The 72,089-nt window shown below is 37.8% G+C and overlaps 1 protein-coding gene and 1 non-coding gene across 4 annotated transcripts; both read left to right on the forward strand.

Moving 5' to 3' along the window:
• The first annotated feature begins 25,961 nt into the window (after positions 1-25,961).
• On the forward strand, positions 25,962-26,068 carry LOC118835030. The gene has a single exon (XR_005009395.1). It is a non-coding gene; the product is annotated as a U6 spliceosomal RNA (small nuclear RNA).
• Positions 26,069-28,811: 2,743 nt separating this feature from the next.
• Positions 28,812-46,528, forward strand: LOC118843345 (zinc finger protein 90-like). Of its 3 annotated transcripts, none has more exons than XR_005009911.1 (2): positions 28,812-28,841; positions 43,755-46,528. XR_005009911.1 is itself a non-coding variant. In XM_036750949.1 (2 exons), exons 1-2 carry the CDS (start codon positions 40,537-40,539, stop codon positions 44,190-44,192), a joined length of 495 nt encoding a protein of 164 aa, XP_036606844.1. In that variant the 5' UTR covers positions 40,528-40,536; the 3' UTR covers positions 44,193-46,528. The 3 variants fall into 3 exon arrangements, 1 of the variants encoding a protein (XP_036606844.1); XR_005009910.1 differs by having other exon boundaries at positions 28,828-28,920; XM_036750949.1 differs by lacking the exon at positions 28,812-28,841 and adding an exon at positions 40,528-40,593.
• The last annotated feature ends 25,561 nt before the right edge of the window (positions 46,529-72,089 follow it).

Here is a 72,089-nt window from a genome sequence, read left to right on the forward strand (position 1 = left end):
TATACACATACATACACATACACATAGATATATACATACACATTCACTTATATATATACATAAACATATATATATATATATATATATATATATATATATATATATATATATATATATATATATATATATATATATGCATATTCCCTTCAAGTACCCTAATGCTGAGGTCTCATGAATCATACACATCATCTTTCCATGTAGGAATGTAAACAAAACAGTTCAACTTTAGTAAGTCCCTTGCAATTTCCGTTTCTTGATTACCTTTTCATGCTTCTCTTGATTCTTGTGTTTGAAAGTCAAATTTTCTATTCAGTTCTGGTCTTTTCACTGAGAAAGCTTGAAAGTCCTCTATTTTATTGAAAATCCATATTTTGCCTTGGAACATGATACTCAGTTTTGCTGGGTAGGTGATTCTTGGTTTTAATCCTAGCTCCATTGACCTCCGGAATATCGCATTCCAAGCCCTTCGATCTCTTAATGTAGAAGCTGCCAGATTTTGGGTTATTCTGATGGGGTTTCCACAATACTCAAATTGTTTCTTTCTGGCTGCTTGCAGTATTTTCTCCTTGATCTGGGAGCTCTGGAATTTGGCGACAATATTCCTAGGAGATTTTTTTGGGGGATCTATTTGAGGAGGCGATCGATGGATTCTTTCAATTTCTATTTTGCCCTGTGGCTCTAGAATATCAAGGCAGTTCTCCTTGATAATTTCTTGAAAGATGGTATCTAGGCTCTTTTTTTGATCATGGCTTTCAGGTAGTCCAATAATTTTAAAATTATCTCTCCTGGATCTATTTTCCAGGTCAGTGGTTTTTCCAAGGAGATATTTCACATTGTCTTCCATTTTTTCATTCCTTTGGTTCTGTTTTATAATATCCTGATTGCTCATAAAGTCACTAGCTTCCACTTGCTCCAATCTAATTTTTAAAGTAGTATTTTCTTCAGTGGTCTTTTGGACCTCCTTTTCCATTTGGCTAATTCTGCCTTTCAAGGCATTCTTCTCCTCATTGGCTTTTTGGAGCTCTTTTGCCATTTGAGTTAGTCTGTTTTTTAAGGTGTTGTTTTCTTCAGTGTATTTTTCAGTCTTTTTTGGGGTCTCCTTTAGCAAGTCATTGACTTGTTTTTCATGGTTTTCTTGCATCCTTCTCATTTCTCTTCCCAATTTTTCCTCTACTTCTCTAACTTGCTTTTCCAAATCCTTTTTGAGTTCTTCTATGGCCTGGGGCCAGTTCATGTTTTTCTTGGAGGCTTTTGTTGTAGGCTCTATGACTTTGTTGTCTTCTTTAGGCTGTATGTTTTGGTCTTCTTTGTCACCAAAGAAAGAATCCGAAGTCTGAGACTGAATCTGGGCGCGTTTTCGCTGCCTGGCCATATTCCCAACCAACTAACTTGACCCTTGAGTTTTTCAGTGGGGTACGACTGCTTGTAGACTAACGAGTTCTATTTTCCACGTTTGGGGGGGAGGTGCCAGCTCTGTCAGAGCCGCACTACTCCTTCCCCAAGAACCCCCAGCCCGGGCTGGGCTTAGATCTTCAGCAGGCTTTTGCACTCCTGCTCTGATCCACCACTTAATTCCTCCCACCAGGTGGGCCTGGGGCCAGAAGCAGCAGCAACTGTAGCTGCCCCACCTCCGCTGCCCCCGGGGCTGGAAGCCGAACAGCAAACTCCTTCCACTCCCGCAGCTTTTCCCACTAACCTTCTCTGCAGTCTTTTGTATTTGTGGGTCGAGGGGTCTGGTAACTTCCGCAGCTCACATATTCAGGGCGCTAGGGGCTCCATCCGCCCGACTCCAAGTTTGGTTGTTCCACGCCGCTCAGGCTGGGCTCTGCTCCACTCCGTTCCCAGCACCCAGCTCCCAGCTCCCAGGTCCGTGTGGAATAGACCTCACCCAGAGACCATCCAGGCTGTCCTGGGCTGGAGCCCTGCTTCCCTCTGCTGTTCTGTGGGTTCTGCTGTTCTAGAATTGGTTCAGAGCCATTTTTTTGTAGGTTTTTGGAGGGACTCCGTATGGAGCTCACTCTAGTCCCTGCTTACCAGCCGACATCTTGGCTCTGCCCCCCCCCTTTGTGGTTCTGATGCAAATATAAATTATTAGTAAGAGAGGAAAAGTCAGTAGCAAAGATTTATTTTAGAAAGGTAAGTGTGCAACATGATCCGCCTGTTACAGGCAGAGTTTAGCTATGGAAAGTCTTCATGGGTGTGAAAGCTATTATTGAGTTGCCCAGAGCATTCCAGATCTCCAACTGCTTGACAGTGAAGGCTTCTCTCAGCATCAGGGACTGGGTAGGATCAGACAGGATGTGTTGGTAAGGGTATATCAGCTTGTAGTTGGGATGACTAGTCTCTTTGGTCTCTCTATATACTCTATTCTAAATAAGCAACATCATTGTATTTGACCACAACAATGAACCATATTGAAGGCAAATATACTATTTTACATAAAGATAAACCTATGGCTTTTTAAAACCCAGCTTGGTTTTTTTTACATATGTACTTCAAAATACTCTTGAATCACAGTATGATGATAAGCAGGCTTTCACTGGAAACACTGGCAAGGTTACATAATGCTTACATCTGTGACACTCTTGTAATAACCTAGACAAAATATAATGAAGGCTACCAATATCCCTGAGTTCCCTATGCCTAGCATGATAGAAGAATGATAATGGGGGTCACTATTATTAATATTATTGGCATCACGTTGTATTGAAGAATGTATTAACTTGGAATCAGAGGATCTGGATTTAAATCCTACCTCCAACAATTTTCTCATCTGTAAAATGGGGAAGAAGTGGTAGTTGAAATGATGTCTATGGTCCTTTCCAGGGTTAAAATCTATAATCCTATAAATTGGGTGAGTGGGAGAATCAAGACACTTTCATCTTTGATGTTTCTGGGGCATCAATGGAGATTCAGTGATTGGAACACCCTTGCTCATTCCAATGGTCACTCATCAATCTATTGAAGAATAAGACATTTTAAGTTCTAGAGACGTATACATTGTAAAGCCTAAACATTTTTATGCCCAGTTTTCTCTAGATGTAAGTAAAGGTCCTTCTCACTGAAGAAATGGTTGCCATCTTATCCCAACCTTTTTGTGCGTACCTTTTCTTAAAGAAACATGTAATAAGAATTTGTAAATGCAGTGGTGGAATTTTTAAAAAGTTGAAAATCAGGTATAGCTTTGTAGCTGGAACTGACCCTTGAAGATTCTCAGGGAGAGTCTCAGGCTGGGTCAGGATGCCTTTTAAGTAATTTATTTGCTGAAGTATTTGCCCAACTGGATAATAAAATTCCTCTACACTACATAAAGTTATTTACTGAACTTGGTCAAACAGGCTTTAATTACCTCCCAATTAATGAACAGCATAGTTAACAAGCATCTTCCTTTAAAATGCAAATATACCTGAGAAGCATTTAAGCTTCTTAAGAATGATTATGTCATTGACATCTTAATAACGGATTAAACTGATGTAGGCTTCAAAGTTTACAAAATCCTTTACATACATTATCTCATTAAATCCTCGCAACAACCCTGTGAGATAAAGAGTATATTGTAGCCCCATTTGACATATGAGGAAATTGAGACTAAATAAATGACTTGCCAAAAGTCAACTAGTAAATGGCCAACTTAGGACTTGAACCCACATCATCTTATTCCAAGCCCACTGATCTTTCCAGCACACCCAGTTAGCTATAATCTTCAATCAGGTTATTTTATTTCTAGCACCTTGCTGAGATCCAATGTACTGATGGAAAGAAATATTTGTGGGGTTGGATCAAGAGAAAAACAATTTTGAAGTATAGGACAGTCTAGTTCTGCAATGAAGAGCTTAGGATTGCATAAGGGCACAAATATCCTTGGAAAAGGAAAATAAAGAGGGAAAAGTAGTACAGAAAGGGAGATGAAAGAGTCGATTTCATTCTCAAGACCCAAAATTAAGACTAGTATTATTGGTCCTTGAAATTGCTGGTTAATATGTTTATTGGTAACTTGAATTAAGGCATAGATGACATAAATTTATGCACAGTACAAATGAGAAACAGAGTTATACAATAGATAGAATGCTGGACTTGAAATCAGGAAGACTTAATTCAAATCCCCTCTGGACCCTTATAAGTTATGGGACCATGAATAGGTCATTTGATTTCTCCCAATCTATTAGGCTCTCCTTAAAAGGAGATAATACCTACAGTATTTGCTTCCCAGGATGATAGATATATGAAATACTTCCTTAAAGTACTACGTAAATTTTAGCTATTATCATAGGATCAAATGGAATAAAATATAGAAAGAGCTTTGAAAAGGTAAAACTTACTGTTTTGCATGATATTACACGTAAAATTGTTATCACATTTCTTGCTTTCTCAACAGATGGTAGAGAAGTGGAAGAGGAGAGGATTCAGAATGAATATATAATTCATATATATATTCAAAATGAATATATAATACTTTTTTTAAAAAGAAAAGGTAAAACATATATATCAATTTTTATTATTGTTGATGTTATTCAGCTAATGATAATAGCTAGTATTTACAGAGTTTTAAGATGTAAAAGGACTTTACAAATATTATTTCATTTAGAAAAAATAACTAATACATTGGATGCTTGTCAAATTCCAAAAAGATCTTAGTAGAATATAGCATTGTACTGAATCAAAGATGAAACTTAATAGGGGTAAATATCAATTCTTATGCTTGAGCTCAAAAAAATCAACTTCAATATACAAGATGGGGAGGTATGTTCAGCTAGTAGTTTGTCTAAAAATGACCTGAAGCTTTTTTGTGCACTAAAAAGTCAATATGCATGAAACAACGATATGATATGACAGCCCAAAATATTAATTTGACCTTCAACTGCTTTGAGAAGCATAGTTGTGCTGTATTCTGAATGGAAAGTATCACCACATCCAATGACTGCCTTATATTTAGTTGCTTGACCCACAGTTTAGAAAGGGTGTTGATAAACTAGAGAATGCCATGAGAATAGTAATTAGGTGAAGGCCTAGAGATCACATCATCTGGAGAACCTCTTAAAGAACTAGAGATACTTAGTCAGAAGAAGAGAAGACAGAAGACTCTAGGAGAATGTGATCACTATCTAAGTATTTGAAAGACTTGTGTAAGAGGGATTAGATTTGTTCTGATTAACCCCAAACAGCAGAATTAGGGTTAACCTGAATAAAAGTTCCCTAACAAGTAGATCCCTCTCAATGTGAAATAGGCTATCAGGGGAGATAGTTGGTTCTCTTTCATTGGAGGTCTTTAAGCAAAGGCTAGATAGGTTAGCACTTTTCAGGTATTTTGTAAAATGGAATTATGTTGGGTTCTTGATTAAATTAGATAACTTCTGAGGCTATTTCCAACTTTGAGATTCTGTGAGTCTGAGATATTACACTTCCTTTTACATTTGTGACCAAATAGTCTTTTAATTTTGGGGATTAAATTGGCCTAGGAACTGAAACTTCATCTATGATATTGTTTCTGTGAGCAAATGTGTTTCTAGTGCAAAAAACAAACAAACAAAAAACTTTTGGGACACAGCTGTTCATGAAGTTAAGAGTTGCTTATACTGAACATTAATTTCCAGGTCTTGTATGTCAAGGAAGCAATCTGCAGGATTTCAGCAGCATCTGTCTTTGTAGGCTCATGGGGAATGTTAATAACTAAATTCTATTAAATACCTCTGCCCAAACCAGTGCTTCATCTTCCTTCCTCCCTGTGGACCTTTGGGTCACTGGCTGACCTGTCCTTCAGTCCATGAAACTTAGGGCTCTCTGAGAGCTGGAAGTTGATATATGGTTATGTATGAATTGACTTTATTCTTTCTTTTTTAACATACATTTTGAGTTTTATTAAAAAAATCAAAAGAAAAGTGCTCATTCAGTCATTCAAAAAGCATTTATTATGTCCCTAATATGTGACATGCACTGTGTTAAGTGTTGGGAATAGAAAGACAAATAAAACAGTTTCATTGTGGAGTTTATATTCGTTCCTCCTCCCACATCATCAAGTGATCAATTAACAAGCATATATTAAGCACATATGAGCCAAACATGATATGTGATGGGGTTAAAAAGGAAAAAGAATAAACAGTCCTTACTTTCAAAGAGCTTATAGTCTGTCAGAGAAGTCAATCAATGTCTTTTGAGAATAGGCCAAGTAGTGGAATAGCTGGGCCAAAGTTTATATTCTGTTGGTGGACACTGTATGTACATATAGACATAAATGCAAAGTAATCTAGGATGGGGAGAACACTAAAAACTGAGGTATTAGACAAGGTCTGATGTAGGTAGCAGCACTTGAGCTCAGCTTTGAAGGAAGGTGGGGATTCTAAGAGATGGCAATGAGGAGGAGAGCATTCCTAGCATGGACAACAGCCCACACAAAGGCATGGGGATGGAATGTTATGAATAGAAAAAAACAAAAAGCCAATTTGGCTGGAATATAAAGTGCGTGAATCTGAGTAATATGTAATTAATTAATCCAATCTGGAAAAGTGGGATGAAGTCAAGATAGCACTTGACAAAAAAATAGCAAAGTGCAGAAGAAGGGCTGGTTTTAAGAGAAACACATAAAGTAAGATAATATAATTAGAAGTAGATACATTTATCTAGTTTAAAGTCTTCATTTTAAAGCTGAGGAAACTGATGCCCAGAGAGGTTGTGACTTTTCCAATGTCACAGAATAGAAAATGGTAGAGTCAAGAATCAAATCCATGCAAACAACTCTGTAGAAACAAGATATTATGCAGGATAAATGGAGTTTCAGAGGGAAGGCAGCATGATTAAAGAGGACTGGGAAAGGTTTCTTGGAGAAGGTAGGACTTTAGCTGATAAAAAGCTGACTTTAGTTTGAATGAAACCAGAGAAGTTAGGAGGCAGAAGCGAGGAGAAAGAGAGTTCCAAGCATGAGAGACATCCAATCAAAAAACTCAGAAAAGTGGCGTATGCTGGGAATAGTAAGTAGGCCTGTGTCAGAGAACTTAGAGGAAAGTAAGGCACAAGGAGACTGAAAAGTTATGAAGAGGCTAGGTTTTAAAGGAATTTAATAGCTAGAGGAATTGTAATTTGATCCTGCAGACAATGGGGAGGCACTGGAGTTCTGAGGAAAAGAGAGGAGGGGAGAGAAGAGGAGAGGAGAGGAGAGGAGGGTTGATTGAATAGGAGGGTGATATGGTAGAACTAAACTTTAGGAGGATTGATATGACAGTTGAATGAAAGATGAATTGCAGCGAGGAAATATTTGAGGTTGGGAGACCACTCAAAAGACTATTTAAATAATCCAAGTGTGAGGTTATGAGAACCTGCACCAGAGTGGTGGCAACAGTGTAAGGTGGCAAAAGGGAGCATATCTAAGAGATGTTAGAAATATAGAAACAATATGACTTGACAACTGATTAGATATTGTGTGATGAGAGAGAATAAGGAGTTGAGAACGATACCACAGTTATGTGCCTAGTGCTTCTTGGTAGGTAGATTGATTGATCCTTGAAGTTTGAACACTTGGAGTGATCTATGATTCCCACTATCCCTCACCCCACATAACCAATCAGCTTCCATCTCCTGTCCATTCAACTTCCATTTGTTATATCTGTTCCCTTCTCTCTCTCTTTTCTTAATCATTATTTATTTAATATTTTTAGTTTTCAGCATTAATTTTCACAAGAGTTTAATTACAAATTTTCTCCCCATTTCTACTCTCCCCTCCACTCCGAGATGGCATACATTCTGATTGCCCCATTCCCCAGTCAGCCCTCCCTTCTGTCACCCCACTCAACCCTAACCCCTTTTCCCTTACTTTCTTGTAGGACAAGATAGATGTTTATGCCCCATTGCCTGTATATCTTATTTCCTAGTTGCATGCAAAAACTTTTTTTGAACATCTTCTTTTAAAACTTTGAGTTCCAAATTCTCGCCCCTTTTCCATCCCCACCCACCCTCCCTAAGAAGCCAAGCAATTCAACGTAGGCCACATGTGTATCATTATGCAAAACCCTTCCACAATACTCATGTTGTGAAAGACTAACTATATTTTGCTCCTTCCTATCCTATCCCCCTTTATCCAATTTTCTCCATTGACCCTGTCCGTTTTCAAAAGTGTTTGCTTTTGATTACCTCTTCCCCCTATCTTCCCTGCCTTCTATCATCCCTAGTTTTTTATCTCCTTCCTCCTTCTTTTCTGTGGGGTAAGATACCTGACTGAGTGTGTATGTTATTCCCTCCTCAGGTCAAACCCTATGAGAGCAAGATTCACTTGTTTCCCCTCACCTGCCCCCTCTTCCCTCCCAACAGAACTGCTATTTCTTGCCACTTTTATGCAAGATAATTTATTCCATTCTATCTCTCCCTTTCTCCCTCTCTCAATATATTGCTCTCTCATTCCTTAATTTTATTTTTTTAGATATCATCCCTTCATATGCAACTCACTCTGTGCCCTCTGTCTCTCTCTATATGTATATTCCCTTCAGCTACCCTAATACTGAGGTCTCATAAATTATACACATCATTTTTCTATGTAGGAATGTAAACAAAACAGTTCAACTTTAGTAAGTCCCTTATGATTTCTCTTTCTTATTTACCTTTTCATGTTTCTCTTGATTTTTGTGAGACTAGTTCATGTTTTTCTTGGAGACTTTTGATGTAGGCTCTTTGACTTTGTTGACTTCTTCTGGCTATATGTTTTGGTCTTCTTTGTCACTAAAGAAAGATTCCAAAGTCTGAGTCTGAATCTGAGTCCATTTTCTCTGCCTGGCCATGTTCCCAGCCAACTACTTGACCCTTGAGTTTTTCTTGGGGTATGACTGCTTGTAGAGTAGAGAGTACTTTGTTCCAAGCTTTAGGGGAGGTGCTGTTGTTTTGAGAGCTATTTCTCACAGCAAGCAGTGCCACAGCAGTGCTCTTCCTCCCCCCAAGAACCGCCAACCCATACTGGAGTCAGATCTTAAGCAGGCTGTGCACTCCTGCTCTGATCCGCCACTTAATTCCTCCCACCAGGTGGGCCTGGGGCCAGAAGCAACTGCTGCTGTAGTTCTGTACCTGCACCACCTCTGCTGCCCCCGGGGTGGTGGCTGAACTGTGAACTCCTTTCACTCTGTCCCTGCAGCTTTTCCCACTAACTTTCTCTTTGTGTCTTTGGTGTTTGTGGGTTGAGAAGTCTGGTAACTGCCACAGCTCACTGATTCAGGGTGCTAGGGCCTATTCTGTGCAGCTCCTTGTCTGGTTGGTCTGGGTGCAGCCTGTTCTGGGCTCTGCTCTGCTCCACTTCATGCTCTGTGCATGGTATTTCATGGGTTCTGCAGTTCTAGAACTTGTTCAGAGCCATTTTTTATTGGTGTTTGGAGGGTCTTGGGGGAGAGCCCTAGGCAAGTCCCTGCTTTCCAGCTGCCATCTTGGCTCCACCCCCTGTTCCCTTCTCTCTTAACAGTAAGAGGGAAGCTAGGAAAAGGTAAAGAGCTTTGGAGAATAGATAATAAATTCAGTTTTTGACATATTGAAATTAAGATATCTGTGGGATTTCCAGGTTGAGATGTCCAATAGGCAGCTAGAAATGTGAGAATGAAGGTCACAAGAATGTTTAGGATTAGACATGGAAGTTATCTGTATAGAGATGATAATTGAAACCATGGGAGCTAATGAGATCACAAAATGGAATATTATAGAGGGAGGAGGGAAGGGGGCTCAGGACTGAGCTTTGGGGGACCCCCATGGTTAGTGGGCAAGATGTATGTAATATTCAGCAAAGAAGACAGCACAGTCTTATCTGGAACCCTCCCTCTCACAAATATCTGTAGGACTTCTATGCCATTGGGAATATCTTCCCTATTTCAATTTGGTAAAGGATATCCTCTATGATGTTGGCAAACACTTTTAGCAAGCACGTGCTTCTGTGTTTGATGCTTCACTTGCTCTTGATATTTAGGGGCAAAAAGATTATACAATGAAATATAAAAATGTAGTAGATTTTGAATTGAAGGATATGGATTCAAATCCAAGTTCTGTTACTTAGTAATTGTGAATTTTAGTGAAGTAATTTCTCTGTACTTTAATTCAATTAGATGATATCTAAGGTTCCTTCTAGATCTAATTCTCATTTAGTACTATGCCTGGTACATTGCTTGAATGTAGGTGGGCATTTTAAAAATGACTTTATTACTAATGGCAAGAAAAAAGGTTGGGTGGAGTATCTGATTTATTAAAAATCAATGCACACATGAAATGATCTGCCCTTCCCTAAAATTTGGCCTGATGCTATCATAAACTGCTCAGATGCTGGGTTGTACTCATTGTACTCTGATCGCCACCAACAAGCTTGTTTGTTTGCAGGAAATAAACCCTGAAAACTGAGAACTGAGTCAGAGCAGTTTAAAACCCCACAATAACAATACAGCAATATATCTTATAGATTAGATGTAAAATATGAATACCTTTTAAGTTGTGACCTGATAGGGAGGAGGGGGAATAAGCAAACATTTTTATAGCACCTACTGTGTTCCATGTACTTACTAAGTGCTTTGTAGATAATATCTCATTTGATTCTTATAACAACCCTGCAAGACAGGTGATGTTATTATCCTCATGTTACAGTTGAGGAAACTGAGGCAAGCATAAGGTAAGTGACTTGCCCAGAGTCATGTAAAGCTAGTAAGTGTTTGAGACTGGGTTCCAACTCAAGGTCTTCTGGACTCCACCTGGACTCTGCATCTCAAACACAATATGTTCTAAGTGGAATTAATTATTATTATTATTATTAATTATTTTTCCATCTAAACTCATGTCTCCTACAAATTTCTTTATTTATATCAGGATATCACCATTCTAGCACAGTGCCTGAATATAATAGGAACTTAAAAAGTGCTTCTTGGTAGATTGATTGATTCTTGAAGTTTGAACACTTGGAGTGATCTATGACTCCCACTATCCCTCACCCCACATATCCAATCAGCTTCCAACTCCTATCCATTCAATTTCCGTTTGCTATATTTGTTCCCTTCTCTCTATTCTTATGAACACCACTTGAGATCAGGTCTCATCGTCTCTCATTTAACTATTGCAATAATCTCTTAATTTCTTTTCTAGCCTCTAGTATCTTCCTTCTCTAATCTACCCTTCATAAATGCCAAATTAATATCCCAAGACGCAATTGAAACCATATCATTTTTCTGCTCCCAAATCTTCAATGCCTCTCTATGGCCTCTAGAATAAAATGCATACTTAGCCTGGCTATCTATGACTTTGGTCCCACCTACTTTTACAGATTTATTTCATGTTGCTCTCTTTCATGCATTATACATTCCAACCACATTGGCCCAATTGCCATTTTTCAAACTTGACCTTCTATCTTCTTCTCATTTCTTTCTTTTAGAATTCCTAGCTTCCTTTAAAGCTCTGCCCAGATGCTGCCATTTATGAGAAGGCTTTTTTGATTCCTTCAGTTTCTAGTGTCCCCAACCATTCTCAAATAACCTTGTATTTTCATAAATGTGTGCATTTTGTATACCTCCAGAAGAATGTAAGCTCCTCAAAGTTAAGGATTGTTTTTCCTTTTTCTGTTTGCACATTTCCTTCCATGTAGCACACATTTAAAGCAATTTGTCTGAACTGAGTTGAATTTTCTGTCTATGTATAATGGTAGTCACTGTTTAAGGTAAAAATACTCTGGACCATTGATTCAGAGAATAATTCCAAACCTATGATTTTGGGCCATTCCCATTTTTTCTCAATTAAAGAACCACATTTTTTCCTATAGAAAATAAATTATAAGGGGGTGGAGCCAAGATGATGGCTGGAAAGCAGGGTCTTGCTTAAGCTCTCCCCCAAATACCTCCAAACACCTGTAAAAAATGGCTCTGAAGAAATTATAGAGCTGCAGAACCCATGAAATACCACAGGGAAACAGGTCTCCAGCCCAGAAGAGCCTGGATGGTTGCAGGGAAGGGCCTATCTCACGGTGCTGGGAGTGGAGCATGGCCAGCACCAGGACAGACCAGACCGGGAGTCAGCCAGCCAGAACAGGCCTTAGAGTGATGGATCATTGAGCTGTGGCAGTGACCAGACTTCTCAACCCACAAATGCCAAAGAGCAGGTTAGTGGGAAACTAAGGAATCGAGTTCAGAGTGGTCTGATCAGCCCTGGGGCTGGACAAGGTGATGCAGCAGTGGTGGTGGCAGCAGCAGGAAACTCCTGAGGCTGCTTCCAGAGCTCCAGCGTCAGCTGCTTCCTGAGTCCCTGGCTCACATGGTGGGAGGAGTCTAGCAGCGGATCAGAGTGGGAGTGCAAAGAGTGCTTTTTGGGCATAAAGGCAGGTTTTCTTGCTGTGACCTGCTTGGGTCTGCATTGCGTTCCTGGTTGGTAGTTCTTTGGGGAGGAGGACCACTGCTGTGACAGAGCCTGGGCTGATGGTGGAGCAGAAGTAGCTCTGACAACAGTAGTGCTTGGACCCTAAAGCTTAGGACAAAGTACTCTCTACTCTACAAGCAGTCATACACCAACAAAAAGCTCAAGGGTAAAGTAGTCAGCCGGGAACATGAACAGGCAGTGAAAACGAACTCAGACTCAAACTCAGACTTAAACTCAAACTCAAACTCTAGGTTTCCTTTTTGGTGATAAAGAAGATCTAAACATACAGCCAGAAGAAGTCAACAAAGAGCCTACATCAAAAGCCTCCAAGAAAAACATGAATTGGTCTGAGGCCATGGAAGAGCTCAAAAAGGATTTGGAAAAACAAGTAAGAGAAGTAGAGGAAAAATTGGGACAAGAAATGAGAGTGAGGCAAGAAAACCATGAAAAACAAGTCAACGACTTGCTAAAGGAGACCCCCCAAAATACTGAAGAAAATAACACATTAAAGAATAGACTAACCCAAATGTCAAAAGAGCTCCAAAAAGCCTTGAAAAGCAGAATTAGCCAAATGGAAAAGGAGGTCCAAAAGACCACTGAAGAAAATTCTACCCTAAAAATTAGGCTGGAGCAAGTGGAAGCTAGTGACTTTATGAGAAATCAAGATATTATAAAACAGAACCAAAGGAATGAAAAAAATGGAAGAATGTGAAATATCTCTTTGGAAAAACCAGTGACCTGGAAAATAGATCCAGGAGAGATAACTTAAAAACTATTGGACTATCTGAAAGCCATGATCAAAAAAAGAGCCTAGACATCAACTTTCAAGAAATTATCAAGGAAAACTTCCCTGATATTCTAGAGCCAGAGGGTAAAATAGAAATTGAAAGAATCCACCGATCACCTCTTGAAAAAGATACAAAAAGAAAACTCCTAGGAATATTGTCACCAAATTCAAGAGTTCCCAGGTCAAGGAGAAAATATTGCAAGCAGCCAGAAAGAAACAACTTGAGTATTGTGGAAACACAATCAGAATAATACAAGATCTAGCAGCTTCTATATTAAGGGATCAAAGGGCTTGGAATATGATATTCCAGAGGTCAAAGGAGCTAGGATTAAAACCAAGAATCACCTACCCAGCAAAACTGAGTATAATGCTCCAAGGCAAAATATGAATTTTCAATAAAATTGAGGACTTTCAAGTTTTCTCAGTGAAAAGACCAGAGCTGAATAGAAAATTTGACTTTCAAACACAAGAATCAAGAGAGGCATGAAAAGGTAAACAAGAAAGAGAATTCATAAAGGACCTACGAAAGTTGAACTGTTATGTTTACCTTCCTACATGGAAAGATGATGTGTGTAATTCATGAGACCTTTCTCAGCATTAGGGGAATTGAAGGGAATATAGACAGAGGGCGCAGGGTGAGTTGAATATGAAGGGATGATATCTAAAAAAATGAAATAAATTTAAGAGGTGAGAGAGGGAGAAAGGGAGAGGTAGAATGGGGTAAATTATCTCACATAAAAGTGGCAAGAAAAAAGCAATTCTGTTGGAAGGGAAGAGGGGGCAGGTGAGGGAGAATAAGTGAATCTTACTCTCATCGGATTCAACCTGAGGAGGGAATAACATACACACTCAAATGGTTATCTTAGTCCACAGAAAAGTAAAGGGAAGGGAAAAAAAGGATGGGGGGATGATAAAAGGGAGGGAAGATAGGGGAAAGAGGTAATCAAAAGCAAACACTTTTGAAAAGGGACAGGGTCAAGGGAGAAAATGGAATAAAGGGGGACAGGATAGGATGGAAGGAAATATAGTTAGTCTTTCACAACATGAGCGTTGTGGAAGTGTTTTACATAGTGATACAGGTGTGCTTTATGTTGAATTGCTTACATTCCTAGGGAGGATGGGTGGAAGGGTAGAGGGTAGAGTATTTGGAACTCAAAGTCTTAAAAGCAGATGCTAAAAAAAAGTTGCTTTTTTGCATGCAGCTGGGAAACAAGATATATAGGGAATGGGGCATAGAAATCTATTCTGCTCTACAAGAAAGTAAAGGGAAAGGGGATGGTGGTGGGAGTGGGGTGACAGAACGGAGGGCTGACTGGGGAATGAGGCAATCAGAATATATGCCATCTTGGAATGGGGGGAGGGTAGAAATGGGGAAAAATTTGTAACTTAAAATCTTGTGGAAATCCATGTTGGAAACTAAAATATTAAATAAAAATAATAAAAATTTAAAAAAAGAAAATAAATGATAACCTGTATCAATAAATGGAACCTACACAATGAAAAGAAGTGTAAGGATTACTTTCAGCATAACCACCTATTTGAAGGTGTACCTAAATACTTATTTCTTCCCTTCAACCAAACCTTGCATTATCCTCAGACCTTTCTCACACATCCTAATTTTTCCAAATAATATCTCCACTCTACAGTACCTTTTGTCACCTTATGCTTACTCTCTCCCATTCTATAATGATCTCTTCTTCTTGTCAACTACCACAGAATTTATAGTCTGTGTACTTCCTTTAGAAGTTAGTCTATATTTCATACATATCTGTGTACTTTTTCCAACTGAGGATGGGCTCCTTGAGTGAAAGAAGGTACCATAAATTATTCATCTTTGTATCCTCTTCAGTGCCTAGCACATAGAAGGCCCTCAATAAACATTTGGTGGTTAAATCACTACCCTTCATTGCTATAAAACTTCATTAATTACTTCAACTGAAATTGCTTTTGATGCTTGGTTCCTTTGAGGCACAACTAAGCCAAAACAGAAATGTGAATTCAACAGGCAGTAACAATCCCAAATGTTTAAGCTCTCTGGAGATGAAATTCTTTACTAGAGTAGGAGGGATATGTTGGAAACCAAAACCAGTGAGCCATGGCATCTTAATTAAAAGGTAACTCTTGTTAAAGCCAACTGCAATTCAGTATGGTTCCAGTCACTAAATATTACCTTTTTCAATTACACTGTTACCTCTCTGTAAAAGATGAGGGAAGGACCAGATATCAACAATATAGAAAGGCAAAGAATTTATAATGCATATTAATAAATTGCTTTAGCAGTGATTGATATTTGATTTTTCTCAAGTCAAAAAATCTACTGCATACTGCTAGAACTACTGAAAGTAATAGAATTCTGCAAATTAACAATATTTTCCATTTTTCTCCAGATGGCAATAAGTTAACAGGAGACAGTGTGGTACAATAGAAAGGATATTATCTCTGTGACCTTGGGCAAGACAGTTTATCTATGAGGGCCTCAGTTGCTCATCTGTAAAATGAAGACATTTGACTAGGTAGATTCTAAGTCACTTTCCAACTTGGTCTGTAATGCTAAATTTCTATGGTACTCCTCCACTGGGCCCTATTTCCTATTGCTTCTCTGAATGGTAAACCAGTGGGAAAGTGGTGATCCAAGTTTCTAGTGACTAGACAAGAGTTTGGGTTAACATTTTATCTTTATTTTTAAAGTTTGAACTTTGATACTCTTTCTTAAAAATTGAGAACGGAAGCCAAAAGAATATATGTTCCTTGAGGGCAGGTTCTACTTTATTTTCACATTTGTATCTCTAGCACCCAATACGGTCCTTGAATGTAGGTCCTGAATAAATGAATAAATGGATGGCCAGAGGCCTTTAGTTTAGCTTGAGATTATCCTCACTTTTAAAAATGTGCAACTCTGCCTCAGTTAAATCCAATTCACATGCAAGTCAAGACATCACCCATCACATCTCATTGGTCCTCTCTGAAAATGAAGAATCAACAACCTATTCTTGACATTTAAAGTTAATGGTCAGAGTTCTTTGGAAACAGAGGGTTAAACATCAAAGTGTCCATCGTTATGAAATGTCTTCCCTGGCCATTTTCACTGGTCTAGTGTTTCCTGAAATAGTATTGCCTGAATTATTCCTTCATAGAAACATGGACTCAGTGTCGAAAGGGAATTTGTTCCTCTGTGATTGGAGCTTACAATGCATGTTGGAAGTGTCATCTGTGGTAGGTCAAGGGCAGCATGTTATATTGTCACAAGTACTGCTATGCCCTTTGTTCATATTTCCTCTTCCAATTAAAGCTAAGGGAACTTTCAGATTTATATGATTCAATTAGCTATTGTAATAGAGGAAGCATGGCATCCTAGATGGGGAGGTAGCCTTGAATTCAGGAAGACAAGTACCACAGAGTTGGATACATAGTAGGTGCTTAATAAATATTTATTGATTGTTTGAATCAATTGCTTGAATAGAGTCTCTCAATATTCCAAGGCCCATATACACATTTGTGTCTAACTGTAGCAGTCTCTAGGGTGGGGCGGGTAGGGAGGGAAAGAAAAAATGTGTTTAGCAGAGAACAAAAGAAAACTTCGATCAAAGCATAGAAAAGCAGGGTAGTTTTAAAAATGATATGTGATATTTATTACATAGTTTTTCAAAAGAAGTAAACAGTGTGGAATGGAAATTCATGGTTTTATAATGAACCATCTTTTTAATGTTCTGTGTACATGGAAATGTTCTCTTTTTTTGTATTTTTGTATTGTAGTTAAAATGTATAAAATTAAAAAAAATATTTCAAGGCCCTGGGCAAAGTTCTAAGACTATAAGCCACTGAATAGTTGTCAATATGCATTAAAAGAGGGAGTTTCTTCACTGGGAATTTTCTATTTCAGTGAAATCAGAGGGCTGGGAAAAATAAAATCTTAAACTTGTAGCCGTATATTCTAGGTTTGTAGGCAATAGGGTGATTGTTATTTTTGTTGTCATAGCTTAGAGATTAGATTTTCTATAGGATGGGATTTACCTTTTGAATATGATAGTGACAGAAAGTGTGATGTAGCGGATATAATGCTAGCCTGGGAGACAGGAAGGGATTCAAATCCTATTGAGTTTGATACTAGTTATCTAACCCTAGACAAGTCATTTAACCTCTTCAGGTTTCTTCATCTACAAAATAAGGGGGCTCAGAGCAGATGATCTTAAAGTCCTTTCCAACTCCAAATCTGTGATCTTGATTCCCCCAATGTTGACAACGTTTGGATGAGGCAGTTAGTAGACAGCATACTGGCCTTGGAGTTAGGAAGACCTAAATTTCAAGCTTTCCTCAGATGACTAACTAGCTGTGGGGCCCTGAGAAATCACTTAACCTCCCTCACCCTCAGTTTCTTCATCTGTAAAATAGAGGCAGAGTGGTGCAGTAGATAGAGTGCCAGGCCTAAAGTCAGGAAGAATCATCTTCCTGAGTTCAAATCTGGCTTCAGATACTTACTAGCTGTATGACCCTGGGGAAGTCACTTAACCCTGTTTGCCTCAGTTCCTCATCTGTAAAATGAGCTGGAGAAGGAAATGGTGAACCACTCCAGCATCTTTTCCAGGAAAACCCCAAAATGGGGGTCACAAAGAGTTGGACATGACTGAAACTACTGAACAACGATATAGAAGTGATAGTCATAGCACCTATCTGCAAGACTGTTGTCAAGATTGAAGGATATGATAGATGCTTTGCGAACCTTAAAGTTCTACATAAATGCTAGATACAATTAAAGAAAATGAGGGTAAATGAATTAAAATCACATTTCTCCCCAAATGTCACTCACCAGGAGGATTTAGAAGACTGTCCTTCAGGGAATACATCTCTAGGAAAGGATTATTTCTGGCATTATTCTCTGAGTACATGCTATCTATTGTTGTTCAGTTCTTCAGTCATCTCTGATTATTTGTGACCCTGTTGACCATAACACACCAATATTGTCCATCGGGTTATCTTGATAAAGATACTGGAGTGGTTTGCCAGTTCCTTCTCCAATGGATTAAGGCAAACAAGCTACATGACTTGCCCACACAGCTAGTAAGTATCTCAGCTCACATTTGAACTCAGATCTTCCTTACCCCCAACCCAGGGTTCTATCCACTGAGACATCTAGTTGTCTTCCTTCTTTTTTTTAAATTTATTTGCTGTAGTGCTTTTTAAGGCATGGGTCTTTCTCTCAGGATGAACCCATCCCATAGCATGGAATGCCATATATAGTCCCTGGTAATTTATTTCTCATGATTAATGAAAGTAACATTTGCAACAAAGCAGATGAATAGTCAGCTCCTGGAGAACTATGGTGTGATTCTTTGGGAAAGGAATTCCCTACATCACCTTAGGAAGTTTTGGAAGGCCCCACGTGTCAGCAATACACCACTCTTTCAAAATTAGCTAGCTGCATCGTTTACCAAACTGCTGAAAGCTCTACTCTAGAAAGTAATTCCCAAATACAATTGACTCTAATTAACGTTGGGCTCCAACAAATCAGAGACTGTATATAAGTTAAATTTCACGTCTCTGCCAGGGCCTAGCACAGCGATTTGAACAAAGTGGGCAATTAATAAATAATTGTTGCTGTAATTAGCTCTATTCCCAAGTAGCAACTCAAGATTTTTTGAGTAAACATATATCTAACAGGATGCTGTTTTATGTTGAACCTCACTCATTAACAGACATGACTTTGCTCAAAAGAAAGGCAGGCGTTTAATGAACATTAACAGACAAACTTCTAAGAAACTTTCTAGCTCAATACAAATATGTATATCTACCAAAACTGACTCATAAATTGACAACATAATTTTTTTAAGTAGTATTTTATTTTTTCCCCAATTACATATTGACAACATAATTCTTAACAGTAACACTAAAGATACAGACTTACAAGCATTTCTGCAAATAGTATGGAATTAGAATTATAGATCAATACTTTCTTATGCCCCATTAAATATGCTTTGACATGAGGCAATGCAACCACCCAGTTATGAAACAAGCTGAGAGCTTGTGAGAAGCCATATATTCTTCTGCCTGGCAGAGAATAATATTAACAATAGCTAATGCACATCTTATAGCCCTTTAAGGTTTATAAAGTACTTTTCCCTTAGCTACCCTGTGAGGTAAGAAGTTTGTTGTTGAATTGTTTTAGTTGTTTCCCACTTTCTGTAACCCTATTAGGAATTTTCTCGGTGAAGACACTTGAGTGGTTCGCCATTTCCTTCTCCAGCTCACTTTACAGATGAGGAACTGAGGCAAACAGGGTTAAGTGACTTGCGCAAGGTCACACAGTTAGTAAGTATCTGAAGCCAGATTTGAACTCAGGTCTTCCTGATTCCACATCAGGTGCTCTATTCACTGTGACATCTAGCTGCCCAAGGTAAGTAGTATAAATATTATTTTGTCACTTAACCTTCCATTTCACTGTGTTCCCTCATTGTTAGCTGTCAGTAATTAGCACTCCAGTTTCATCTAATATCAATTAGCTCTTACAAAAAGATGTTTACTGTGATAATATAGTAAGAAAAGAAGCACATATATTGTAATTCCTCCACCAATGTGGGGCGGGGCACACTTTCCCCTATACCAACTTGGTCCTTGGGGGGAGACCTATGGCAGTCTCTTCATAATGTTCATCCAACCAAATTTACCTCTAAATGCATCATAGGTCAATTGGTGGATGAGTTGCCATCTCTGCTCTTGCTAGACTAGGCTAGGTATGTTATTTGAGACTTTCTTCTTCTCTATCTGGCTTCCCGTCAATACTGTCAAGGATTCAGAGGTCTGGTAGCTTGATCTCTTGACTTTTTAAAACATACAAAGTCATGGCCATCTCTAGTCTCTGCCCAAAACAAATGCAAAAAGAAAACGACAACAACCACAACAGAAGCCTGTATTCACAGGCCACTTGTAAGCCTTGGATCAAGAGGGCCCAAGGCCTGTCTTCTTACCATTTCCTCTCATTTCAAAATGAAGGAAAGATTTAACAAAGCTGGTAGTTCTGGCTATGCAGCCAATAAATAGTTTATGTCTTCATCATGTAGCTAATAGATTGGAACTAGGTACAAAAAAAATCTGCACATCGTCCAAATCAGGTAGCTTGGCATTTCCGTTAGATATCATCATTCCTTTCTGGAGACACACTCCCTAGATATCAGGTATAAGACAGCTACAGAAGAAATGCTTTAGACATGAAAGATTTATAAGCAACATTTACAAAAACGTTTAAAAGATGAAATGATGAGTCATAATTTTTGTTGTATTCTCCTGAGTAATAGAAACACTCCTAGGAAATCTACAGGATTGTATTTTACTTTTACCTCATATCTGTACCAAATGAGTATCTCTCTTAAGGTCCCTTTCTTCTGGCTCTTTTCACAGCTTCGTCTTTTGAAGTCCTACTCTTAGGCCTAACTCAGGTCCCTCTTCTTCCATCTCCCTCCCCAAATTGCATATTCTATTCTGTTTGACTTTTTCACTCAATGATTGCAATTTTGTATTGCAGTTATTTTGATTATATGTCATCATTCCTACTGGATTGTAAACTCTGTGAGGTCAGGGATTTTTTTTTTCAGCTTTGTATTCCCAGCACGTAGGAGACAGAGATAGATAGGGTCCATGACTAGACTTGTGATTTACTGGTACAGGGATAAGGAAACTCCTACTACCATTACATTCTGGCACCTTCTTTGCAAATTATTACATTGGAGAGTTGCTTAGAATACTATGAAGGTAAGTGGCTTGCTCAGTATCATCCAACTAGTTTTGGTTGTTGTCCTTCATTCTCAAAGAGGACCAAAATGACATCACTATGCTACAGTCAAGTTATAGTGTGTCCGACTGATTTATCAAACCAATATGAGCTCAGAATGCTCTACCATAGGTGGGGCACAAATAGTTCATGTGAGTATTTGGGATGGATTCTCAGATTTGCATGTTTCAAATTTCTTTTGAGCTACCTCAGTTCTACTTTTCTCATCAAGCATAGTACCTTCTCTAATGAGGGCACATCATGCTGGGAGGTCCTGTGTCAGTGGTTTCCATGTTACAAGTCAATTCCAAATCTCTTCAGAGAGAATTTGTGAGTGTCTTTGTATTGTTTTTTTCTGACCACCATATGAGCACTTGCCCTGTGTGAGCTCTCCTTAAAAGAGTCTCTTTGGCAAGAGTATGTTTGGCATTTGAGCACTGCGGCCAGCCTAATGGAGTTGTGTGCTTCTCTACAGTAGAGTTTGAATGCTTGGCAGTTGAGTTCAAGAAAGGACCTCAGTGTCTGCTATCTCATCCTACCAGGCGATCTTCAGAATATTACTAAGACAATTCAAATGGAAACAATTCAGTTTCCTGTCATGGCACCGGTATAATGTCCAAGTTTCATACACATACAACAATGAAGTCAGCTCTGTAGACTTTGTTTGGCAGTTGGTCTAATACCTCTTCTCTCCCACACTTTCCTTCAGAGCCTCCCAAATACTGAACAAGTGCTTAGTGGACCTGGGAGCACGCACACAGTCTTGTTTCACTCCATTGGCGACAGGGAAAGTGCAATTATCTATTATTCAAAACCTGGGCAAGCATGCCAGCATGAAATTAACGTATAATGCTGATGAACTTCTCAGAGCAACCAAATTTTGTCATAATTTTCCATAAGCCCTCACAACTGACAGTACTGAAGACCTTGATCAGATCTACAAACATTGTGTAAAGATTTTTGTTCTACCCCTGGCATTTCTCCTGGAGTTGTTGAGCAAAAACCACCTCATTGACTGTTCCTCGGCCCTTTCCGAAGCCACACTGGTTCTCAGGGAGATGCCCATCTTCCAGGTGAAGGGTCAGCCTGTTAAGGAGGACTCTGGCAAGAATCTTTCCAGGAATGACTAAGAGAGAGGAGTCCCCTGGGGGATAACCCCCTCTTGCCATATAACCCAGAAAATTTCAGTCAGCTTTTGTATGAGCAATGGATCCCACCACCTTCTAAATCTTAGCTGTAATAGAATCAGCACCAGGTGCTTTGCCACATGAAAGGAGCCAAATGGCGTTCAAAAACTTCTTCTTCAGTTGGAACTTCAGCTAGAGAGGGATTGACTTCAACCTGGGGTAAATGGCCAATGGCTTCGGCATTGATTGATGATGGTCTGTTGAGAACACTATGGAAGTGTTCAGCCCACCTTTATAGGATCATGTCCTTATCACTACTCAATGTGGCTCCCTTAGCACTGAGTAGCTGAGATACATATAGATCTTTGGCCCATAAATAGCCTCAGGGAATCATACAAGTACTTTGGATTGTTACTATCAGCATAAAACTGAACTTCATTTACCTTCTTACTGAGCCAAGAATCCTGTTGATCTCTAAGCTTTGGTCGTACTTTACTTTTGATGGAATTGAATGATACCTTCTTAGAGAAGGATGAGCTATCCTGATGGTAAACCCTGTGGAATTCTCATTTTTTGTTTAGCAACTTCTGAATTTCCTCATCATTTCTGTCAAACCAATCTTGATGTTTATGATTGTTCTGACCCAGTTGAGCAAATCAGTGCTGTACATCAAATCTATGAAAGCTGCCCACTCCTTTTCTGCTCCACTGTTGTTAACTGTGTTGGCTCAACTTTCCCTCCAAGGTAGGAACAAGCTGTTCCCACTCAGAAAAGTGCTCTAATCTGTTGACATTAATTCTTCTCGTAGTTATTTTGCCTTGGGGCAAAGACCTCCAGGTCTTCATAAAAATTTTCTTTGACCTCATCAGGGTCATGGTGGGAGCATAGGCACTGATGATGGTGAAGTGGAATTTTCCTACAAGTGGTAGGCACACAAGCTTGTTGATTAGATTCGCTTTGATTGCAAAACCTACATCAGCTTTATGTTGCTACCTTCACTGTGGCCACTCAAAAAAATATGTATCCAATTCTGACTTCAGTAAGCTGGCCTTCATTTGCCAGGCTTGCATCACTCAGGGCTGCTACTTGGATGTGATGCCTGCTGAGTTCTCTCACAAGAAGAGCTGTTCATCTTTCAGGTCTACTGTATTTTGTATTGTCTATAAGTATGTGCACATTCCATGTCCTGATGATGAATGGAATCATCTTTGCATAGGTTTTTGCATATTTTTTGAGTGTATTTCAACCACAGGTAGGATTCCCACCTGTCACAGTAATCAGGCCAGGGTTGGGTAAGCAGACAATTTTTAGGGCACATTTTCTAGCCTCTTCCTCACTCAAGGAGGTGAGCAGTATGATCCTTAAAAGGCTGCTCAGACAACTGGAGGGTTGCCAAATTCCACTGATGCTTCCAGTGAGAATACCCTATGGCTAGGGTGCAGGGTCATGACTTCAGCTCCCAGTGTGTCTGCACCTGCTGCTTCATCACTTGCCTGTCTCCACAGGACTTTGAGATAGGTAAAAATGGTAAAATAGTATGGGTGATGTCTTTTGATTTGTGCATAAATTGGTTTTAAATGAAGCAAAATTGCATGAATTCATTGGCCTCACTCTCTCTTCCAGAGTCATCATAGTCCAGTGGCAGGACAGAGTCAAAACAACTAGTAATGGCTCAAGATGCAGTGGATGACCTTGGCATCTTTGATGTCTAACCAAGCTCTAAGTGATCCACGGTGCCTGCTTCAGCTACCTTCATGGCCATCGTTCTCATCTGCCCATTCTACCAGGGGAAGTCTTCACGTGCTTGGGGTAGACACCCCCCTAACTCACCAACAGGTTTGAGACCCCTTGGTTACCTTTAATTTGGTTTAGCTTGTCTGCTGAAATGTTTTACTGGGGTGTGGTTGCTATGCATACTACAGTTTCTTGGAGCTACAGATGAGAGTTAGGTGGATCAAATGGACACCAAAGGTGGAAAGCAGCCCTGAAAAGGTCTCGGCAGCCTTCAGTCCAAAGGTACTAGTTTTTCCTGAACACACCCTACACCCTGCCTAACCAGTAGGTTTCAGAGAAAGGACTTATACCAGTTTGCCCTGACTCAGATGGAATATCCAGATTTAGAGTCTTATAGTTGTGGGCTAGATAATAAGACAGTTAGGTGGTGTCTTATTACAATGTGAGTGAAGTTTGGGATCCTGAACTATAAGACTCTGTGATTCTGAATACCCCATCTAAGTTAGAGCAAACTGGGTCCAAGTCCTTTCTCCGATTGTCCTTGTATGGTACAAGGAAAGTTTGCAAACTCCCTTATCTGCTATTTACATTGCTAGGAGAAAAGGCCAAGGTACATGAGGTCTGGGCAGGGGTCACTAGTCATAACTTTAATATTAGAGAGAAAGAGAGAGATCCTACCCTTGGGTACACGATTCTTGGTTTAGCCCCTGCATTTCATTTTCCTTAAGCAAAATCTTGGGAGGTAGGGGTGGTAGCTGGGTATAATTAGTCCCAACTCTAGGCAATGGGCTGATACTTCTAAGAAGGGAATTGGTGTGGCCAGGAGGAGGAGTCCCACAAGACAAAACACAACACAAGACAGGGGTGGACAGAGAGAAAGTAAAGCAAGCAAGCTTTATACAAAGGGGAATTGGGTGGTGGTGGTGGTGGGAGAATGGAGAGAGCATTTTCTGCTGGAGTCCTGAGTGGAACTAGGCATCCAAAACTGGTGAAGTGGATTGTGTTTTTACAGGATTCTTTTCTGGGTCAAAGGTATTAGGGAGAGGATGGAGAGGAACTCACATTTGGTATGTAGGTCAAGATTTAAGATTGGTGTTAGCTCAGAATGAGGGAGAGTGGAACTTTGGTAATGGGTGTTTAGTTGATATTAAATCCCCTGCCAGTAGCAAAAGAGGAGCCTCTACCATTGGCCTTACTTTGATATCATGACTCAGGGGATTTGAACTTTCTTGGGCTTTATCATTTCTATAACTATTAAAGTCCTTATAGGTGCGTTCTAGCAAAGCAAATGATTAGACTCAAAACTGATTTACTGATGGATCAAGGTAAATTTATAGTGAATTGTGTGTGTGAGAGGGTGTAACAACAATTCAGCTAGCAGCAGCTGTTGAGGTGTAAGACCCAACAAGAACAGCAGCAAGAGCTGCCAGCATGGGTTCTTTGATCTGCTTTACTAAGGAAAGTAATGTTAATGGGGTTAACGATCTTAGTTTAATCCAACATACAAATATCATTCACTTAGTTCAGGAGGAAAAACCTGAGCATATACAGACAAATTAAAAACATACACAATATAAACAGACCAAATCACAATTCATAGTTACCAAGGAAGCATCACCATCTGGGTTCACAAGCTGGAGAGCTCTTAACAATGGCTAGCCCAGAGTCCCAAGCCACTCTTCCAGTGACTGAGAGCTCTGAGCAAACAACTTTATTCTCTCTTTTTATACAGTCCTTAGCCCTCATCTGATCAACTAGAATATCATCTGATTGACCAGAATTTAGGCACATACCATTGACTCTGGTCTGAGCAACTCCCTTTAGGGTCCTGAGGGCTTCACACCGACATTGGCTTATCACTTAGTAATTAGGGGTTTGGGGCCTACTTAGAAGCAAAAATCTAAACAGACCTCCCTTCCTTGCCCCCACCTGGAGCCCTACATGAAGCCTATTCAGATGGGCAGGGAAAGGTCTTTTCACTTACTGATTGCCTTTATCGGGGAGATCTAGCTAGTACCTGGGAGAATCCAGAAAGGTATTGTGTAAAAGGTGATGGTTGAGGGGAATTTTAAGGAAAAAAAAGTAATGTTCAGAGATAGAATTAAAGTTGCTTGTGCTTTTAGCCTGATGCAAAGGTGCAGAGATTAGAGCTTGGGTGAGAGAAACAGCAAGGAGGCTACATTGGCTTTACGAATTATGGAAAACGTCTGTGAAGGTGCTCTTTTTGGTGGCACATATACTAAAATTGGAACAATACAGAGAAGCTTCAAATGGCCCCTGTGCAAAGATGATATGCAAATTTGTGAAGTGTTTCTTATTCTGTGTTAAATGCTAAGAAAAAACTCTCTGAACAGGTAATTTAGGACCAGGATGTAAACAGCTTTAAAAACTTAAAAAGAACTTATTTTTTATCTGAGAGGCAATAGGGTAGCTTCTGGTTTTATTAACTAGAGGAGTGACAGGATTTAAACTTGTGCTTTAGAAAATATACTTTGTTAGCTGGGCAGAGATTTTAGGTGTGGAGATGAAATAGGAAAACATTGCAATAGTAGAAACAAGGGGGCAATGAAGTCCTGAACCTGAGTGGTGGCTGTGTAAGCAGAGATGTGAGAAATCTTGGGGAGATAAAAATAAGATTTGGCGATGGATGGGACATGTGGGAGGAGAGAGACAAGAATAACACTGAATAAGACCAAGACTACAAAAAAGAGGAAATGGAAGTATGGCCCAACTTGACAGAAATAGTAGAGTTTGAGTGAAAGTAGGGTTTCAAGGGGAAAATGATAGATTCTGTTTGACAAGTTGAGTTTGAAATATCAATTTAAAAAATCCAGTTTGAAATATCCAAAAGGCATTTGAAAATATGGGACTGGAGCACAAGAGAGACTAGGGCTGCATCTACATAGTTGTGGGAGTCATCTGCATAGGAACGATAAACCATAGGAAGTGATGAAGTCCCAAAATGAAAGAATGTGGAGAGATAATGGAAGAGGGGCTAGGACAAAGCCTTTCAGTACACTATGGTTAAGGAACATGATGTGAAAGATGAATCACTGAAGACTAAGAAGGAGCAGTCAGAAAAAGAACAAAGAACTACAAAGTAGACTTATAAAAATCCAGAGAGAAGGGTATATCCAAGAGGATAAGATAGCTATCAGTGGCAAATTCTGTAGGAAGGTTAAGAGGAAGATTAAAAAGAAGAAAAAGGCACCATAATTGGTAATAGAGAAATCATTAGTAACTTTAGAGAAAACGGTTTCAATTGAATGACAAGATCATAAGCCAGATTGCAAAAGCCCGAGGAGAGCCTGTGAGGAAAAGAAGTACATATAACATATATGGTTACTTCCCCCCCCCGCCCCCGCTTAGGAATTTGGTTATGAAATAATGATAATGTGAAGGGATATTGGTCTGCTGAAGTTTGTTCATTTTTAGTTTTTTTTTTCCTGGATGAGGGAGACCAGTAGGAAGTTAGGTAATACAGTAGATAGAAGGTTGAACCTTGACTCAGGAATCTTTGAATGAAAATTTAACCTTAAGCATTTATTAGCTGTGTGTCTCTGGGCAAGTCATTTACCTCTCAGTTTTGGTTTCCTCATCTGTAAAATGGGCATAATATTAGCACCTACCTCACAAAGTTATTGTGGGGATCAATGACATAATATATGAAAAATATTTTGCAAATATTTCAGCTTTATGTAAATGTTAGATATTATTATATGTTATTATTATTACTCAGAATGTTTCATACAGAAGGACAGGAACCATCAGATACAGAGAGAATGATTAAATAGGGTTATAGTTATGGGGGCAAGCTCCTGGGGTTTCTTCTCCATGAGAAGGGATGAGGTGGGATCAAGCTATGTAATTTGAAAATGTGATTATTGTGTGTAATGAGTGGATGTGAGCTTCGACAAGTTTCCTCTTTATCAGAAGCTGGAGCAAATGAGAAGAGAATAGAGCATGATGACATGTCATATCAAAAGGAATAGGAATCATTTGTCTCAAATATCCAAATGGCCTGGTTTGGAATGATATCTAAACTGGATGACCAATGGGAGAGCCAACGTTCTTGATATTCTCTGTCCTAAAATCCCCTAACTTCCCTCAAGGGTACCTTAATTATTCCAGTCAGCCATGTTCATAATATTGGAATTATCATTAGCTCTTCATCTCACTCATCCTCATGTCCAACTAGTTACCAAATCTTTTCATTTCTACTTCCACATTTTTTACATTATCTGTAGTGTCTGAGGAATTAATGGATGAATGAACTGAAAACAATTCTAGTCTAGTACTTTACCTAATAGATTATAATGCTTTCTAGTAGATATGTGATTGAAGATATGCCACAGATTTTCCTAACATTCAGGTCTGATCATATTCCCTACCTACTGAATGAACTCCAGTGACTCCCTATAGAGTCCAGGATAAAACACAAAATGCTCTGTCTGGCATTCAAAGTCCTTCATAACACAGCGCCTCCCCCTACCTTTCCAGTCTTCCCACATCTTACTTCCTGTCAGGTACTCTTCAATCCAGTTAATACTGGCCTCCTGATTGTTCCATGACTAAGACACTTCATCTATTGGTTCCAGGCATTTTCTACGGTTGTCTCCCATGCCTTGAATTCTTTCCTTCCTAATAGCCATCTACTGATTTCCCTGACTTCCTTTAAGCCACAACTAAAATCCCATCTTTTACAGGAAGTCTTTCACAACCTCTCTTAATTCTAGTGCCTTCCACCTGCCAATTATTTACTGTTTCTTTTGTGCTTAGCTTGCTTTGTATATATTTGTTTGCATGCTGTCTCCCCATACAATGTTTAAGGGTGAGAACTTTTGCATCTTTTGTATGCCTAGCACTTAGCCTGCGTCTGGTACATAGTAGGTGTTTAATAAACATTTACCAATTGATTGTCAAATAGCAGCCAATGGACTACCAAAGCAAACATTGATTGAGTTCCAGTGTCATTGGCCTGGAAGAAAAATAACCTTTGTTCCCCCCATATCTCTGGTTGATAAAGGCACTGCAGCTCTTTAGATCTCAGTTTTATTGTCATGAACGTCCACATTCCGTTTACTACTAACTAAAAGTAAGTCATGGACAGGACTTAAAACGGCAGGAGGCTAGGCAGCAGAGACTGCTTGGATAGCAATCCCTGAGGTTAAGAAGTAAGTAGGTACAACTTATGGAGGGAGGTATGACATCATGAGTCTTTAGACTATCATTATAGGTTTAGTCTACCATTACTTTGGATATTATTATCTATGATTAATAGAACTTCGGTGGTTAGTGAGCTTAGGTGGGCACTGGGGTATATTTTCTAGGTTTCTTGGTGAGAGCTCTGGCAATAGATTTGAAGGAATGTCATGCTTTGGAACTCTCTGAGACAAGTATGACATGAATGTCATTAATTCTATAGTGTTTATGAGAAAGTGTGGTTTGCATAGTAAATGGCTGTCAGATAACTGATGTGGTTATTAAGTATGGCTGACTTTACTTGCCCTTTTCTCTGAATGGATGTGCCTTGAGTTTCCTTTCTCAATAGCTCCAATTGATCTCATTTTCTGAATGAGAAAGGGTGAGGCATTTATCTAGTAAGAACTGAGTTTTATATCAGCACACATTATTTAAGAGCTTATTATTCACAAGATATAACACTAGGTGGTGGAGATACAAATATAACAAATAGTGTGGTCACTTTCCTGAAAGAGCATATGTTCTACCAAGGATGGTATGTCATAAAGACAGATTAATATAATACAGGAGTATGCAATGTAATTGGAGTAAAATAAAATAATTACATTTAAATTATTCAGTAAACCTTAGAAATTTTAACATCTTAAATTTTTTAATACATAATATAGTCTTTTACCACAGTCACTTGTTTTACATGATTTGGTATTGAGTTATCATCATTCTAACACATATTTTTAAATTCTTCCTGCTGAAACTACCCTTTTATCACATTTAGCTTACTTCTGATGAACAGGCCTTTTTCCCTCAAATCTAGCCTTGATTATAACCCATATGTTTAAATGTATGTGTAGTATGTATGCATAGGTTGCATGTGTATATATACACATATACATATGCATTAAGCAGATATATCTATGTGGATAAGAAGTGTTGGCAAGGGGTACATAACATATATATGAATGTAGAAATCATAAGCTATACTTAGGATACCCCTTGAGAGAACAGCAGAAGACATGTATGGCTTACATGTATGGCTTCACTCTTACCTAACTTGACTTGTCAATCATTAGTATTTCTTAAAGAAGGTAAATGCTCCTTGTATGAGTGCTGTATTTGAGAAACTTCTGGATTCATACCAAATGATTTGTGAGTTGCTGGCTCTGCAGAATCAAGTCCAAACAATAAGATAATTGTTTGGATTATATTGCAATAGAATTATATAGTTTACAAAGGTGGCTGTTATGTACAATGTGTGAAAGGATTTAGTGTAAGATGAATACAAACCACTTCCCCACCCCCAGACAACCTGAGACTCACAGACTCACCTTAGTGGCTCCTTATTCCATCTCAGTATGACAGAATTCCTCTTAATTGGAAGAAGAAGAAGAAGAAGAAGAAGAAGAAGAAGAAGAAGAAGAAGAAGAAGAAGAAGAAGAAGAAGAAGAAGAAGAAGAAGAAGAAGAAGAAGAAGAAGAAGAAGAAGAAGAAGAAGAAGAAGAAAGAAGGAGAAGAAGAAGAAGAAGAAGAAGAAGAAGAAGAAGAAGAAGAAGAAGAAGAAGAAGAAGAAGAAGAAGAAGAAGAAGAAGAAGAAGAAGAAGAAGAAAGAAGGAGAAGAAGAAGCCGACAACAACAACAGTGGCCATTGTTTTAGGTTTATCCCCTCAAGGGATATTTTGCAAGTTCTATGAACAAGATATGCATCTGGCTGAAGTTATCCTCAAATGTGTCATTCCTTCCAATTAAGAGGATTTACCTTCTTTAGGAAAAACTAATGATTGACAAAAGAAGACATCAAAATAGGAGTGGGGGTAGGGGGTAGAAGTCACTGAATTTAAAGATACTACATTATATCCAAAAATACATCAAATAAAGAGATTCTACCTAGTCCAAAAGTTTTTCAAAGGGGTTGAAAAAGGGTTCAATCGGGTGAATTCCTTGGCTTTTGAAGACCATTTATTTCCATCTTTTGCCTAAATTTCTTAATTTTTGTGATATAGCTTTAATATTTTAATACACTTTAATGTCCTCCAATAGTATTGTGTTTCATTGCAGGGAAACTCTCAGGAAATAGCTGTTGTGCTAGTTGCTGTCACTTTGGAAAAGGGACATAGGAATTCACTTTGTGCAGTTAGACTGTAATTCCATGGTATGTTTAAGTGGCAGCAATTATTCCAAGTGTTAAGGATATAAAGACACAACTAAAATCATTCTTTTCCATGAGGAACTTACATTCAACTGGGAGGAGAGAGAACTACATTTTACAGATATAGTAAGTCCTTTAACTACCCACAGATATTCTTTGACTGGTTTCAGTCCTTGAAACACATGCAGATATTCTCTACCTATTTCCAATCAAGCCATGTAGAAATTGTTGTTAAGCCAAATGAGTATTGTGATAAAGAAGATCCCAGGTACACTGGACAGTTACAAAGATCCAGATATCCCATCAGCAACTGGAATTGGTAGTAGAATCCACTTGAGGTAGTAGCAATGGCTACCAAAATAGTAGTAACTAATAACAGCAGAGGAGTAGTCTAAATCAGAAACAGATTGCTTGGTCCAGCAGCAGATTGATAAACCCTGTCTGAGTCATCTCTTCATCACAGGTGCCATGCCCTCTGAGGAGGAGTCAGTCCAGCAAAGCAAGGGGAGTGATTTTCTATTACCAATGTCACATACCTCAGAAATGTTCATGAGGTCTTTATGAGCAGAAAGACAGTTTTGGAATGTGAGTTCACCTAAAATCAGCGATTAAATAGTGATACCATGTGCTCATGTGCATATGGTGGACAGGAGGACGCTATGGCAACTACTTTTCCTTCACCCAGAAACTCAAAACAGTTATCTCTACTAAAATTTGCCAGGAACTAAAGACTGGGAATTGATCAGTTTGCATTTTTTACATACACTTTCAGGAACTCCTGAATCATAAGCTCTTCCAGCCACTTAATCAATTGGAAGACTTTTGTCATTTCATGATGCTGATCCCTGGGGTTCACCAAAGCTTCCACATGGTTGGATTAGAAGCAGAGAAATCTGCATATACATCAAGGAATGGCCATATCTGCACATGCTTCAACAATGGCCTCCCCAGCCCTGTTACACAGAAAAGTAAATAGAGCATGTGTACAAAGCAAACACAAAGAAATTTCAGCTCAGAGATGGTGGGGGTGGGGAATAAGTAAAAGCCTTGTGTAAAGAGGTTGCACTTGGGTTAAGTTTTAAATGAAACTGGGGATTCCAAGAGTCCAAGATGAGGTGGCTGTGAATTGTAAAGATGGGGGTTAGCTTATGCAAAGGCACAAAGATGGTGGATAGAATGGAAAGATGAGAATGGGTGATGGAAATGTTTAAGGAAAAAACATGTATGACAATTTGGCTAGAATATAGAGAGTATGAAACCAGACTATAGTTTCGTAACAGCTACATTATGAAGGACATTATAGGTGAAAATAGGAATTCTTGTTCTGCCCCAAAGGCAACAGGGAGCCACTGAAAGTCCTTGAGCAAATGAATAACATGAGCAGACTTGTACTTTAGGAAAATTATTTTGGTAGTTATATAGAAGATAAATTGGAGAAGAGAGTGATTAGAGTTAGGGAAGTCAATTTGAAAGTTATTTCATTAATCAAGGTGAAAGGTGATTAAGATCTTGACTCAGGTGGTAACCTAGGCTGGTGAGGGGAGAAACCAGGGCATATATGAAACCTATTATGGCAGAAGATTCTATAGTAACTAGTAACTAATTAAATACGGGGGATAGTTAAGGAGATGGAAAGGTTAAGAATGACTCTGAGGTTGAAGAATGTTGCTTCCATAAACAGAAGTAGGAAAGTTAGAGAGAGAGAGGTGAATTTGGGGGAAAGGTAGAGGTAATTTAATCATCGAGTTGTTACATTCGAGATACTTTTAGGACATCCATGTAGATATGTACAGCAGATAGTTGGTGATGCAGGAATGGATTTCAGGAAATAGTTTAGGCCTAGATATGTAGATATGGGAGTCATCTGCATAGAAATTATAATTAAGCCCACAGAAGCGGAGGAGATCAACTAGAAAGAAAATGCGTAGAAGAGAAGATGGCCTAGGGCAGAGCCCTGGAATATTAATGCACAATCTCAGCATGCAGGGACACAGGTATAGTTCACAGAAGTAAGGAGGGGTTCTTCTGTGTTCTGCCTTGCCCAGGTCTGCAATATTTTGTTCAGTTCTAAAAACCACAATGGAAGAAAGACATTGATAAGCTAGAAAATGTCCAGAAATGAAACAGAATGGTAAAAGGCCTTGAACCCTTATCATAGGAAGATTTGTTGAAGGAAATGTGGAAGTTTAGCCTGGACAACAGAAAACTGAGCGGTGTGGTAGCTGCCTTCACGTATTTGAAGGACTGTCATGTAGAAGAGGGATAGCTCAGTGGATAGCACACTAGGCCTGGGATCAGGAAGAATTAAGTTCAAAATCCAGCCTCAGACACCATCTGCGTGACCCTGGGCAAGTCACTTAAACCTGTTTGCTTTAGTTTCCTCATCTGTAAAATGAGCTGAAGAAGGACATGACGAACTACTCCAGTATCTCTGCCAAGAAACCCCGAAAGGGGTCACAAAGAGTCAGACACAACTGAAAAATGACTAAACAACAACATATAGAAGAGCGATTAGACTTGTTATATTTGGCCCCAGAGGAAGAACCAGGAAAAACAAGTTGCAGTTGTGAAAAAACAAGTTTAGGTTTGATGTCAGGAAAAACTTTTAACAATTAGAACTGTTCAAAAGTGGAATGAGTCAAGCATTTAATGACATGGGGAGAGTAGGGAGTGAGTTTAAAATCTCAGAAGTTTTTAAGTAGGGGTGGGATTACCACTTGTTGAACATGGAGCAGTGGTGATTCCTTTAGGATATTGGTTAGACTTGATAGTCACTGATTAGAACCCTTTCAATTTCCAAATTCTCTGCTTTTGCGACTCAGGAGACACAGCTTCTGCTCTAGATTCTGCCGCTGGCTAGCTGTGTGACCTTGGTCAAATTATTTCTTCTTTAGGCCTCTATTTCCCCATCCATAAATAGGCGGTTGGACTAGATGGTTTCTAAAGTTACGTAGAGCTAAAATACTCTGTGATTCTGAGACCCGTGTGAAATATTGGACTTTTATTTAAAGATACTTTTTGTACCAACGTACTCCTGACCACCAAAGTCCTCTTGTGGGTTTTCCTAAGTCAAAAAAGATTGTCATTTCTGTGATCTTCAAAGCATGTTAAAAGAGAAATATGGGTTATCGTTTGATCAAGATCATAAGCAGATCTGAGAGGAAAAGCTACTGAAGTGGATATCAGGGGTTTTGATTAGCGGCAAATGGGCAAATTTCAGAGCAACAGCTCAACGAGAAAGGCGATGGCTAAAAAAATGCTTCATTCTAGAATCATGACACAGAATAATAGATCTGGAGATAGCAGGGACCTCAGAGGCCACCTCCACTTTCCCCTCCACGGGGAAACCTAGGCCCAAGAAGGTTAAGGGACTTGCCTAACATCACTTAAGTAGTAAGTATAAGATGTGGGGTTATTCCTTTAAATGTGCAGTTGTGACACAAACGATTTAGAAGGCAACAGTTCAAGAAATCTGCGAAGTTCCACATAGTCAAACATGTTTGCTACGTGAAACAAATGGATTCTCTTCCATCTTTCAAGCACTAATGATTCTATTTGTTATTGGCTAGGAGCTGGAGATGAAAACAGATATAATGCTGAGCCTAATGTTTAATAGTCTTTCCTTTTAAAAAAAGGGCAATGTGGTGTAGTAGAGAACTACCCTCAAAATCAAGAGGATCAAGGTTCAAGTCCCACCCCTGACATATACTGACTATGTGACCACTTACCTTTACTGTCCTAGGCAATTATCCAATTCTCTTAGTTGCACAGCAGGTCAGTCAATAAGTATTAATTAATTGATAGAGGGAGTCTTATCAGAAACTCCCTATGAAATATCATGTTCAGTGCTCCCCCAAAGAGCAGAAGTGAAACATGACTAACATTCTCAAACCTATATTAAAGGACGTAATCCTATAGCATACTATTGACTTTATCAAATTATGAGTCAGTTTTCTGTTGTTACTTCTAAGTAAGGATTATCCTTGGGTTTTTTGGCTACTTAATTTGTTCTGGGCATTCTTCAATTTGACGTTTCTTCCAGGTTCCATTTCTTGTATGTTGACCAAGCCTGACCTCTTGAGGTTTTTGTTTTGCTAACTGGTGCTTCCGCTTGAGATCTCTGTTACTTCCTTCCACGGATATGCCTCTTCTCTGCCCTCTTGTAGTTATATGTGGTTGCCCCACATCTTGGTACCTTGGTTGATAACTCATCTGCCATTTCCAGGTCTGGAAATGGTAATGTAAACTCTTTGAAGGCATGGGCTAATTCTCCTCCCCTTCCCTTTTGCCCCTTCAATTCCCCTCCCTTCCCCTCTTTCTCTTTCCATTCCTTCCTTTTTCTTTATTCTTTTATTCTTTCCTCCCTTCCTTCATTCCTTCCTTTTCTTCCTTCCTTCCTTCCTTCCTTCCTTCCTTCCTTCCTTCCTTCCTTCCTTCCTTCCTTCCTTCCTTCCTTCCTTTCTTCCTTTCTCCCCCCCTCTTCCTTCCATCCTTTCTTTTGTTCTTTCTTCCTTTCCCCAGCATCTAGATCAGTTCCTGGTACACAGTAGTCACTTAAATGCTTATTAAATGATTGATTTCCAAGGTCAGAATATGGCTGAATGAGTTACCATTTGAACCCCGGTCCTCTGACTAGAAATCCAGTGATTTTTCATACTGTAGTCATGCACTTTTTCAAAAATGAGACTGATTGATTTCTTCCCCTTTTCTTGCTCTTTGACATCTTGAATATTTTAAAACTAAACTCATTACTCCTCAGTATTATACTAAGGTCATCATTTTCCTGGCCTACCCTAATCTATATCCATTGTCCTCAGTCTGCAGCTGATTTAGTGCTATTATTATCCTTTCCCCATTCCTGATTTCTCTCTCTTCAAATAATTTTTGATAACTTTTCCAACACTCTTTGCCTTTACTTTCTCACACTAAAATTAGGTTAGGCCTTCCTCTCCCCAATCAATGTCTGATAGGCATTCAGTTCAGAATGTGAAGTGTGTTTGTGGTAATCAGCCAGTTTGTAGGAATTAAAGCTTCACTCTAATCAACCCTGATTTTTTGTGGATTTATCTCAAATCAATAATCAAAATTACAGAAAAATCAAACCAGGTTGTTTACCCTAATGCTTACTTTTCAAGCTTAGGTAATGCTAGTTGAGGTAAGGAGCTCTTATCAGTACAGGCCTTTTTGCTGCTCTCTTTACTCTGCTGATAAACAGTAGGTTCCTGTACTTAGTGTTTACTGTCTGGCTACTTTCCTATGGTGGGGGCAGGGTATATCTAAAAGTGCCAGGGATTTCCAGTCAGTAGGATTGAAACATTTCCAGTAAAGGACTTATATAACTTAGATGTTAGTGTGATTAAACATCGCTGGAAAGGGGATCACAGACTTTTTGAACTTGAAGGAAGCTTCCAAAATAGAAAAAGCAGTAGACTCAGAGTTCACAGACCTATACTCTTGTCCTCATGCTGGAACTACCTAGCTGAGTGACCTGATCACTCTGGGTCTCCTTTATCTCATCCATGAGGGGAGGGAGCTGGACTGAGTGATCTTGAAGGAATTTTTTTCTCTCAAATACCATCATCCTAAGGTCCAATCCTTTCATTCTAAAAGAAAGGCTTTAAAAGATGAAGGTCAGAAGGGCTAAATAATTTAGCTGAGGTTGTACGCAGTTATTGCTTTTTTCTTTCACCACGAGTCAGTCTGGTAATCATAATAACAATGATTGTGATAATAAACAATACTAGTATTACTCATGATAAAGCTAGCATTTACATAGCACTTTAAAGTTTGCAACATGCTTTATTCATATTATCTGATATGATCCTTACAACAACTTTGGGAGGTAGGTATTGTTATCAACCCCATTTTAGAGATGAGGAAACTGAAGCAGATGAAAAGATTGAGTGACTACACCAGCACCCCCTAGCTAGTAAGTGTCTAAGGCAGGGTTTAAACTCAAGTCTTCCTGATCTCCAGGTCCAGTGGTTTTTCTATTGTGCCACCTAGTTGCCAGTCAAAATGTTATACCTTTTACCTTTTGAATATCAGTAATTGATTAAACCAAGGATCTGGTTCCTGCCACTAATGAAATAGTACACAGTCCATTTTGGAGAGGTATGTGAAAATTCTCTCTTATGTCATGGTTAAATAACATGGCCCCGTAGAGAACTTGGTATTACAAAATTAAAAAAAAAGAAATATTAATCTCTCTCCCACTGATCCAATGAGTGGAGGGGAAGGGACTTGTTTCTCCCTTCTCCAGTATTGTACCCCATCAAGTTACATTTTCAGAGTGCTTGCTAGGGTTCCTTAACAAAGTCTGAAAATAGAAACATGTGATTAAAAATATCATTTTCACTGTTTTTTTTTTCCTTCACTTGCTTGACCTATTCCAGTTTTCTGGTATAGAAATGTGGTGATTGAAATATTGGATTAAGTAAATATTGGCTCTTTTCTGTGGCTCTTTGCCATATGCACCTACACATAGTATGAGTAGGAAAAAATCACCTTTAAACAGACACATACACACACACATAGTATAACAGGATCATGAATTTAGAACTGAAAGGGACATCAAGTCATCAAGTCAAACCCTCTCATTTTACAGGTGAGGAAAATGAGGCCCAAGGAGTGAATGAATTTCCCAAGGTCAACTAGGCAGTAAGGTTCAGAGCTAGGAGTTGAACACAGGTCCTTTGACTACAAATTCAATGATATTTCCTTTGTAGCACTCATGAGACCAAATAAAATAATGTATGTACAAAGCTTTACAAATCTAAAGAGTGCTAAATTAATGTGTTATTATTGTTATTGTTGAGATTATATTTAAAAATTTGTATAAGGAACAATTCAGCGGAATGAACAATAACTCCCAAATAGTGTTTGACTACATTGCTTTTTCTTATTTTAAGAGAAGAAATAACTAACATTGTAATTAACCTTCAATAATGAATAACATAAGAAAATAATATATAACAACATAATCAATAACATTAATACAATATATAATAATATTAATATAACATAATAATTAATAGCATTGATAATTACCATTAATATTAGAACTAGAAGAGATCTTTGAAGGTCATGTAGTTCAACCCCCTCATTCTACAGATGAGGAAATGGAGGTCCAGAGAGCTTATGTGAGTTTTCCAAAGTCATGGAATTATTTAGCGGTTGAGCTTATGTGGATTCAAAACTAGACCTTCTGGCTTCTGTACCAGAATTGTCTTGCCTGTGCCCTGAGGCATTTGCATTCCACTTTGAAGATCACTGGTACAGCAATTCCTAGTGAGGAAACTCCCAGTATCTGTGCAAAGAAGTAACTTGTCTGTATCCTAGTCCTAGGAAAGTTTCCTGGGTCACTGAGATGTCAAACTGTCCACAGTGACATACTGGTAGGTGCCCAAATGACTTGAATCCAGATCTTCTTCACTCCAAGGCCAGATTTCTATCTATTGTCTCATACTGCCTCTTACCACAATGATGGTTTTGCCTATACAAATGGGAAAAATTAGATTGAATGGAAAAAAAATCTATTTGAATATGTGTTCTGAGTCATTAATCTGACCAAGTTACATTGAGAAAACTGATACAAACAGTTGTTGTTATATGAACTATGTTATTTACAATCCAACAAGCAGCTTTTCCATGCTGTGCAAACATATTCTGTTTTTTACATTGTGGTAATGTAAGTTATTCTTTATTAGAAAGTAATGAACCATGTAATAGTGAATTTCTGTTCACAAGACAATAAACAAATGTTTTGGGACTTGGCCATTAGGTTCTTAAGATTTCTGAATGTTCTAACTGGTTTCCTTCCAGACAAATGTTTCATTAAAGCCAAATAGTGGTTTCTAATGTATCAACTGGAGATTTTAATAGAAAAAACTTTTAAGATTTTAATATTACTTAATTGTAGTTGGAAGTGTTGGACTCACCTGACAGAAGCAACCATGAATGTAGGTTTGGGGACAAATATGGAAGAAGGAGAGGTATTGTCATAACATTGCTTTGAAATGTATTTTTAAATTATAAAAGCATCAAAAAGTATTGCTTTTAAAATGACTGAATGAATGACCATGTTGATTTCATCTATAAGCCAGTAATGTTTAACTAGTCCACCATTTTCTTCTCTTGCCAATAGTTCTAATTTATCTTAATGAAAACAGCTACTGACAAGGAACTCGTGCTAAGGATATTATAACTGAAATACAAATGGTATTCTTGTTAGATAAATAGACTGAATAAAATTCTACTGTTTTCAAAACAGAAGGACAACAACCTAACTCCTTACTGGGTAAGTACATTTGTGTTAGAATGGGCCTATTGCTTTTGCACACTTAAATAGCTCCCTTAGCTTCAGTTTTTATTTATTAGTTTAATTTTTGTGGTTCTTCTGTTTGTTTATTGTAGTATTTTTGTTTGGCTTTTTATTTGTTTCTGTGGGTTTCTGTTTTGTCGGTTTATTGTTTTTATATCGAGATGCATAAAGAAATCTCTTGGTAACTAAAGCCCACTAAGAGTATTATATTTGGACTTAAGGACAGTTTCCTGTCTATTTCATAACCTCATAGTTGAGGACCTTGGAGAAAATGTTCCCAGTACTTTGAAGTGCTCAGAACCCATAAAAATTGACTGCTTTTGAAATCAGAAGCATATCTAAACTAAATACTTTTAATTACCTTGGAAAGAAATGGCAGAATAGATTATGATAATGAGGAGCAATGTCTAATAATCTGACATAGTACTACATCAATATTTTATGGATTCATTATTTTCTCACTCTGGGCATCCCTGCTACTGATGTAAACAGTAAACTTTAGTATATAGGTTTTCTGAGTAGCTGTGCAAGAAAAAATTTGGGTCCCTTATAGGAGCCAGCCATTTGGTAATGAGTTCCTCTAAATCAAACAAAGCTAATCCTCAGAGGATTAGTTCAATCCTTCACTGAGCCCATAGTTAACCCCTGCTAGCTTAATTAGACCTGCCATTGCTTATACTGTGATGGTATGACCTTTGAATAAACAGGGTCACTTAGATACCACTGATGGTGCACCAGAATAGAACTTTATTGGAGGAACTGAGTGCTTTCTTAATTGGATGAATTTAAAAATAAATTTTGTATTTATCATTCATTGGACAAAAGAACTCTGTTATTCTCATTAGAAATGTGTGGAAATGTCCCATTTCTATTGTAAGGGAACTCTTTTTGGGCTCTTAAAGTATTTTCTTTTTCTTTCTTATATAAATAATTTCACAAATATAGTTTTGGCTACATTTGTCTTACTACCCTCAAAATGCAAAGATTGAGCAATTTAGCATATTTGTTAGACATATGAAACAGTAGTGTGTTTAATGATAAGATACTGGCAAAAAGTACTGATTTTCTATTGCTTCTACATTTCCTAGATTTTCTAACCCAATATTCCCTATATCAGTTGGCATGCAAGAAATACTGTCAATTAATTGTCCAATTAATTTGAGTTTTATGTGGCATTATGTAAGTATCCAATTCAACTTCAATGTTTGTTGAGGTTAATTTAACCAGAACTCTCCTGAAGTTAAATACCTCATAGAGGTATGGGGTAACAATTGATAACTTAATATTCAGTAGTTAGGAGTCTCATTGGGTACCATGGTCAAATAATTATCATCATCTGGTGGCCAAACTACAAGTGATGATCCCCTTTGTTAGAGCAGTAATGAGAAATTTTTACGCCTAGGGAAAATCGAGTTGAAGTGGCTGATGTGGAGGGACAAAGTCTTTTCCAGGTATAGCCATGCTGGGAGAAGGAATGGCTAAACCCCAACAGTGTGATACATATTCCTGCAATATAGTCCATGGTTTTTTGGTCATCTTGAGAATTCTAATACCGATGACATCACAGATCCATTGATTAAATCAATCAACAAATATTTATTAAGTACTTACTAATGTATCTACTTTCCTAAAGTATCTGTTTTTTGTAAATTAAATTTTTTATCAGCTAATATATTCTTTCTCTCCCTCTAACCCTATTGAATTGAGAATGAAAGAAAAACAAAACCCCTTTTATAAACAAACACAATTCTTCATTGTTCATGCCAAATACATATGAAGATACATATTAGTATAGCTATAGATATTAAGAGGTTTTGGGGTGGAGGGGAGAGAGCTCACCATATTTCTGCTGTTTTGCCATCTTGGCTCACCCCATACGTCATACTTGACATGTTGAAGGAAGTTGTGTTCCTTAGCTGAAGCAAGTGACAAGATTTGAGGCAATAAAATAGCTAAGTGACTTTTAACACCAAGTGGTCAATTTTCTCACTTAATCAGAGTTCATCTTTCAATCTAACAGTATATGAATGCAACCTAAGACTACAGTGGATAATTTTCATTGCCATTGCAATGAACACTTACTAAGCTCCTCCTGTGTACCAGCCACTGTTCTAAGTTCTGAGGATAAAAATACTTGCAAAAAAGTCAGTCTCTCCTTTCAAGAAACTTAAATTCTAACAAAAGAACACAGTCAACAAAAGGGAGCTGAAAAGTGGGGGTAGGGGGCAAGAGAATGGGATAAATGAAGGTACATGTAAGGAGGCATGGTGTTTAAGTCCAGAAAATCAGAAATGCAGCTGGGAGGGAATGAAAGACCTTCCCTGAAATGGAGCTGGAGGAAAACACTAAGGGCAGAAGGGCCAAGAATGGTGGATGGATTTTCCAGGGTGAGGATGCCCCAGTCTCTGAGGAAGGTCCTAGGGTGAGACTGCAGTGAAGGCATGGTGGTGAAGTCTGGAAATTTCAGTAGTACAGTTGGGAAGAGAAATGGAATATACATGCCTTGATGGGAGATAAAGGTCTTGATTTTATTTAATTCTGACACACTCATCTCATAAGAGGCTTAACCCATGTCTTCAACAATAGTGAAAATGAGGAGTCATAGGATGGAAGTTGGTGATTTTTTTTCCAAAATGGGAAACAACTGATTGAGGTGGAGTGTGGTGGTGGGAGATAGTGAAGACTTGGTGATTTTATCCTTGCATTCAGATGGATCTGAAAGTATACTCTGATGGAGAGTTTACAAGTTTGCACACAAGTAGCCCTAGTACTAACTTGTGCTATAAGATTATAGAATCACTGAGTCATGGATTTAGAGCAGGAAAGCATTGTAAAGGCCATCTATTCCAATCTCTTCCCACCTATTTTACAGATAAGGAAACTGAGGCTCAGTAGCTTGCTCAAGGTTACACAGCTAGTGAATAACACAGTTAAGATCTTGAGCGAGTGACTAACCATACTTCTTCCTCAGCTTCTCTCTATATACAATGTGAACATTAGAATAATATCTATTTTTCCGTGTTCTAGAAATATTTTCAGAGAAAATGCAACATACATGAGAATAATGTGAGTTCTTTAGAAAGAAGTGCTATATGAATCCAAGATAGAAGAGTTACTTCACAATTCATTAGTGATATTTCAGTAGAATTTCAATTCCTTGAGGGCATGAGTTGTTTTTATGTTGTTTTTTAAAACATTTCTTCCCTCACTCAAATTGAAGTCAACTGCAAGTCATGTCATCATTTCCCTGATGTCATGGTGTTCTTCAAGAATGAAGTACAAACACACACAATTCTCAATTCCTAGCATATAATAAGTGCTTAACCAATGCTAGTTGAATTGAATTTAATTAAATTTAGGAAAAGAGTACTATATAATAACAAACATTTGCTTGATAATACATTTTAATATTTATAATTATATTCTTAATTAGAAATGTGGATTAGAAATTAGAAAATGAGTTATTTGAAATAATAAATTTGTAACTACTTTTGGGAAAATGTTTGTTTCCCTCAGATCTAACTAGTTTTTCAGAAAAAAATGAAAGTCAACCAGCAGAATTATCTATCTTAATTCAATAAGAAGACAAGTTGCAATTTATTCAATAAACAGAAGGTTGGCTATTTGGATTTCAAAAGAGTGGGTAAATAATGGAAAATGATGAAAGGGAGATAACACTCATCCTTTGGAAATGAAGTGATTCCCCTAGTCTGTTCATTGGAAATACCCTTAAAATAGAGCCTAGTTTGCTTTCCGTGTCTCATCTGGCATTTCAGCCAAGTGACTTCCACTAATGTAGAATTTATAAAAGCTAAAATAATTCTGTGGGAGTTGTTATTAAGATTGACATGTAGTAGCAAAGAATCTTGAGAGCTGCCTGGAGTTTGGGAGGTGAAGATTGTTTTCCTTTTGTGTTCTGACCTCTACATCAAAACAAAGGTTTCAGAATAAGGAAATCATGACACTCCTAAAGATAATGTCATTTGAGGAAGGGAGCAGGGGGAACATAATTGCAGCTCAATTCTCCCATCTTCTACTCATTCCCCATGTGCCTGGCCAAAGCAAAGAAAGATGATCCCAGCCAAGAACAGTTCTTTAGAGGTTACAAAAGTATCTGTTGGGAGAGGGGGTTGGGGAAGGGAAAGGACAGAGAATGGTCATTAAGCATAACAGGGGAGATCCATAGTTTGGAACCTGCTTGGTTTTCTGCCCTCACAGAGCGGATAAACTAATCCAGAAATCTCTGTTACCTAATAAGGCATGACAAAAATATTAGTAGTAGGCAAAAAAATATCATGTGAAAGTGCTAGGTAAAAGGTATTGCTGGTTTTCTCTCATAGGGCCAGTCTAGAAGCCCAGCAGGGAGCATGGCTCCTGGGCCCCCAGTGGCCCCTGTCCCCCAGGAATCAGTGACCTTCCAGGACATGGCCATGGACTTCTCCTTAGAAGAGTGGGAACAGCTGGGCCCTTCTCAGAAGGAGCTGTATTGGAAGGTGATGTTGGAGAACTACAGGAACCTCATCAGCCTGGGCCTGGCCATTTCCAACCCAGACCTGATCTGCAAGTTGGAGAGAGGGAAAGCCCTTTGGATGCCAGAGGGAGATGTCCCCCAGTGCAGCTGTGCACATTCAGAGGTTATCCTTGAACTCAAGAAGTCAGCTTCAAAACTTGGCACTTCTTCAGAAGAATCATCAACTAAACAGCTCACAAAGGATGATCTCTGTTTCTTCAAGTGGGAAGAAGCTTCAGAGCCTAGTGCCAGATTAAAAAGGAACTAGTGATGAGGAGATCCAGTCTAGGCAGGTAGAAGTCCTCCTAAGGAAAATTCCTAACAAAGTGAGAGGCCATGAAAAAAACAAACATGGCTTAATTTTCAGTCTAGGGCCAATGCTTTTTCTTCAATGGACGGTGTTTGTAGGAAAGAGTTCTCTGTAAATATGATCCCCAGAACAGGCATTTCAGAGTCTACTCAGAACTATATAAATGTAACAGAATCTGCTCCAGGAAGCGATATCCTAGGTAATGCATGTGTCATATATTTACATTATAATATCCTTCTGGTTATCTTGGGATGTGTTATTAAAAGAAACAATGTAATGAACATGAGAACCCTTTTAATTCACCTGTCACATCTCACAGAGTTCGTACTGGAGAGAAACTCCATAAATGTGATGAATATGGGAAGGCTTTGCCTTCCTTGAGCCTTTGTTCACAACTGACTGCACATCATAGAATTCATAACAGAAAGAAACCGTATAGGTGTGATGAATGTGGGAAGGCCTTTATTCAGTGCTCACATCATGATGTACACCAGAGAAATCATACTGGAGAAAAACCTTATAAATGTAAAGAATGTGGGAAGATCTTTAGATGGATCACAGGACTTACTCAGCATCAGAGAATCCATGGTGGAGAGAAACTTTATGAATGCAATGAGTATGGGAAGGTCCTCACACAGAGCTCACAATGTATTCAACATCAGAAAATTCATACTGAAGAGAATCATTATGAACGTAAAGAATGTGAGAAAGTCTTCAGCCAGAGGTCTCAACTCATTATACATCAGAGAATTCATACTGGATAGAAAATATGAATGTTGGAAGGTCTTCAAATGGCACTCACACCTTACTAAGCACCAGAGAATTCACCCTGGAGAGAAACCTTATGAATGTGGTGAATGTGGGAAAGCCTTCAGTTTCAGAAGAGACCTTCCCGTACATCAGAGAGTACAGTACATACTGGAGAAAAACCATAAATGTAATGAATGTGGGGAGGCTTTAAGACAGATCTCTCATTTTAAAGTACATCAGACAATTCATACTAGAAAGAAGTTGTATAAATGTAATGAATGTAGAAAGACCTTTAGGTAGAGATTAGAATGTACTCTCCATTAGAAATCTCATATGGGTGAAAAACCTTATGAATTTGATAAACGTGGGAATGTTTTTACACAGAGCTCACAATATACTCAGCATCAAAGAATTCATGCTAGGGAGAGGCATTATAAATGTAAAGAATGTGAGAAAGTCTTCAGCTAGAAGTCTCAACTCATTCGTACTGGAGAGAAAATTTACGAATGCAGTGAATGTAGGAAGGTCTTCATGTACCATTCATACCTTATTCAGCATCAGAGAATTCAACACCAGAGAGAAACATCATGAGTGTGATAAATGTGGGAAAGCCTTCAGTTTCAGAACAGTCCTTACTGTATATCAGAGAGTGCATTCTAGAGGAAAACCATATAAATGTAATGAATGTGGGAAGGCTTTCAAACAGAGTTTGTAGTTTAATGTACAACAGATAATTCATAAGAGAGAGAAATCTTATGAATGTAATGAATGTGGAAAGACCTTCAGATGGAAGTCAGAACTTATTCTACATCAGAGAATTCATATTGATGAGAAACCTCATGAATGTAATAAGTGTGGGGATGCCTTCAGCCAGAGGTCAAAACTTACTCTTCATCGGAGGATTCACGCTAGAGAGAAATGTTAAAAAAGAATGTAAAGACTAAAGAGGTTGTGAAGGACAGCACCACATTTACAGTATATCAGGTGCTTCTCAGAACCACTGAATATCAGTGTTGGAAGGTCTACCCAGCACACTGCATCTAGTCCTCTTTTGCTTGTTCCTGGAACTCAGCGTGTGAGTCATCCTCTCTCTAAGGCATCTGCAGTCTCTCTCCCCTGACTCTTTTCCAACTCTCTAAAAATATTTAATCATAGGGTTCTAAGTGTAGAACTGGAATTTACCTCAGACCTTTAAGTTCAACCCTTCATTTTACACATGAAGAACCTGAGGACTGTGAACATCAAGTGACTTGCCCAAGTTACACAGATCTTAAAAAAAGCTACTGTTTTCCCTCTACCCATGGTTTCTATTCCAACTGGTCTCCTCAAGCTTCTCTAACTGTTGTCAGACCTCCTAATTAACAAATAAAAGAGATTTTTGTTTGATCCTTATAAAAAGGTATTGTTGGTACAGGCTTCATGGGAAGGTGGCTTTAGAATTGGTTTTTAAGGGATGGGGAGTGATTCTATAAGTAAAAAGAAGGAGCAGTGTGTGAATTAAGGCTGAAAGGGGCATTTCATGTGTGGAGAGCAGGAAGTTTATTGCAGGGGATAGTATGTTGGACTTGGATCAGTAAGACCCAAGTTCAAATTCTGCCTGAGACATTTGCTAGCTATGAGAATATAAACAGGTGACTTATCCTTTCAGCCTCAGTTTTCCCATCTGTAATATAGGGATAACAGTAGCATTTACCTCCCGGGACTGATAAGAAGACCTGATGAGATAGCATTTATAAAGTGCTTTGTAAACACTGAAGTTCTATATAAATGCTAGCTATTACTAATATTGTTGTTATTAAAATTATTGTTGTTATGGTACAATTCAATTGAACCATAGAATGGGTAGAGGAAACTAATATACAACCAAGTTGGAATGTAGGCTACTATCAGACAGAAGAGCACTTTAAATGCTAGACAAGGGGTTAAGCATTACTCAGTGGGCAAGGGATAATTCCTGAGATTTCTTAGAAGAGCAATGATATGACCAATCTATGCATAAGAAAGATTTTCCAAGCAACAGCAAGAAGAATGAATTGGAAGGAAGGGGGAGTGGAAGGTGGAAGATCTGTAAAGAAGTTAATATTCTGGGAGAGGACAATGAAGTTCTGTATCAGGGTAGTGATAGGATGAATTAATAGTGAGGGAAGTGACTGTGAGAGGCAGTGCCAACAGGGCTTCATAATTGATAGGACGTGTGAGGTAAGGGAGAAAGAAGTGCAAATATAATCCTTATATTATAAATATGGCAGATGAAGTGAACAGTGGTACATGGACAAAAAATGTTCAAGTCAGAAGGAGAAGGTTCAGGGAAAGAAAACGATAATAAATTTAGTCCGCGCCATATAGACTGTGAAATTCTAAAGGGATCTCTAGGTAGAGCTTTGCCAAAAGCAGCTTCAGGTGAGGGTCTGGAGTTCAGAAGAGAGATGAAAACTTGAAATGTAGATTTGTGAATCATCTACATTGAGTTAATAACTAAAGTTACAGGAGTAAGTGGGATAACAAAAGGAGGGTGTGTGGAGCAATGGAAGAGGACAAAGAATTAATACTTAAGGAACACCCACATTAAAGGATGACATAAAGGATATGAAGCCAGCAAATGACTCTGTGAAGAGCTAGATCAGGTGGTAGGAGAACCATGAGAGTATACTGTCTCTGAATTCCAGGAATAAATGATTTTTCAGTAAACATTTATGTCCTGACTGACTAATTGTGAGTGGCTGGCAATATCAAAATCTCTTTGTCTTTGCTGTACCTGAGCTTTCCTCATCGCAGCATCTTGAAATCCCTCATTTCTTTCAAGATTCAATTTTAAAACCATCTTCATAAAGGCTTTTCTAAACATGTCCAGCTCGCAGTGCCTCCTGGCCCTTACAAAAATATTACATGGAAATACATACTTGGTATGTATTTTATGGGGCGGCTGTGTGGGACAGTGGATAGAGTACCAGGCCTAAAGTCGGGAAGACTCATCTTCCTGAGTTCAAATCTTGCCTCAGACACTTATTGGCTGTGTGACCCTGGGTAAGTCATTTAACCCTGTTTGTATCAGTTTATCATCTACAAAATGAGCTGGAGAAGGAAATGACGAACCACTCCAAGATCTTTGCCACAAAAAAACCCAGGTGAAGTCATGAAGAGTCAGACACAATGGAAAAGACTGAAAAACAAATGTATTTTGTATATACCCATATGTGTAGACATTTTTTCTCTCATTAGATTGTAAGTTCTTTGAGGTCAGGAATTGTTTCATTTTTGTCTTTGTATTTCCAGTACTTAGCACAATAGCTAACATATAGTAGGTACCTAATTAATGCCTGTTGATTGAACAATTGATTATCAGGGCTGAATAATGGCCATTGAACTTGGCAGTTAGGAAATGATGACTTCTGAGAAGCAATTTCGTTAGGATTATGGAAACAGAAGTCTAGCAGCGAGGGGCTGAAGGGAAAGTGGATAGTGAGGAAGTGAAGGCTTTGAGCATGGATAGTATTTCAAAAAGTTTAATAGTACTAAATGGTACTAAAGCAATAGTAGCTGGATGCGGTAGAAGGGTACAGGGAAGGCTGTTTTTGAGGCCTAGAGAGAGCTGAGTAGAGCTGTAGGCAAAGGGGAAGGAACCAATGCAGTGGGAGAGATTGAAGATACATGAGAGAGAATAGATGACTGCTGCATTCAGATCTTGAAAGAGTCAAGGGGTAATAGGTTCAAAAACATGAGTAGAGGGATTCACCATTTTTTCTACAACTGGAAAGGTAGCCTATTTGCATAATAATACTAAGTCTTAAGGAATGAAGTTTCAAGAATGGTTGGAGGATTGCACACTGAAAATATCACATCTTTTCCATGAAGCTGGAGATGTTATCTGCTATTAATAGAAGGATGAGATGTAGTTGAACCTGAAGGGAAGATGAGAGCAAAAAAAGGTTTAGAACAATTGTTATGGCAAGTGAAGCTGGAAATTGATTTTTTTAAAAAGAATATTGAAGGATTCTTAGTTTAGTAATGGAAGGAGCTTTAGATATGGAAGTAAAAGATGAATTCTGATTCAATCTCTTTCACTTATTTGTTGGATGATTCTGAGCAAATCATTTGACTTATGTGAACCCCTGTCTTTACCAATTCAGGATGAAGGGTTTTTCCTAGATGATCTCTATGATACTTTCTAGTTTTATCTTTCTTTGATTAGCCAAGGTTATATTATATAAATATGTAGTTGGTATTCACATAAATTTATTGATTCTTCTCTAACACTCCACAGCTCTGGAACAGAAGGAGAGAAATCAGTTGAAGATAAAGAATACAAATGTGGCAATGGTGGGAAGTAGGAGGCACATAGGAGTCTCAAGTGGCAGCTAGTGATACATTTAAGTGTCAAACCAGGAGGTCAAGGTTGGATATGGAGAGAAATGAAGCTATAATGGTAAAGAACTTGGACTAGATGGCCACTGCAGTTTCAGCTCTGAAAATCTGTAATTTCTTTAGATTACTAACAAAAAAAACACAAAGAAAAATAATAAAAAGTGAAATTCCAGTCATATTGACTACAGTCACAAAACTCTGGGAGCTAGTCCCACCATGATACATGTAAGGTTTTAAAAAAACCTGTTAAATCATTTTTACATAAATAAAGATTTAAATAATGGGAAAGATATTTATTGTTCATGGTTGGACTGTGGCAACATAATATAAATGACAATATCTTCTAAATTAATTCAATGATTTAGTGTTAACTCAATCAGACAATCAGAAGTTAGTTTATAGAATTTAAATTTTTCATTTGGAGAAATGTTGATTCTCAGATGAAATAATGAGAAAAAAAGGCATGAAGAGGGGCTCATATTACCACATACCAAACTATTACAAAATAGCAACTGACAAAACTATTTGTGTTGGTTAAATATTCAAAAAGCAAATCAGAACTGCCTAATTATGTGTGATTGGTTTCATCCCTTCCTTTTCCTAAGTTTTATATCATCTCCAGATGACATTAGTTAAGTTCCCTGATAAAACATATTTCCCAAGTTTCATGAGATGCAATTTGTTCCTAGCCAATAGCCCATTATTCTTGTATTTTGACCTAAGGTTCTAGAAAACCAAATCTCGTGCCACTGTTTTATTGGACATACCTCCTACCTTTTCTCACATCTTAATCTTTAATCAGATGAAAGTATGTGTCCCTGATCTTGTTGCCTTCTCAGGACTTCATATAACCTTTTGGATGTTCTAGGCTCCTTCTGGTTGCAACTCAGAAGTAGGCAGTGGTGTCGTCAGGTTTGAAGTCTTTGGAGGCTCTCCATTGTATCCAAGATTTATGCCATTGGAAAACAGGTCTTTTAGATTCAAGACAGCTAGGGGGCACAGTGAAAGAGCAGTAGACCTAAGGAAGAGCCAAGGCCAACACTTACTAATTGCGTGACCCTGCACACTTACTTTTTGTTTGCTTTTGTTTCTTTCCTCATCTCTAAAATGGGAATAATAAAAGCAACTCGTCCTCAGAGTTGTAAGAATCAACTTTTGTAAAGCACTTTGCAAACCTTAAAGTACCCTCTAATGTTAGCCATTACTGTTAAATCATTCATGTGAGATTGACATACTTGATCCTTCAGCTAGGAGTTGCTAACTACCATCTAGTCTTATTTGCTTAATAAGTCATCCGGGATACTTATGGCTCTTCAGCATTTTTCTTTGAAGCATAAAAATTGCTTCTTCCTTAAAAGGCACAGTTGATATCCCCTCCCTGTGGAAAACAAGCCTCATTCATGCTATACAGCCCCAGAGACTCAGGCATACTTTCTTTTCTTTCCTTTTTTTATCTCATCAACATCCCATTTTTTAACCACACAGCCTCTTGATTCTGGTTTGAAGTTGCTTTCACCTTCCCTCTCTTTTTCTTCTTTTCTTCTCTATGGATTTTTTTTCTCTTATTTTATTATCTATTTGAGGCAGAGGTGGGGAACCTGTTGCCTGAAGGCCACATGTAGCCTTCTGGGTCCTTGGACACAGTCTTTTGCCTGAGCCCAAGTTTTGCAGAACAAATTCTGTTATTAGGGGGATTTGTTCTGTGAAATTTGGATTCAGTCAGAGGGCCACAACCAAGGACTTAAAAGACCATATGTGGCCTCAAAGCCACAGGTTCCCCACCCCTCATAAGGAATACGTTATCTTCCTTGATTGCCCGGGACCAGAAATGTTTGCTTCCAAACTTTAACTTTCTCCTCCATCACAGAAACCATCTGAGAAAGTTCAGCTAATATTTAGTATATATAACCTTGCGTATTAGTGATGATGATGATAACCTCTATGAGAAAAAACATTTAAAGCAATTAACAGCCTCATAGTACTAGTCTTCATATACATTTTTTTGGGAATAGTAAAATGAACATTGGATATGGAATGCATATGGACAAAAAGCAATACAACATTAACAAAACTCAGAGCCCATCACCCCCAGTTAGCTATAAAAATTAATATTTCCTCATCCAAAAATAGAAATACAATTTATAGATGTTCTCAGATTACATTTATAATACAGGTTAAAAACTTATAGAATTCATGCTGGAACAAATAGTAACCACTCAACAGAGTAATGATGAAAACTTAAAATAGGCATCTTACTAAATTTTTCAAATGTAAGCAATATTGTTTGACCTCTGGTTCTAACTTATGAAATGGCAAAGATCCAAAAAGTGCAACATTAAAAGATCTTCCATGAGTAATTTCCACATGAATTCAACTAACAATATGCTGACTATGGAGCAGCACACAAATAACTGATGCATAAGTACTTTTTTACAGAACTGGAAGGGTTTATGAGAGCAATACAAGGCCAGGTCATTGCTACTAGAAATTACAGAAAGGCCACCCTTAGGGAGCCCAGAGTTATTGTTAGTCAATGCAGATTTTCCAAGGAAATGGTAGAAAACAGAGACCACTGTGGGATGCAAAAATTTAGCGCTTAGTAAATACCCAGAAAGACAAAGTCAAGTGGCAAGAAGTATGCGTTAGAAGCTTGCTTCCCTTCATAAATATACAGGCAACAAATCCCTATATATCTTAGGAAGTTGGCCGTAACTGGAGAATGGAGGCCGGCCCTGGGGAGCCACTGGATTTGTGTTAATGTTGCTGTTGTATTGGAGACCAGTTTTAGCCCATTCAGCTTGAAATTAAATTTGAGGCTTGGGGGTCAGGGGTAAGGAGAATAGTGTCAGAGTTTACACCTGAGCTTTAACTCCCTTCAGGTTACTTTTATGAGTTGCTGACTTGGTGACCACATAAAGGAAAAGTATTCTATCTCTTATTGCATTTGAAGTGTTTTCTCTTAATGCTTAATTAGTGAAATTGGTTTTAATTACATCTTATGATCCATGAGTGCCTCTTATTGCATTTGAACCTTTGGTCCTGAAATTACTGGACTTGCCTAGCTTATGCTTGACCTAGACTACCATATTCTAAATCCAAACCCCGAAATATATATGATAATTAAATAAACAGACTGTACAGGAATTAGAGCATCGACATAGATTGCCCACAATTATCTCAGACATAACATTGACTCATAAAAACTCAGAACAATGTTGTCAATAAAATGTTACCATGCCAAATACTCATAACTTCCAATCTCTGTGAAATGAAAAAGAACTAAAAATATGGAGACTTTGGAGAAGAAATCAAGACCGCATGGATTGAAGATGAAGTACATATAATCCCCAATCACCTTCTCTGCTACTGGAGTTGTCTGTCCCACAGATGCTTCTAGTGAGTTTATCAAAGACGATCTTATTTCTCAATACTTTTATTCAACTGAAAACGAAAACAATTTTATTCATCTGCGCAGTGTTCCACTAAACATTTAACAATGAAAGAACAATAGGACAGTAGCATCCCCCGGACCATTTCTATCTGAATTCTGCCAGTTATAAAGACAGAATAGCAAACAATTATATAGGCCTTTAAAGTGTATAAAACACTTTATAGAAATCATCTCATTTTATTCTCACAACAATCCTGGGGGGTTATCGTGCCTATTTTATAGATGAGGAAACTGAGGCACAGAGAGATTAAAAGGCCAGCTCAGTCACATAGCTAGTATTTGTCTGAGGCTAGATTTCAACTCAGGTCTTCCTGATTCCAGGTCCAGAACTCTACCTACCATCCAAACTAACAAACTCTGGAGAGCTAGAACAAAAATAATAATGATAACAAGAATTAAAATAATGATGCTGCTGATGGTGATCTGACTTTAAATAGGGTGCCTTAATGCACTTTTAAACTTAGCAGTTTAAACTTTTGGAGCACCCCGTATAGCAGCATATTCTCACTTTAGCCTCACATCCCTGTACAGTAGTTATTATCTATATTGTTATTTCAATTTTACAAAGGGTGAAACAAATTCAGAGAGGTTGTGTCTTGAGCATAGTCACATAGCTAGTAAGTGGTGAGTACAGGATTTTAATTCAGGCATTTTCATGAGTCCAGTGTGACATCTCTTCCAAAATATGTTCTGCAAATCATTGGAACTGTATAACATGCAGAGTTTGTGGCATGGGACCACGTTAATGAGAAACCAAATTATAATTAGATTTTATCATTCAAAGTGCCATCTTTTGACAGTTCAGGCTATAGAGTCTCCTATGCATGCAAGGGTACTTTGACTAACAACCAGTGAGTCCATAGTACCTTTGAAGACCCACAGGGGCCTCCAGTATCACGAATGACTGCTCTTGGGTAAAATAAGATTAGATATGTCACAGCAGTTGGCAATTCTCTAGTCTATTATTTTACTTCTGAGTATTTCTGATTGCGTGTGAGAAGCCCTAGGTTCTGGCCTTGATTATATCACTTAATATATATGTAGCATTGGGCAGGTCACTTAACCTCTATGATTTTTGGCATCCTTATACATAAAAATGAAGTTGAGAGCTATCTCTAAAATCTCGTCCACTATATGCTCCCCTCTATGTTCCAATCCATTTGTTTTTGTGATTAGCAAGTATTTGAAATGAAAAGAAAAAGCTTTCTTACTTTTGTAAATCAGAACAGCAATTGATCATTGCCTTCTCTAGGTAAAATCAATTGTTTTTTTCCTAGTTGCACCATCAGATTCATATATGCTTTGGAGGTTTCCTGGAGGGCCAGAAATTTAAGAAGCATTGTCCCTTTATAGTGCTGATCAAACAGGATTTTTAAATCTAAATTGCTTTGGTGTCCTTTGGACTGCTTTCTGGCCCAATTATGTCCCCTTCATGTTGCCTACTTGTCAACATCTTACTCAAGGAACAGCCATTGCTATTATATAGCCAAGCTCCCAAGACCCCACAGCCTGCCCCTTATGACACAGCCTGCTGTCTGATGTACAGCATCAACTGTGATTTTTCAAAAACAATTCCCTTTGCCAAATGGGCTTGTCTTTGAAAAAATAGGGGCCATTTCAGTGGGTCAAACCAATTAGCAGAAGGCACTCTATACTCCTGCCTATAATTACAGGAAGATTGAGACTAAGTAACAGAGAACAATTTTACTTTGTGGAGAACAGCTGAATCTGAGAACATCACACTACTTAATGAGAGAGTTTATCATTTTTTAACATCTTTTTACTCTGATTCTAATATTCTTGATTCTTTTTATGATTCTCTCATTTCCCTTAAAAATAGTTCGCAATGTACTTCTTTCTCCTAATTTTGCTCCTGACCTATTGTTCATTTGCACATACTGATGAATAAATTCTATGTATTGTCTAACTTCATGCCATAATCTAAAGAGCTGATATTTGTCATCTATTTTTTTCTGTGTGGATGGTTAGACTGCATTCTTTTGAGTAGCTATAGAATTTGTCCAAGAGGCACTACATAATTCTGGGGCTCAATGAAAATCTTAGGGTGTAATTTATAAACAAGAGCATTTGAAGAATCATCATCTGTATAAAGTCCTTCTTCAACTTGGACTCTGCTATATCTGCTCCATGATGATGAAAACTATTTTAATAATAATAATTATTATAATTATAATAATATTTATATGATGTTTATTATGTGCCAGAAAATGTGCTAAGTGCTTTACAATTATTATCTAATTTGATCATCACAATAGCCTGGGGAGGTAGGTATTATCTTTATTCCCATTTTAAAGATGAACAGGCAAACAGAGGTTTGGTGACTTCTCCATAACCACGAAGCTATTAAGTATCTGAGGCCAGATTCAAACTATGTCTTCTCCACTCTAGGCTTGGCACTCTATCCACTGTACTTCTTAGCTGCCTACTACACAGAAGAACATATATCTATGTTTTCCTGCCTTCAAGGCCAGCTTTCTATGTACTCTCCCATACTGTCTTATGCCTCATATGATATTAGTAACCATAGAACTAGGTTATCTCTTTTTTATGACTTTAAAGAGCCCTATCTTCTCTCTAATACAAAAGGTATATGTTTTAATACCACTATTTTATCTTTGTTGTATAGTTGTGTCTCATGCAGCTGCAGTGACTTAAAACTGAGTATTGCTCCAAGGTCAGTGGAGAAGTGAGTGGTGGATGTGAGCTTACTGCAACCTAAAACAAACAATAACAAACAAAGAAGAATCAGAGTAAAAAATGGTATAGAAATATATGATCAATAATCTTGGCTGGTCATGTTTCAAAAGGGAGTAACCAATACAAGCCTGCAAACTCCTTTAATAGTCAAGATATGAAAACACATTGAAATTCTCTTCCCTTACCCTAAGCAGTAGACTTGTGGGAGAATGTGACAAAGCATCACACAGAACTGGTGATGAGTAGACATGAATGTGTCTTTGACCATCTTTGGAGGAAATATCGACATCGATGAAATCACTGATCCTTTGGATTATTTTAAGTATGTAATTTTACTTCTCAGAAACTTTTAAAGACTTTTAGCATGTCTAAATACCCTTTCCTGGAATTCATATTATTCTATAATTTAGTTCCATTCTAAGAGTCCACTCCCACTTGACACTGTTCCCCAATATACCTCCTCCTTTGTCATCAGGCTGGCCCTATGTACTATCTCACAAATATACCATGCTGATCATCACCTCTGTGCCATTGGTGGCCATGTTATTACCTTTACCTAGAATACTGTTCCTTCTCCTTTCCTTCTATCCAAATCTTGTCAATCCTCCAAAGCCTACCTTTTCCATGAAGCCTTCCTTAATTAGTCCAGTCCCTACTGAATTTCAATGTGAGAAAGAACCTTGGGGATCATTGAGTCTATCTTCTACTTAAACAGGAATTTCCTTGATGTCATTCCTATAAAGTCTTCACCTACTGACCAGATGAATCCTCCAGCGGCGGAGAGCCCACTACTTCCTGAGGCAGCTCAATCTACTTTAAGATAACCTTAATTCTTAGGCAATTCTCCTTATGTTAATATGTAAATGTATTTCATTTAATCAACATGGATATTCTATCCATTGATACAGATTTAAAGTTCCTCTATACGTTAGCATATCATCTTTAAGAATCACGTGCCAATAATAATAATATATTAATAATATATAATATATGTTTATATAGAATATATTTATATATAATAATATAATATAATTATAATAACTATTATTATTATTATTGCCTCCATAGCCAACATGTAGATGAACTTCCAAACTCAGCAAAATTAGTACTTGAACAATAGACATAACTCATCACTGAACCTACACTCGAAGCCTTTCCAACTTCATAGAGCCTCCCAAGCAGCTAGGTGGTGCAGTGGATAGAGTGCCAGGCCTGAAGTCAGGAAGATTCATCTTCATGAGTTCGAATCTGCTCTCAGACACTTACTAGCTGTGTGGCCCTGGGCAAGTCACTTAACCCTGTTGGCCTCAGTTCATCAATTGTAAAATGAGCTGGAGAAGGAAATAGCAAATCACTCCAGTATATTTTGCCAATTAAAACCTCAAATGGGGTCACAAATTGCTAAAAGTTGCCCCTGAATCCTGTTACTTAAATAGCAAAGTTCCATTAATTGACTAAAAAGTAGAAAACCAGGGCAGCTAGGTGGCACAGTGAGTAGAACACCGGCCCTGGAGTCAGGAGGACCTGAGTTCAAATCCAACCTCAGAAACTTGACACATGTACTAGCTGTGTGACCTTGGACAAGTCACTTAACCCCAAGTGCCCTGCCAAAAAAAAAAAAAAAAACAAAAACAAAAGTAGAAAACCAAATCAGGAAGTTCAGCCTGTCCTTCAGGTTATTGACAGTGAGAATATGAGTCTAAGTTGGCAACAGAAAGAATTGTCTATCTGTGAATACCACCCCAACCATGAGCCTGTACTTATCATAGACATCAAAATAGATTTTTTAGTACTGTCATCATAGCCCCATTAGGAATCATGTAGCAGAATGACAGCAACAATAACTAGCATTTATATGGTGCTTTAAGGTGCGCAAAGTACTTCATTAATATTATCTCATTTTATATTCACAAAATGAGGTAAATGATATTAATATTCTCATTTTACAGATGGAAAAGTTGAGGCAGGTAGTATTTATGTGTCTTGCCTAGCTATTAAGTGTCTGAGGCTAGATTTTATCTCAATTCTTCTTGACTCCAGGTCCAGGACTCTCTTCATGGTCATATGGTCACATAGTCATGACAGCTAAAAAATCTTTTAAAAATTAAAAAAGCAAGTTCATTAGCCCTAGGGCAGTATTATATACAATAAATTTATACATCCTGGATATATGTGAAGAATAAATGCCTATAGGATACCCTCAAATTTGTTCATTAACATTTATTAAAACATCTACTTATGCACATGCCATATATACATGCTCTTGCATCAGAGAGCTCCTGGTTGCAAATGATTGAGCTAGAGCACCGAAAAAGTTCTCAATACAGCATGATCCCCAGAATCACAGAGTTTAAAAACTAGTGAAGAAGATAGATAAGAAACCTACGCATATATCTATATGGCAAAATAGAGTCAGAGAGCCTCAAAGTTGGAAGGGACCTAAGTGACCATTAATGTACACCTATATCTGAACACAAATGTACCCTACAGTATTGCCAACAAAGGTTTTTCAGCCATTATTTGAATAATTGCAGTAAAAGAAATCCCATACTTCTAAAAGTAACCCATTCTACTCTTTATTGCTAAGAAATTTCCCTTTACATCATGTGTAAATTTGTTCTTTTTGTAACTTCCACTCAGATGCCAAACAAAACACACCTAATCCCTCTTCCAAGGGATAGCTTTCAAAATTTACGAGACAACAATTCTGACCTTCCTTAGTCTTCTTTCTTCAGAATAAATGTCCCCAGTTTCTCCAGCCCATCTTTATCAGGCATAAAATTTATGCCCATCACCACTCTGGTTATAATATGATGAGAATATGATGAGTACATTAAAGAGAAATAATTGGTAATGATGATGGTGGGGGTGTGAAATGAATTTTTAATGAAACAATGGATAGAGGCATTTAAAAAGGATAAAATAGATAACTTTGATTGCATGAAATTGAAAAAAATTCTTCATAAATAAAATTAACATATCTAGGATAAAAAGAGAAGTGGTAGCTTGGGGAAGGGAGGAATCTTCATATCAAGTGTCTCTGATGAGGGTTTGATATTCAGAATACACAGAAAACTAAAAGAAATATATACAACCAAAATCATTCCCCTCTAGATCAAAGGATTTGAAAGTCCCTGAAGAATCTCAAACTATTAATAGTCCTGTGAAAGAATGCTCTCTATCACTAATGGGAAACTTCAAAATAAAAAATGAGGTTTTACCTCATAGAGAGAAAATTGGAAATGGTGAAAAAAGAGAAAAAATACTTAATGTTTAAGGGGATGGGGACAGATGGGCATACTAATTTATTGTTAGTGGAGCTACAAATTTTTGAAACATTATAAAAATCAATTTGGAATCATGTAAATATAGCAGCTAAAATGTCCATGCCCTTTCACCTAGAAACTTCACTGCTAAGCATATATTCCAAAGACATTGCTGACAAAAATAAAGGATCTATGTAGATCAAAATCTTTCTAGCAACATTTTTTTGTGATAGCAAAATAACTTGAAACAAAGTAAATGTCCATTAATGGAAATGGCTAAACAAATAATTGTACATGAATATAACAGTAGATTATTGTGCTGTAGGACAACAAATATGATGGCTAGAGAAGAATATGGTTTAACATTTAAAGTAAAGAAAACAGAGTCAGGAAAACAACATGTTCAATGACCACTTCAATGTAAATACCAAGAACAATAAAAAACAATTAAAAATGCTGTAAAATTAAGAAGAATAAGACTGGTTCCAAAGAAGATGTATGAGAAGACACATCTACCTATTACTTGGCAGAAGCAAGGGTCAGGAATACGTAGAATATTGCTATAATTATGTCAGATTTTTTCAATGTATTGATATTGATTTTTCTTTCTTCCTCTTTGTATCTTAAATAATTAAGGGATAGTTTTCTGGGAGAGGGAGAGAGGATAGAGGGAACCTAGGTGATGGAAAAAATATTTTGTAAAAATTGATTTAAATTTTAAAAGAAGAAATTCATAAGATAGGCATTATAAAGTCATTAGATTTTTTCTACTAAATCTTCTCTGTGTTTCTAGTTATATCTATTACATGGTAATATTGTTCAATCATTTTAATAAATATTTTCTATTTGAAATAATAAAAATAGCTGATGTTTATGTAGCCCTTTACAGTTTACAAAATACTATATACATTACCTAATTTGAGCCACATGACAGCCCTAAGAAGTAGATACATTAAGTATCATCATCATCATCATCATCATCATCATCATCATCATCATCACCATCATCTCCATTTTGTACATGAGAAATTGAGCTTGAGGAGAGAGAAGAGATTTCCTCATCGTCACACAACCAGTAACTGCTGAATCCCATTACTTATCTATAAGGTTCTAGGAGAGTTTAGGGAGCAGGAACCACTTTTTGTTGGAAGAAATAAGAAAAGGTATCATGGTGTAAATGGGATGGGGGACTAGATTGCAGCCAATGTGGATGAGACATTCCATGTACAGGGAACAGTATGAGTAAAGGTATCCAGGAAGGAAATGCCTTAAACTATTATGGAAAAGTGAATAGTATGAATTTGAATCATATACTATAGAAGAAGAATATAGTGTGAGATAAAACTGAAAACATAATTTGAGCCCCAACTGCAGAGAGTCTTGACTCTTCTAGAGATAGCTGAAGTCAAATCATGATTACAAGAGGGTGGCGAACTGGTGCAACCAGACCAACCTGGCATGGAGCTGAATAGAATGCAAAACCCCTTTTTGAGAAGAGGCTTCGGGCTAACTTTAAGAATGAGGCAATATGGAAAGTAGCAATAGACACTTCAGAGATTGTCTATAGAGAGCCACTAATGACAGGGCTTGCTTTTCATGTTCTCAGATGGTCTCAAATTGGCCTTTTCAGGTAATCCCCATGCACATATTGCAATTCATCATCAAACAGCATCATCTTTTGATATAGCCAGCAATATAATTCCAATCCTGACCCCTATGTAAATGATTCCTGTACAGATGACTTCAGTTCCACAAATTTTCCCCAAGGAGCCATAGGATGTTATTCCCCCTTCCATTATATAGTGCTTGCAGTATCACTCATTTAGAGGGCTATCTTGTCTGCTGTCTCTGGTGGGCTGTTCTATCCTTTTTCCCATCATGACTGGTAGAAGTAATCAGAGGAATGAATGAAAATTAAAATGGAATAATATAATTAACCCAAATCATATCCAGGTCAGTGGTATTTTCCTGGTGCCAACCTTCCCTCTTCCCCTCCCCTTCCTAATTCCTGGGGGTATTCCAGTCCATTGGAGTCATACATAAATCTCACCAAATAATAAATATTACAAATCAGATGTTTCGATTCTCTGATGTTTTAAGGTTTCCATAAGGACAGTAGGAGCCTGTGTTCTGTTTATAAGTTTAAACAGGCAGTAACAGGAGAATCCTGCCAAAGCAAGTCATGTGTTGGTAATTCTAAGGTTGAAGGCACATAAAAATTAATGATCAGAGAAGAATGGAGAGCAGTAAATCAACACCGACATTATCAAAAGCAGAGGAAGCCTAACGTGCCACATATGGCAACATCACGCTCTAACAAGACAGGAGTCATGGCACTGTTTAAGCCAGTTCCATTTTATGATGGCACCCTTGCTACGAAGTATCATGGAAGGGTTGACTGATGGCCCCATAGGACTGAGGTAATTAAATCTTTTAGTTTATTAGCACATTCCACAACACCTAATTAGCTATTAAGAAAACTGCTTAATGGTGAGAACAGATAACTAAAATAAAATCATCATTATTAATAACAACAACAATGTTTTACTTAGAGGTGGATTTAGGTCTTAACATAATAGGACTCCATCCTGAAATACTACATTTAAACTCTGATAAATTTTGGATCAGATGAAAATTCATAGGATTCAGAATTCATAGATTCTGAGGTTTAAGGGACTTCATAGGGAGTCAAGGAACAAACCATTGTAGATGCTCCTGGATAGTTTCACTTCAATTTAAAGCAGAAATTTTTATTTTTGGTTTTGGTTTTTTGGGATTTTTTTGGTTCTCTCCCCTCACACCCAGATGGAAAAAACGTATCCCTCTTGGGTCAGGAGTTTCCTAAAAGAATGCTAGTGGATAGAAGTCTTTTTTTTAATTGCTCCTTGATGCAAAGTACAGAAATAATTATTACTTGCCTACAGGATATAAGGTTATTATTTCTTTCATAGACCATCTAGTCTAACCGTATCATTTTACAGATGAAGAAACTGTGGCATAGAAAGGATAAGTAACTTACCCTAGGTTACACAGATGGTATGAAACCGAGTCAGGTTTTATTTCAATGTCATCCAATTTCAAATCCATTGTTCATTCATTCTACTGTGTTTAAATTCAGTTGAACAGTTCCTAATATGTGTTTAACAAACATTTATTAAGCACCTATGTTCTATATATAGAGAGACAAGGTGAACAGTGGAGAAAGAAAGACCTGAGTTCAAGTCCTCCCTCTAATATATGCTAGAATTGCATTTTCCTTGGTAAGTCATTTAACCCTTCAATACATCCAGGCAACTCTCCAAGTAACTGGTAACATTTGCTGATAGAGAGGGTTTCCACACCAGGAGTTCCACGTACAGATGAAATCACATAATAGAATTTTTTTTAAAACATGTGAGCCATTACTTGGATAAAAGATTAAAAAAAACCCCAAACCCTAGGTCCAGCCTCAAGCTTAAAAAGAACAATGAGTTGAAACATATTCTCAAAATGTGCTTCTGTTTGCCAGAGTTCTAACATTAGAAAAACTCTTCAGAACCTCTTTATGGGACAGGTGTATGATTTCAACAGGAAATAATAAAGAGAGCCCTCTGGAAGTACAGTGTTCAATTCCAGAAACCACAGGCTGAAAAGGCTTGAAGAGAATTCAGAGAACCATAAAAAGGCTGTTATAAAAACTTCAGCTTGGCCAAATATTTTACTGGTTCACAAAATGTTTACAAGGCTTTCTGATGCTTACCACTGTCAGAGAGATAATGTATCTGATGATATAGAGCAGCAGAAACCTAAGAAATATGTTAGTGCTGTCAGCTGTATTTTCCAGTCCCGTTGCAAGTTGTGCTTGTGCACAGTGTTTTATTTCAGGCCTTGGATGACCATTTTAATGGTAATTTCTATGGTTAAAAATTAGGATTTAGAAGAAAAGGTCCTCTTGGGATTATTGTAGACTCTGAAGGATCAGTGTGGTCCAGTGTTTCCACTGGCTCCACCACTTACTACTGTCTTCTTGGGTAGGCCAATTGACTTTTTATGGGACCTCAGTTTCCTCATTTGCAAAATGAGGAGCCTGGACTAGATGGCCTTTAAGGTTCCTTCCAGCTCCAAATCTGTGATCTGATCAATAATCTCTCATCCAGTAATGGGCGTCAAGTACAGTCAAAGCTTCTTTCATAACAGATTTCATTTAAACGGGCTTTGATTCTAACCTAGATCCAGTTCTCGGAAAATAAACATCTGATTTCATTATTTCTCAAGATTTTCATCAGGCGCTACCCAATATCTTTGGGTCATTGTCAAGTGTGGCAATCGTTTTGGATCAGGCAAAGTCTAATTGGCAACCCCAACATTTCAAGCATGAGAACAAACTCAATATCATAAGTCTTTCAAATAGTCTACAACTGCTGTGTTCTGATTCTAGCAACATTAATTGAAGGGATTTGAAAAGGGAATAATTTTTGTATTTATTTCTTTCAGTAGTCTCCTTGGAGGTTTTTTTTTCCTGAATGCTTCATCTCCCTCTCTGTTCTAGTTTATTTTCAGGATAACTAAAATATTCCTTTTAAACATTCATTAAAATTGACTCATTTTGTCAGATGCTTTTGGCTTCGCATAATATCATAGATTTAGAGTCGACAGGCACCTTAGAGATCCTCTAGTGATGGGATCATAGACATTGAGCTGGAAAGGATTTTCCATTCATAGGAGTGTTGTGGATTACATAGTACAACCACTGTCCCTTTACAGATCAGGAAACTGAGGCCCAGTGAGTTTAAATAACTTGTCGGGGGTCACACAGGTAATAAACATCGGAGCCAGGACTCAAACTGAGGTACTCTGACTTCATCGTCAACATCTTTCCCTTTTTTACCATGCTTGAGTGACCATGAAGTATTGCAGAGTTTATGGAGATGATGTGTTAAGAACAGTGGGCTAGGTTTCAGTTTGAGTTCTGACTGCATCTGCTATTTGTCTAATTTGGTGGTTACATAATTTATTCAATGTTAAAGCCAACTCTTCCATTGTAGATTATATAGCTTTCATGTCATTTCATCCTGTAAATACTTATTTTTTTTGGAGAAATCCTCCATTTTGGAATGCTCTGGAGGTCTTCATCTGGTTCTTTAATATTGCATGGGCCCAGTGTAGCACTAACCCCTAGCCACCTGGTATGGATCCATCTGATGACCAATATGTTGACATAAGAAATGGAGCAAAGACTAGACAGTCACTGTCAGGGAATATATGCAACTCATATACTTGTATGCAACTGTCATGCTTCCTATTTTGCGAGGAAATCCATGTTTCTTCTGATAATCTTAACATATAATTAATCATCGGCAATGTGCTATAACTTACACTTTTGCACTAACTTTGGATTGCTTGCAATTTTGATTCCTTAGAGATCAAGGTGTTCCGTAATTTTCAGCTATATCGCATCACCTGAAGAACATTGGTGTTAAAGAGATGAGCATTATCATCAGTGAGAAAATTAGCATAATTGAAAATGCTGCAGAATTTCCTGAATTTGATATAGTGTGATTTCATCCTCTTAAACTTCGGGTCTAAGTCACTGTCAATTGAAAATGGCTGTCAGCATATACATACTAATCTAAGTCTAACTCCATGGTAGGAAGAATCCTACTTTAAATTGTAATATGGGAAAAATACATATGTATGTATATGTGTACAAAAAATATATAGTATGTACATATGTATATAATGAGTGTATACTTATGTTTATATAGGAAAATATAGTGTGTACACATGATACACATTTATGGATAAATGCATGCATATGTATATGTACATGTACATCTAAATGCATGTGGATATGTACATATGTGTGTATGTCTATGTATGTGTTAATGTATATGTTGTGTGTTTTTTTTGAGCCACCCATTTAGTTTTCTCCAGTGTGAATGGCTAAAGCTATTTGAATAACTAAAAGATGTTTACTTAGTTCACCAACGATAATATCTCGCTACTTCAAAAGGCTTCTGTAAGAGTCAAATGAGATAATAGGCAACTCTCAGATGAAACTCCATTTCCTAAAGCAGGATGGCATTTTCTCAGTGCCTTATAGTTGTCTAGACCAGTGGGGTCTAACTCAAATAGAAATGGAGCCATTAAACTTTACACAGGGATCCCTGTATGGGCATATTGACTTAGAATACCACATATTTACATTGTCCATATTTTTGTTGTATTTTCATTTATTTTGTTAAAGATTTCCTAATTATATTTCATCCTATTTGGGGCCACATCTGTTAACCATATGTTTGACACCTATGCTCTAGAGTACTGAGAGATGAAGTGACTTCCCCAGTGTCACACAAACAGTATGTGTCAGAGATGGAACTTGTATCCAGATCTTACTGGTTCCAAGGCCAGCAATCTATCTACTATGCTATGTTGTCTCTCATCAGATGATACCATGCAAATGTAAGGTAATATTGTTTCTACTTTAGGAGGATAGAATTCCCCTCATAGATACATTCTAATGAAGGGGTGATATTTAGTCTCCTCACCCAAACTGTGTATTTGTGGTTATCAAGGATTTTCATGCAGAAGACTGCATCTCATTATGTTCAACTTTTGTCTATACTTTCAAAGCAATGAAACTGTTTTGGCTGAACTACCCAATTGTTTAAGTTGAAAGCCACACCACATGTACACTTCTTTGTTAGTAGTCAAGTGATTTGATAAACATCCGGTGTGAATAAGTTTGTTACTTTGAAACTAGTTGTATATGCAAATATTTTGTTGACAAAGACTCAGTCTCTGATTAAGATGAAATAGGTATAAACTTCAGCAGAAGACAATACAGCTTGAATGGAGGACATAACTTTATAGCAATACAAGTGGTTATATACCAACTGGTTTGTGAAGACAGAGTGTGGATTCTCTTCCTGGGACCTTTAAAATTGGGTAGATATTTACCTCGCTGGAATGAAATACTTGTAGCTCTGTTTGAAGCTATTGGGAACTGAAAGCTCTCAAAAATTTTTTTGTCTCTATAAATCTGTGGTTGGGAATAAGTTAATTAAAAATAAAAATTCTTCTCTGAAATGATATAACAGAGAACACATTTGTTTTTCCTCAGAAGAAAGAGAGAATTTGTTGAGTATCATATTTGAAGAAAAGGAAGAAATACAATTTGGCTAGATGGTAGAGGATGGGAAGGAGAGGAATGCATGATAATACTGGAAAGGTATGTTAAGGCCAGGTTGTGAAGAGATGTAGGTGCAAAAGAGAGGAATCTATATATGATCCTAGAAATAATAGTAAGCCATTGGAGTTTATTGAGAAGGGGAATGATATTTACCTTGGCAGCTGTGTAGATGGTTTGAAGAAAGGATAGACCTGAATCAGAGACTAATTAGTGGAATGGTACAATATTCCACATCAGAGAATATGAGAGCCTAAACTAGGGTAGGCTATGACCATGAGAGGATACTAGATAAAGAAATGTTATGGAAGCCAAAATGCTAAGATTTGACCACTTATTGGATATGTGGGGAGAGTGAGAATCCCAAAGCACTGGGAATGAAATCAGGAAGACTCATCTTCAGGAATTCAAATCTGGCCTCAGACACTTAGTAGCTTTGCGATTCTAGGCAAGTCACATAACCCTGCTTGCCTCAGCTCATCAACTGGAAAATGGATAGGAGATGGCAAACCACTCCAGAATTTTTACAAAGACCCCAAATGGGGTCATAGAGAGTCAGACACAACTGAAATGACCAACAGCGATAAAACATTGTGCTCCCTCTCTGAACATTAAAAATTCTTACCAGAATTTTATGGTCTTTACTCTTTCCCATAGGGGAAAACTATCAGTGTCATATCAGAAATTCTCAGCAACCATTCATATTCATATGGCAGAAACTATTTCTAGTACATTTCTTTTAGGAGACATTTTCTCTTCCCCTGAAATTCTGTTTTCCATACTGACTCCCTATTCTATAGTCATTCTGTGGTATTTTACCAAGTTATGCCTTTTAAAAAATCAGAAAAAGTAGTGATTAAGGGAAAAGTCAATCTGCTAATGGTAATTGATTGACATATAAAAGTACTGGTATACCCCTTGCAAGTGGTTCACTATGCAGAATACAGATTATGGGCTCATGTGATGTAGTAGAAAGGTGGCCCAAAGCTCATGCTCTTTCTACCATGTGGGACTACAGAATGAGGAAACAGTTTCCATAACCCACATGTTCAAACTATTCTTCTCATTTTATAGTCAACCTTGCATATGGTTATTAAATTTGGACCATGTATAAAGAGACAAAATCAGGTCTGTTGTACAATTTCATTGGGACCACTTATAAATCACAGCATCAAATGGTAAAACAGGGTCTGCAGAAACCAAATTCTGGTCCTTGTGCTACAAGAGATGAAATAAAGCTTATTATCATCTGGTGGGATAGATGCAAGAAACAGTAGATAAGGACAGGGAATCTTACACAGCTGATATGGCCTGACAAATGGCACCAAAACATAATGAGCAGAAGACTGGTCCTAAGAATATATTAAAACATTACCATTCCCTGTCACTAGAAGTGTTCAAGCAAAGGCTGCCTAAACATGGAACTTACAATTTAATGGGAGAGTCAACATGTGAATAAATTATTACAAATATGACATATAGAATAGATAAAGTCCTCAGAGGGAGGATCACTAGCAGTTGGAGGATAAGGAAAGGTCCTCTAAAGAAGGTAGTGTTTAAATTGGATCTTGAAGGCAGTCAGTTATTCCAAGACACAAGTAGGTGATGCAGTGAATAATGTGCTGAACCTGGAGTCAGGAAGACCTAAGTTGAAACCCAGCCTTAAACACATACTAGTTGGGTGACCCTGGACAAGTTGCTTCAACTCTGTCTGCCTCAGTTTTGCCATCTGTAAAATGGGGATAATAATAGCATACACCTTTAAGGGTTGTTGTGATGATAAAATGAGACGATATTTGTAAAGCACTTTGCAAATGTTAAGTCATTAAATAAATGATATTATTGTTGTTATGATTGATGTCATTGCTGTCCTTTTTGTTGTTGTTGTCATTGAGAGGCAGAGGTGAGGGAGCATTCAAAGAGGAAAGCATTCAAAGCATGGAGAAGAGTCAATGCAAAGGTAAGAGGACGAGATATAGCTCGGAAGTTGGAATATTGCTTGGGTTGGGTGTTTGGGGATAGGAGGGGGAGGAGTTTGATTGGATGTTCTCCAGTCCTAAGATTCAGTGATTGAATCCATAATTGCATCAGTGTGGCAGAAGTATGCACAGTTTGGCCAGGGCCATGGCAAAGACATCATTACTGAGGTGGGGCAGCTATTCTGGAGTAATTTTTTTAAGAACACAAGTCGAAATAGAATTGTCCTTGAGACAGTGGTGACATCCAAAAAGACAAGAGCCTCTACCAATAATGATAGGATTTGCAAGTCAAAAGACTCCCTTTATTCATGCCCAGATAAGAAGGAATGTTATGGAAAAGGCAGAAACCTGGGTTGTAATAGGGTGCATTCCAATCCAATCCCTATTACATTAGCTGTCATTTCTTGGCTTTGTAGCCTTAGGAAAGTCACTTATCATTCTGGGCCTCAATTTCTTCATCTTTAAAATTATAAAGTTAGACTAAATGATCTCTAAAGTCCCTACAGACTCAAAGTCTTGTGATCTTGTGACTATCAGTCATTCATTGTCCTTCCTACGAGATCAAATAGCATAATATTTGTAAAGTCCTTAGAATAATGTCTGGCACATAGTAGACATTTAATAAATGCTTATTCCTTTCCCTGCCCCCCTTCTCTTCATAACCATTCTGGCATGCAATGAAATCATGTAAGAAAAGTACTATCATATTGGAACAATAAGGCTTACTATCTGTTCTTTTCATATGCATTTTGTGGGATTTACTTGCTATTACTTGCCTTGAGTCTAGCAGAATAAGGCAGAATAAAATTGAATATGGTGCAGCTAGGTGGTGCAGTGGATAGAGTGCAAGGCCTGGAGTCAGGAAGACTCATCTTCCTAAGTTGAAATCTGGTCTTAGACTCACTAGCTATGTGACCCTGGGCAAGTCACTTAACCCTCTTTGCCTTAGTTTCTCATCTGTAAAATGATCTGGAGAAGGAAATGCAAACCATTCCAGGATCTTTGCCAAGAAAACCCCAAATGGCATCACAAAGAGTTGGACACAACTGAAATGACTGAATGGCAACAACAAATTTGAATAAATATTTTGTATTGTAAAATAGGAACTTTCAAATATTCCCCAAATAAATGAATTTCTAATAGCAAAATTTGAGACTTTTGTCACCAGGATGTATATAAAGATGATATATTCCCAACATATTTGGAAATATGTTTGAGTTGGTTGAACTAGACAACTTTCCAACTCTAAGATTCAGTGAATCTGTGCCAAGTCTGATATCAGGGCACTTTTTCCCCTTAAGAAATAAAAAGAATTCTTATACATAAACCTGGATAGAGAAGGTATTGCCTAAAACCAAGTGAATGCCATAATGAGCTGAATTTATACGTTTAGTTTACAAGGTATTGAATCTCTCAGCCTCTAAGTACACATAGCCAACCCATGTGACCAAAAGCCCAAATGAAAATAAGAAAAAAAAACACTTCAAAGAATGCATACTACTAACCCGTTTGTTTGTTTGTTTGTTTTTAATTTCATTTTATAGGGAATTACCAGTGTGGAAACTTCCTTTACCAATGCATATAAGCAACTGCTCTGCAACTGTTATCTTGGAGTGGGCTGGGAGTGTGGGGGGTTTAACAGAACTTGAACTCAGATCTTCTCTGATAGAGATGGGCTCTCTATCCATAACCTCCCATTGCCTTGGTTTATCACTCGCCAATCATATCAACTACATAGAGATCTCCAGGATACCCCATTCATCCAAAGGACCTTATGGGCAATGTCCTGGTCCACTAAGCTCAATGCTTGGCACTTAGTAGACAATTAGGAAATACTAGTTGACCGATTTACTAATTGTAACTGGTACTAAGAAAACTGACAGCTTGTATTGGAAACAACCATAGTTCAGTGAATACTTTTTTGTTTTTGTTTTAGTTATATAAAATATTCAGTGAGGGAAGGTGTTACAGGGTTGAACATATTCCCACAAATAAATAAAGATTTATTTCCTTACGTTTGCCTGAAAAAGATGTCAAAAGGGTGAGTTTTCTGAGAAAGAGTCAAAATCAGAATGTGATCTTAAAAAACAAAAAAGCTGAATTCACCTTTCTTTTCTTTTTTTGTTTACTGTTACCAAGTCCAAGGGAAATCATTAAACACAATCAATCAGCATTTCACCAGGAGACCGGTCTAAGATTTTAAGTATAAAATTTTATAAATATTATCTTTGCAAAGCTTTCTGTCAACCTAACAACTGCAAATTAGCAAAAACAACATTTGATCCACCTTTAAGAAACCTGTTAAAATTTCCTTTACATGTAATTGGTAAAAAATAAAATACTATTAAAAAAAAGAATAGATGACCTGTCACTTCCTGGTTACTAGGGGAAAAAATCTAAGAGCCGAGACTGTCTATTGTTTTCTGTCATAGAAAATAAGTAGCATGAGGATGATGTTATTCCTAGAGAGGGAGTGATCTGCCAAACATTCTATCTGGTTACTGCATTTATTGTATGAATAGGAAGGTATATATATTTTTTCTATTTGATTTTAATTAGAATTAGCTAACTAAATCTCTCTTTTAGGGTAGGCGCCCACTTACTGAAGATAGTTACCACTAATTCCTATGCATTTTTTAATATAGTGCAAGTACTGGGAATTATTCTCTGAGTCTTTCCAAGGATGATGACCTGGTTACCTTAGAAACCATCCATCTCACCATTCACTGAATTGGCAATTAAAATCATAAAATCAAGCCTGTTGACAGTTTCCAGATTGAAATCTCAGCTGAGAGCTGGACTCAAAATTCTGGCATTCTCTTCTTTTGATTGTTTTTTACGGCATCTAAGGTAGAATGACCTCTCTCTCTCTCTCTCTCTCTCTCTCTCTCTCTCTCTCTCTTTCTCTGTCTCTGTCTCTGTCTCTCTCTCTCCCCCACCCCCCTTCTGTGTATGTGTGCATGCATGTGCATGTGCCTTCCACATGCCATTTTCAGCAATTTTCCTAGTATAGGTGGAGTACCCACAGAGAAAAGAAAACTTGATGTACTCCCATCAACCTAAAAGATGAGTTTAAAAGTGTATCTTTTCTAAGAAAAAGCCAAGATGGAAATAAAGTTAAAATCAACCCTTGAAACTATTAGACAATAAAAGCCATGTAGCAGTTCCTTTACCTGACTATGGTTGCTGTTAATGTACTTTTATATTCTTAAAAATCATAAGCACATTAAGGCATAAGAGAAAGTTTTTCTTTGTTGTTGTTCACTCATTTCAGTCTTGTCCTATTCTTCATGACCTATTTGGGGTTTTCTTGGCAAAGATGCTGGAGTGGTTTGCCATTTCCTTCTCCAACTCATTTCACAGATGAGCAAGCTGAGACAAGCTCAGTTGAGTGACTTGCCCAGAGTTACACAGTTAGTAAGTGTCTGAGGCCAAGTTTGAATCCTGGTTTTCCTGACTCCAGGCCTTGTACTCTATCCAATGAAGAACTTTGGTGATTTTTTAAAAACATTCTTTTTTCTCTGCCACTACTCTAGAGTTCTCCTTACTGACAGAACTCAACTATCCATATTACCTCTGCCAGCTTCTCCTTCCCATCAAAGAACAATAAGAAAAAAAAAACGTTCCCCAAAACCATACCTAGATGAAAGCGAGTAAAAAGAACCAGAGGCTAGAAATAGTTAAAAGGAAAGGCTGGGGACATGGAAGGACTTTGATATGCTCCGTATCTTCCTGGCTTCCTAATTTTATTCTTTTCCAGGCCTTATGATCCTGTTTCTTAAATAGGTATGGGTTGCTTTACAAACAAAACTGCTGTTCCATTCCTTCCTTTTCCAATTCTCCCTCTCCCCCTCCTCACTGTAATTGATCATGATTCATTTCATGAAAAAATAGTGCGCTAAAAGATATGATTGGTTTAAGCCATTTACTAGCAGTGGCAGGCTGTGCCTACTAACTTTGATTCAAAGCAGTTACCAGAATGACTAAGGAGAAAGGGAAGACCGATGTCATCCTGTATAACCCATTCCCACAAAAATAATCCCTTCCACAATATGTTGAACTAGTGGTCAGCAAGCCCGTGTCTGAAGAACTCTGGGGAAGGGGAAGCCTCTACATCCTGAGGCAGCCCTTTCTACTTTTGGATGGATCTAGTCATTAGTA

Source organism: Trichosurus vulpecula, chromosome 1 (assembly GCF_011100635.1).
Source record: "Trichosurus vulpecula isolate mTriVul1 chromosome 1, mTriVul1.pri, whole genome shotgun sequence".
Taxonomy (NCBI): Eukaryota; Metazoa; Chordata; class Mammalia; order Diprotodontia; family Phalangeridae; genus Trichosurus; species Trichosurus vulpecula.

Excerpts from the sequence above, each read along its gene's own strand:
- LOC118843345 (XM_036750949.1), top strand. The coding sequence starts at position 40,537 with ATGCAAGAAATACTGTCAATTAATTGTCCAATTAATTTGAGTTTTATG. Across the intron at positions 40,594-43,754 it reads TGAGTTTTATGTGGCATTAT|GGCCAGTCTAGAAGCCCAGC; the intron begins GTAAGTATCCAA and ends TTTCTCTCATAG.